This window comes from Girardinichthys multiradiatus, chromosome X, assembly GCF_021462225.1.
Source record: "Girardinichthys multiradiatus isolate DD_20200921_A chromosome X, DD_fGirMul_XY1, whole genome shotgun sequence".
NCBI lineage: Eukaryota > Metazoa > Chordata > Actinopteri > Cyprinodontiformes > Goodeidae > Girardinichthys > Girardinichthys multiradiatus.
This window is the reverse complement of record NC_061817.1, coordinates 25,536,829-25,608,917: the sequence shown is the minus strand read 5'-3', so window position 1 is coordinate 25,608,917 and position 72,089 is coordinate 25,536,829. Positions and strand designations below refer to the sequence as shown.

Sequence of the window (72,089 nt, the reverse complement as noted above, 5' to 3'; positions counted from 1 at the left end):
GCTGCTGTTCTCCTGCCACTTTATTTCTTCACAGGCTGCACAAACCAAACTGCGCCAAATACATGCACACGCAAATACGGCCATCAAGACCAGCATGTTGGAGCAATTTCACCTATTTTTGCATCAGCACAACACAACAGCTACAGAAGTAATCAAAGAGATGCAGCAAAATGCTTTAATTTATTAATAAGCAAAAATCCAGTCCATCTGACTGAAGAAATCACAGCGATAAGTTTCTAAATCAATGAGTGATGATGCAGGTTGTAAAAAACATGTAGAATGATATATCATTTTAACTGATTAAATGCATTGGTTGAAGTTAAAAATGTATCCAACTATAATATTACATACAATATATTGTACTAATTGTCACAATACAAGCGGGTCTTTGTAATAGAGTTAATTTCCCCAAGCTTTGTTTACCAGCCTAGACTTAGTTACTTTTTATGGACATATCATTTGTGAAAAATTTTCAACTCAATGGAAGAGAGGATGAATTCTTCCCTTTGGGACATGCTTGACTACTCATTACCCCCAGGTTCTAGCTGAGGTATAATTATTTATTTTTTTTACACATTTTCTTATTGAGAATATAAAATTATTTACCCTGGCTGTAATTTACATTTATAAAAGTTGACTTTCTCCTAAATGCATGCATAATGCCTCATTATGTCTTAATGTGGGCAGAGAAAGACACCATTTGCTTTTTAATGCTATTTTGGGAGCAAGTCTTCCTCTGGAGGAGGCCAATCAATTACAGCTTTGCATACTTTAGCTCCAGCAAATACTTTTAGACATTTACCCATATATCTTTTTCTCTACACTCTCACACAGCGAAACAAAAGGAATAATTTAAACTATTTAATAATAGGTAAAAATTTATAATGAAATGAATAACACATACCCCAACTTTTCTCAGAAGGTCTCCAACTATATTAAGCGCCGAGATCCTGGCTGAAGGGGTGAGGGCGGAGCCACCGCAGCCATTGGTCAATCCTATAGCAATAAGCTAAAATTAATGTATATTTGATTTTTTCTTTAAATACACTGGTGAAAAAAATTAAAGGAACACTTTAAAAACACCACAACATTTCAGATAGAAAAAACAAACAAACTGGATGTCCATACTGATATGGAACGGGTAATGTGTTAGGAACGAAAGGATGCCACATCATTTAATGAAAACCAACAGAAGGATTAATCCGAAGTCATCAAGAAATGTAAACTGAAAAACTGAGGCGGCAGGCTAGTCCAATTAGCTGAAATGTCATTGCAGCAACTCCAACATTCCCCCACATGCTTGTATTCACGCCTGATAACGTTGGAGCATGCTCCTTATGAGATGATGGATGTTGTCCTGGGGTTTCTTGTCCCAGATCCTGACCAGGGCATCAGTGAGCTCCTGGACAGTCTAAGGTGCAACCTGGTGGTGTTGGATGGACTTAAACATGATGTCCCAGAAACTTTACATTGGAAACAGGTCAGGGGAGCATGGAGGTCAGTCAATGTTATCAATTCCTTCATCCTCCAGGAACTGTCTGCATACTCTTGACACGAGGCTAAGCATTAGAATGCACCAGGACCCACTGCACCAGCAGGTCTAACAATGGGTCTAAGGATTTCATCCCGATAGCTAATGGCAGTCAGGGTGCCATCGTGTATCCTGTACAGATCTGTGCATCCCTCCATGAATATGCCTCCCCAGACCAACACCGACCTGCCACCAAACCAATCATGTTGCAGGCAGTATGAGGTTTACTACAGCTTCTCCAGACCCTTGCAAGTCTGTCACATGAGCTCAGAGCTAATCTGCTCTTCTCTGTGAAAAGAACAAGGTGCCAGTGCAGAATCTGCCGATTCCAGTGTTTTCTGGCAGATGCCAGTCGAGCTCTATGGTCCCGGGCAGCAAGCGCAGGTCCTACTAGAGGACGCCGGGCCCTCAGGCCACCCTCATGAACTCATTTTCTAATAGTTTGGTCAGAGACATTTACACCAGTGACCCGCTGGAGGTCACTTTGTCAGGCTCTGGTAGAACTCATCCAGGTTCTCCTTAAACAAAGGAGCCGATCCTGCTGATGGATTAAGGACCTCAGACGACCCTAACCACCTCTTCTAGAGTAGCCACCTATCTGACACAGCAAACCTTCGGTCAATGGCTCATATTGAAGTGCCATCCTGGTGGAGTTGGACTGCCTGTGCAATCTCTGTAGGGTGCAGGTATCCCCTCATGCTACCAGTAGTGACAATGACCCTGGTCAAATGCAAGACTACCGAAAAGTTGTCAAAAAAAAAACTGGGAAAAATGTCTGTTGCCTCCACTTGCAAAGCCATTCGTGTTTTTGGGGTTGTCTCATTGTTGCCCTTATTGTGCACCCGTATTTTCATTAACACCAAAACAGCTGACACAGATCAACAACCTGCTCTACTACTCAACTTACCAGATCAATATTCCAGAAGTTTAACTGACTTCACATTATACTCTGATTAAAAAGTATACCTTTTTTTGAGCAGTGTATATGCAGAAATAAACATAGGATTGACCTTTACCCTTTTGGCTAATGAAAGCGTGCTCTATGCTCTTTCCTACAGGTGTCGCAGGAAGGGATAAAGAGGCCTGTACAGCAGAATCAGTCTTGTCGATGTCTGACGTTGGCGAGCTCGGTGCGGACATTCTGTCAGCAGTCCGCTCTCGTACTGCCAGTTCCTGTCTCAGGTCTGCCGAACATAAGAGTCCGACTCATCAAATACTCCTCCAAAATGCCACAAACAGTGCTTACCAAATGTAAATAAATAAAAAAGTTTGTACCTCTGGCTTCATCTTTCAGCCGCTGCACAGACACAAGGAGGGACTCCTTCTCGTCTAGCTCATTCTCAAGGAAAGCATTTCTCTCGATGGCCTGGTTCAAACGGCTCTCAAAGTCTTCTAGTGAAACTATTGTTGCCCTAAAAATCAGAAATACCATTCCACTGAATAAAATTCGTTAAGTAGTCTTAAGGTCTTAGTACAATACACCAACAAAATTAAATCAAATCTGAATTCTCAATCTGACCTTTTGGCTCTTTCCAGGTCGTCATTGGCTTGTTCAAGTTCTCTCACATATTTGTGTAGCTGCTCCTTGATGCTGCGTGTCTGGCTCAGGTCATCCTCCAGCATGGAAATTTGCTTGTAACTCTGAGCATACTGCTGCTCTAGCTTTTCCTGATAATAATTGATCAAATAAAGAGGAGAAAACACCCTGGGAGTGAGCCAGTGTAGAGAATCACATGATGTTTGAAAATACTATTTTATGCATTTGGTGACAAACAACAGCAGAGGAAATCAGGAGAGTCACAAGATAGCCAAGATGTCCTATGGTATTATTTCATTGTCAAAAGGCCTCTTTGTTCCCAGGGAAACTTCCTGAGTTTCTAGGTTACAGCGTAATTAGAGGCATTGCTGCATACCTTTACTGTGGCCCCTGATGTAGAAAGACAGGAAAACATCATTCATACCTTCTCTGGCTCATTAACAGTGCCCGTTTTAAGAGTAGGGTGTGGCACATGGGCTCACATGTTTGGCCATGTGACCACCACAGTGGTGAATTTCTTATTGTGTGCACATTAATACAGCTAACAATGTCAAAGATCAGTTCTTAGTGTTTAGACCCGCTCTGATTTTGACTTGTCCTTTATCCTGACATCCAATTAAGCACTGCCACAGGATTACTTAACATGCTTTATAAACTCTCTCCTAGAAGAGAGTTCAGATGACCTAAGTAGGCACAAGTAAATGCTTTAGTATCCTAACCACAGATGCACCGATGACCGATTTTTCTAAAGGCCTGACCTGCTGATACCAATTTTAGCAGATTTAGATTCCATTTTAAAAACTTTAATTAAAAACAAAACTCATTTTTTCTCAAAAACTGCTTTGAGTAACCGAGCTGTCCTTTTTGCTCCTTGCTACAAGACCGAAGCATCTGTACAAATAAAACCCCATATCCATTTAATTGCATTTTAAGACAGCGTATAGTCAACTTTTTCTGCAATGTGAGAGGAAAAAAGCCTTAATTTGCATTCACGTGTTGCATTGTTTGATTGCTAAATTATTCATTTATTTTTTTATAACAATACATTAGACTTTCTGCTGTCAACAACCATTCTTTATATCAGGACCAGAGGCAGCATCAGACAGTGTGTTAGAGAGCAGTAGTTGTTACACAGCTCAGCAATCAAAGAAAAAGTTGCCAATATTTTAATGCCACAAAATTATTACAAAGTTTACATTTTAAGTTGTCCTTAGTGTAGCTTTTTAGTAAAATTGGACAGAGCAGAGGTACCACATGATCCTCCAGTGCAGTCTGATCAGAGAAATATGTTGAGCATCCATGTTGACATGTATTATGTAAAAGGACAAAGTTATCCAGCATGAAGGACTCATGGTTGTGTGAGTTGCAGAACTATGTTATGAAAGGGTTTTTTGTGTATTCCTTGTAGAAATAGTCAGCCTTTACCTTAGCTGTGAGATTTCCAAAAGAATACCAACATTTCCTAATCCAACAGGTTTGATGAAAGATGGAATTGGACTGTTCAAAATGATTCACTCCCAATATAAAATTAGGAGTCGGAATGAACACTGACATGCCACCATGTTTAAGCACCTCAGTAACACAAAAAAATACCCAATTCATTGTTCTTCCTCCAGTAACAACTTCTATGCTGAAAAGTGTTAGCTTAGCTATTGTGTGTTCTCTAATCAGAAAAAAGGGCGGACTTTAAGTTTTAAACCGGCTGATGACTGAACACCTGGTCGAGCGTAAAATCGCCCATCAGCAGATTTCTCAGCACATCTCTAGTCAGCAGTTTACCTTGTAGTTTGACACCTCGTTCTTCAGTCTCTCGTTTTCAGCTTGTAAATCTCGAAGCCGGTGTTCAGCCTGACTGAGCTGAGCCTCCAGTTCAGCTTCCAGTTCCCGGCTCCCCTCCTGGAACTCTTGCAGCTCTTCTTGAGCATCTTGGCAACTGAATGATACAAACAACAACAGTCATTGTCTCACATCTGTAGTAATGATCAACAGTAGGACCATTCAGCTTTGCAGAGCAGTAGGATTAGTTCTAGAAAACTGTCAGGCTATTGTTCTGCAGGAGAAGCCAAGCTCAGACATGTTCCTGGAGCTTTGTCCCCAAAATTGGCAGAAATAAACCTGAAATAAATACTGAAAAATGTTTAACTTTCACTCTTGGTTTAACCACCACTAACAACCCAGCATTGTTGAATTAAACAATGTAAATATACCGCTCTGAGGAGCTAGCTAAACTGCCTGAGCCAGGATCAGAGATAAAAAAAACATAAAAGCTGACCACTTAAAGAATATATAAAAAAGATAAACCTATAGTAATAAACAAAGTTCGAACAGAACAGTTAATTCTTTTATAAGCTTTTTCCTGATCAGATAACACTTTACTCAACACTAGTCTGAGTTCAGCAGACTTGCACTGAGATAATGGTCTCAGACAGCTGGAATCCATGAATCAGTTGCTCTGCATGGTCGTTCCACACATGCCAACGACAGAGAGGATGTGCAATGGCCACAGTGGAGTCTCTAACCTTCCAGCACCAGGCAGTCAATTTAAACTACCCTCTCAATGTCCAAAAATACAGGAACTGACTGATTTCATATGGGAAGCTAACCATTTCAGAAGGTAACTTATTAACATTGCAAGATGCAGTATTTGTTAGGTCCGTGTTAAAGTCCATCTGGAAAAAAAAAAAAAACCACATGCTTGAAACACGTGCAACAACCCACAGTAAGCCATCTATTTAAAGTTGGTTTTTCCACGGTTTGATGTTTTTCCCTCATGTACCCACTGCAGGAATTTCTCAGAAAACCACCAGGTCTTTAACCCCTTCTGTGCAACTCTAAACCGCCTGACTGACTCTCAGCTCCAAAGAAGGACCAAGCTGAACTTAAAAAGATTTACGCAACACAGCTGCAGACCCCAGAACGCCCGGTGGCTTCTGTTAAAGAAGTCAAAGCTTTTGTCATTTCCTCATGAATTGGTCAGCAGGTTTGCGGTTTCTTATGTCATAGTTCCCGGCGAGTCATTTGCTCTTTTTGGGCTAAACCCGGTCGCTCAGCTCTGAAACCTCACAGAGAGAAACCCACAAACATTTCTGAACTGAGGGTGGTTTGTGCTCACACAGGGGAACTGCTGCCAGCTACAAAATAAGCACCGTTACGTACAGGTTCTTCTCAAAATATTAACATATTGTGATAAAGTTCATTATTTTCCATAATGTCATGATGAAAATTTAACATTCATATATTTTAGATTCATTGCACACTAACTGAAATATTTCAGGTCTTTTATTGTCTTAATACGGATGATTTTGGCATACAGCTCATGAAAACCCAAAATTCCTATCTCACAAAATTAGCATATCATTAAAAGGGTCTCTAAACGAGCTATGAACCTAATCATCTGAATCAAAGAGTTAACTCTAAACACCTGCAAAAGATTCCTGAGGCCTTTAAAACTCCCAGCCTGGTTCATCACTCAAAACCCCAATCATGGGTAAGACTGCCGACCTGACTGCTGTCCAGAAGGCTACTATTGACACCCTCAAGCAAGAGGGTAAGACACAGAAAGAAATTTCTGTACGAATAGGCTGTTCCCAGAGTGCTGTATCAAGGCACCTCAGTGGGAAGTCTGTGGGAAGGAAAAAGTGTGGCAGAAAACGCTGCACAACGAGAAGAGGTGACCGGACCCTGAGGAAGATTGTGGAGAAGGGCCGATTCCAGACCTTGGGGGACCTGCGGAAGCAGTGGACTGAGTCTGGAGTAGAAACATCCAGAGCCACCGTGCACAGGCGTGTGCAGGAAATGGGCTACAGGTGCCGCATTCCCCAGGTCAAGCCACTTTTGAACCAGAAACAGCGGCAGAAGCACCTGACCTGGGCTACAGAGAAGCAGCACTGGACTGTTGCTCAGTGGTCCAAAGTACTTTTTTCGGATGAAAGCAAATTCTGCATGTCATTCGGAAATCAAGGTGCCAGAGTCTGGAGGAAGACTGGGGAGAAGGAAATGCCAAAATGCCAGAAGTCCAGTATCAAGTACCCACAGTCAGTGATGGTCTGGGGTGCCGTGTCAGCTGCTGGTGTTGGTCCACTGTGTTTTATCAAGGGCAGGGTCAATGCAGCTAGCTATCAGGAGATTTTGGAGCACTTCATGCTTCCATCTGCTGAAAAGCTTTATGGAGATGAAGATTTCATTTTTCAGCACGACCTGGCACCTGCTCACAGTGCCAAAACCACTGGTAAATGGTTTACTGACCATGGTATCACTGTGCTCAATTGGCCTGCCAACTCTCCTGACCTGAACCCCATAGAGAATCTGTGGGATATTGTGAAGAGAACGTTGAGAGACTCAAGACCCAACACTCTGGATGAGCTAAAGGCCGCTATCGAAGCATCCTGGGCCTCCATAAGACCTCAGCAGTGCCACAGGCTGATTGCCTCCATGCCACGCCGCATTGAAGCAGTCATTTCTGCAAAAGGATTCCCGACCAAGTATTGAGTGCATAACTGTACATGATTATTTGAAGGTTGATGTTTTTTGTATTAAAAACACTTTTCTTTAATTGGTCGGATGAAATATGCTAATTTTGTGAGATAGGAATTTTGGGTTTTCATGAGCTGTATGCCAAAATCATCCGTATTAAGACAATAAAAGACCTGAAATATTTCAGTTAGTGTGCAATGAATCTAAAATATATGAATGTTACATTTTCATCATGACATTATGGAAAATAATGAACTTTATCACAATATGCTAATATTTTGAGAAGGACCTGTAGCTGCAAGATGAGCTTATTGAGCAAAAACAATATTCTAAATTTACACACAGAAAACGCTGAGAACATAGCAAAACGTGCAGATAAAAGTCACAGGAAACCAAAATGTTAAAAATATCAAACACATCTAAAGTAACACGACAAAGTATGAAGTCATATGAGCAAAACCTACCTTTTCTTATATTTCAGGGCTTGTGTTTTCCAATAATCAACCTCCTCATCCTTTGATGAAAATTTAGGAATCATCTCTGTGTCCATCTCAGGGCAGCCTGAGAAGAAAAGAGACATTCTTAATACTTTCACTGGCAAAAATACTTACACTTTAGGACAACCCTTCTAAATATTTAACTTTGTGTGCTTTGGCATGTCGAAACAAGCACAATGCATTCCCTTCTTATCTGAAAGCAGGGCAACCGATGAAATCCAGTTTTTAAATTTGCCACATTTCTACCTAGATGGAACAAAAAGATTTATTTGAGGGCCAATGTGGGAAACAAAGCCACATCATTCTGGCCCTGGCCAATATATGGTACAACTTAATCCAACTTCATCTTAGTTTTCATTTGAAAATGTGTGTAAGAATATAAACGCCATAAACCATGTCGTACGCCAAATAAATGAGGACTTTGTTTGTAAAGTTTTATAAAGTTTGATCTGTGATGTTAGTATAACCATTTCCCTGAAAACAATCTAAACTTATAGTAGTTATTGTTAAACAGACCCAAGCTTTCTATAACAGCCTAGATGTTTGATGTGTTTGCAAGAATAGCGCTATAGACAGTAGCTCCTGTATCTGATTGCATATTAACCTTTTTATTTTCCATAACCCATGCAGATTTTAAAAAATGGGTTTTCAGAAACATTTATGAACTGCTGGGTTTGTCTGCAGATTTTTTTGCACATAATTACATTAAAGGAAATTAGACAAAGTTAAACCTTGAATAACTGACTGAAAGAGAACTGCATGAACAAGAAAGCTCAGAGTTATGAGACTATAGGTTCAGTCTTTTCTGGCTCAGATTTGACCAATGAAGATGTGTGATTTTCTACACTCAGCGGGTGGGCGACTATGAGGAAAGACCGCCTGCTCTTCCGTTTAAACATTCCTGTGAGGTGGCCTCATCAGCGATAAACTGACTACATATATTAGTCTGCAGCTTCAGACATCAAAACATTGGAAAGCTGAAGGGTTTTCACAAAATACATGACATAGCAAGTTGGGTGTATCATAGGACAGAGGGGAGACTTCTCAGCTATCCAGGAAAGTACCAAAAATAGGTACATAAAATCCAAGATGGAATACTGTGACTTTCATTGATCTCTGTAGGTCTCCCAAATACATGTTATAATGAACAGGTGATAACAGATCTGTGTTTTTTTTTAAACACGGACAGTGTACAGGTAACATAATACACCACCAGGAGAGGTCAAGCCCTATAATGTAACAGGTTAAGAATAAAGACTCCAGCCACAGAGTCTGCATCAAGAGGGATGATCATTTCAGCATCATTTTTATGCTATGACGATACCTGGACAAAGAGAGAAGGGTGGAGAAAGTATCCTCTGCCACAGTCCTGTATTTAAATACTTTAAACCTGATGAATGCATATTTAATAGCACTTCAGATGCTGATGAGGTCAGAAGGATTACATCAACTCTTTTTCTACGAGCTATTAATTTATTGGGTCCTCTTGGTTTGATCTGCAGATGATAACACCACTCCCTGAAGGGTGTGCTGGTAGCTCACATCAAAACTTTATGGAAGGGTTATATCTTCTGCTTTCTTTGACATGTTTTGTGAAGGGGGTATCAGGGAAAAAAATTAACAGCATCTGAACCCAATCTAAAAATGAATTACACCGACTGTACATTGTTTAAAGAAAAGTTATGGAGCTGAGCACTGTAGAGGTCGCAAATTTAAACGATATCTGATACCCTGAGTTCAGACCGAAGGAGTCGTGTGTTTAAAGACACCAGAAGGTTCCACAAACAGAGATTTAACCGCAGACTGAGACTAAATTAAGGCTAAAAGCTTCGGAACGTTCACAAAAGAGCAGTAGCCGAGCACCTTCAGCAAACAGGCCAAGCATTCAGTAATTTATGACAGTTAAATCGTTACCTGTTCATATCAACGCGATGTCCGGTCCTCTATCTCAGCAGTACTTCGTCCAGCTGGTGAAACACACAACGACTCTCACTCTTTCTCCGGTCCGGGGCCTCCGAAACTGACTGAGGTAACTGGAATGTGTTTAGGAAATTGCCAACGCGTCTCCCGGAACTAACGTAAATCCTCACACAATACGTACGCGATGACGTAATTTCACGTTGCGTAAGCCCTGGAATGAGAGAAGAGGCACTCCTCAATTTTTTAACGGAGTGTTGGAGTTTTATTAGCAACCAGAAGGTGGTGTAATATTACAAGAGGACCAACCTGACAAAAAGTGATAGACGAAAAAAAACAAAACCGTTTTGTTTTAGAAAACCTATTATTTAAGTAGACTGCAGTTTGTGAAATGTCTTTGAATCATAATGCGCAGTGGAGAGGACATCCATCCATCCATCCGTAGGTGCTGGGGTATTAACCCCTGGCTAGGTCACCAATCTAAAACAGGGCCACCAAAAAACACACAGGACAACCATGCATTCACATTTGAAGTCAGTTAAGAGTAGTTCGTTACCCTAACATGACTGCTTTTGGGACTGTGGGAGGAATCTGGCATACCCAGAAATAGAGGTTGGGACTAGAGTTATTTTGACTTGAAATCGAGTCAGACTTAAGTCACAAATTTAATGACTTTAGAATCTACTTGATAAAATCACAAGAGTAGGACTTGAACTGGACTTTTACACCTGTTCCTGTTTATTATTCCTGTGTTGAGCTGTTCTGCAGAGAGAATCATCAGGGCCTCTATTCAGGACTTATATAGGTCTGGGGTCAGGAAAAGGGCAGTTAACATCTCTGCAGACCCGACACACCTTGCACACAATCTGTTTAGGCTGTTACCTTAAGGTCAGCGTTATAGAGCGCTGTCTGCTAAAACCAGCCTCCACAGAGACAGTTTCGTCTCCCAGGCTGTTTCTCTGATGAACACTTGACCGTCAGAGTTCCAGAATGGAATGCATACTTGGACTGATCTCACATTATATTCTATTGTAAAGTCAATTGTGTATATACAGGGGTTGGACAATGAAACTGAAACTGAAACACCTGTCATTTTAGTGTGGGAGGTTTCATGGCTAAATTGGACCAGCCTGGTAGCCAGTCTTCATTGATTGCACATTGCACCAGTAAGAGCAGAGTGTGAAGGTTCAATTAGCAGGGTAAGAGCACAGTTTTGCTCAAAATATTGAAATGCACACAACATTATGGGTGACATACCAGAGTTCAAAAGAGGACAAATTATTGGTGCACGTCTTGCTGGCGCATCTGTGACCAAGACAGCAAGTCTTTGTGATGTATCAAGAGCCACGGTATCCGGGGTAATGTCAGCATACCACCAAGAAGGACGAACCACATCCAACAGGATTAACTGTGGACGCAAGAGGAAGCTGTCTGAAAGGGATGTTCGGGTACTAACCCGGATTGTATCCAAAAAACATAAAACCACGGCTGCCCAAATCATGGCAGAATTAAATGTGCACCTCAACTCTCCTGTTTCCACCAGAACTGTCCATTGGGAGCTCCACAGGGTCAATATACACGGCCAAACCTTTGGTCACTCATGCCAATGCCAAATGTCGGTTTCAATGGTGCAAGGAGCACAAATCTTGGGCTGTGGACAATGTGAAACATGTATTGTTCACTGATGAGTCCACCTTTACGGTTTTCCCCACATCCGGGAGAGTTACGGTGTGGAGAAGCCCCAAAGAAGCGTACCACCCAGACTGTTGCATGCCCAGAGTGAAGCATGGGGGTGGATCAGTGATGGTTTGGGCTGCTATATCATGGCATTCCCTTGGCCCAATACTTGTGCTAGATGGACTGCCAAGGACTACCGAACCATTCTTGAGGACCATGTGCATCCAATGGTTCAAACATTGTATCCTGAAGGTGGTGCCGTGTATCAGGATGACAATGCACCAATACACACAGCAAGACTGGTGAAAGATTGGTTTGATGAACATGAAAGTGAAGTTGAACATCTCCCATGGCCTGCACAGTCACCAGATCTAAATATTATTGAGCCACTTTGGGGTGTTTTGGAGGAGCGAGTCAGGAAACGTTTTCCTCCACCAGTATCACGTAGTGACCTGGCCACTATCCTGCAAGAAGAATGGCTTAAAATCCCTCTGACCACTGTGCAGGACTTGTATATGTCATTCCCAAGACGAATTGACGCTGTATTGGCCGCAAAAGGAGGCCCTACACCATACTAATAAATTATTGTGGTCTAAAACCAGGTGTTTCAGTTTCATTGTCCAACCCCTGTATGTACATTTTAAAAGATATTCTTTATTGCCACTGTTATATATACAAAAAAAAAAATTCTCTCAGAGAGCAAAGTGTACCCCAGTTAAAATGCTTGTTTGTCTGTACAAATCTGGCAGTAAAGCTGATTCTGATTCCAAACTACATGATATCTTACACCAAACATAAAGTGTGTTACAATGGAACTGTGCCTGGCAATTCAACCTCCAAAGTAACAGTAAGGAAACAATTTCTTCAACATCCAAGTTTTAAGATTAGTTATGGTTGATCCAGGTAAACGAAGTTTCTGGACATCTGGACATCATAATTAATCAGAAGTTGGACTTATAGCTGTAAAGAGATGAGGTCCTGCATAGACAATAGGGAAAGGACATAATAACTGTAACATATAATAATGCGATAAAACAAACAAACAAAAAAAAACATAAATTATGTCTCCACTATAAGAGACAAATGATAAAAAAATAACAAATATTCTGTAATTTGTTTTATTACTATCATAACACTTTGTTTTATGCATAAAAGAAAATAAATCAACAAAAAGATCTATCCAAACTGAGGAGAAAGTTAGGACACCGTACCTCCTAACATCTAGTCTTACCCCTTTGGTTGAAACAACTTCACTTCTTGCAGCCATCTACCAATATGACACTAACCTGAGGATAGTTTGCCCCACTCTTCACTTTTAGCTGTGAGATGGCTGAGGGGTTTCTTGTATGCACAGCCCTTTTGAAGACACAACATATAAAAGGGATTAAGATCTATGATTTTACATGGGCCAAAACTTTTCATTTCATAGTTTTCAGCCACTTGTTGGTATGTCTTAGGTCATTACCATATTTCAGGGTCCAATTCCGCCCACTGTACTTCCCAAATATGGAGTACAGAGATCATGTTGTGGATTACTTTTGCTGCAAATAGGAACTAGTTCACTTCACAAAATAGACCACATCATGTTGTAGTAACAATGCAAGACATCAGCCAGGATGACCAAATGTTCAAGGACCATTATCTTCCCATTTGATTGGTTAAAAAGTGGATTAAAGACAACAGCATCAATATTTTGTAGAAGCCATGAAGGAAGCCCTGATCTCAGTCTAAAAGAGAATTTGTGAGGAGACCTCAATAGCTGTGCTTGAGCAAGGTGACCTACAATCCTGACTCAGTAACAACAGTTCTGTCAAGAGGAATGGATGAAAGACTCCAGCAAACTATGGTGAAATGCCTGTGGGAGAATGCCCAAAACAGTTTGAACAAAGTCATACAGTTCAAAGGGCAACACTACGAAATTTAAAGAAATATTTAAAGTAAACTCTAAAACATTATCTTTCTCATTATCCACACTTTTAGCCATAATGATAGAAATAACTCTTATAATGCCACATCACCTAAAACAGAATAAAATTAGTATGATTTAGACAGTGAAAAAAGGATATTTGTCCTTTTTATGCTGTGTAGGTTAAATATCTGTTTTATTAGGTAAGATACCTTGTTAGTAATTTATTAGACCCCCCTTTTTCTCTCAGAACTGATTTAATTCTTAATGGCATAAATAAAACATGGTATCTGAAACATCCCTTGGAGATTTCTTACCATATTTGCATTATTTCAATAAGTGGTTGCTGCACATTTCTGTGCAAAATCAGTTCCTGTTCCACCAAATCCCAAAAGGTTCTCTCTTGGACTGAGCCCTGGTGACCGTGGAAGCCCTTGTATTATGTACACTCACCAGCCTCTTTATCAGGTACACCTTGCCAGTACCAGGTTGGACCCCCTTTTGCCTTCAGAACTGCCTTAATCCTTCGTGGCATAAATTCAACAAGGTACTGTAAAACATTCCTCAGAGAGTTTGGTCCATATTGACATGATAGCATCACACAGATGATGCAGATATGTCGGCTGCACATCCTCCATGATGCGAATCTCCCTTTCGACCACATCCCACTGAGTCACAAGAAAATATCCCCCACACCTTACACCACCACCAGCCTGAACTGTTGATACAAGACAGGATGGATCCATGCTTTCATGTTGTTGATGCCAAATTCTGACCCTACCATCCGAATGTCGCAGCAGAAATTGAGACTCGTCAGACCAGGCAACGTTTTTCTTCCATTGAACAATTTTGGTGAGCCTGTGCGAATTGTAGCCTCAGTTTCCTGTTCTTAGCTGACAGGAGTAGCACCCGGTGTGGTTTTCTGCTGCTGTAGCCCATCCGCCTCAAGGTTCGACGTGTTGTGCGAGACGTGTTGTGCGAGACGTGTTATGCCTTGGTTGTAACGAGTGGTTATTTGAGTTACTGTTGCCTTTCTATTAGCTCGAACCTGTCTGGCCATTCTCCTCTGACCTCTGGCATCAACAAGGCATTTGCGCCCACCGAACTGCCGCTCACTGGATATTTTCTCTTTTTCGGACCATTCTCTGTAAACCCTAGAGATGGCAGTGCATGAAAATCCCAGTAGATCAGCAGAAATACTCAGACCAGCCCGTCTGGCACCAACAACCATGCCATGTTCAAAGTCACTTAAATCACCTTTCTTCCCCATTCTGATGGTCGGTTTGAACTGCAACAGATCGTCTTGACCATGTCTACATGCCTAAATGCATTGAGTTGCTGCCATGTGATTGGCTGATTAGAAATATGCGTTAACGAGCAGTTGGACAGGTGTACCTAATAAAGTGACTGGTGAGTGTACGTATGCATTTTTGGGAAATGCATTTTTTCTTCAACATAGCTGCATGCAGATTTTTTTTAACCACAAGGTGGGGCATGATTGCCAGAAAACTCAATGCTACATAGGAAAATGAAAAAGCCAAACATTTGTCTGTCAACTGTCTGTGTCAGGATGCAGAAAGGTCTGAAAATTTCAAAGAAAGTATTTTTTTGCTACACACATGAAAACTCTTATTAAACATGTTAGTGTACAAACACAGTGAACATAGCCAAATATGCACCACAGACAGTCGAGACATGAATTGAGATGAAATAACTTTCCTCCATAGAAGAAATTAAATGAAACAGGTTTTATTTTAAATCTTCCACCTTGTAGTCGTGTGGGTCTGAAAGAACCTTGTAGGGTTGAGGATCATAAAATATGCACCACTTAAGAACTTGAACTGGATCCAATTAGACAAGTTTCTGCTGTCACAGGTGACAGCACCTGTTTTACAAAACTCTCAGGCCTCCACCCAAAGCCAACGGCACAGAGTCAATAAAGAACAATGAACTAGCAACACCTCAGTGTGCCTTTTACCAAGGGTTATTGTTAAACAATCCATTTTCAGTATTCTCTACGTCTCTATGGCAATTTACGAAGACGACAGCCAGGAAGACGCACACGAGTGCCCTGTGTGCTATGAGTGTCTGTCGGGCAGTGAGAGGACTTTAAGCTGCGGACATGTATTTTGTCACGACTGCTTGGTGAAAACGCTGGTCAGCATTAACAGCGATGGAGTCATCGGGGACACAATTGCTTGTCCCATCTGCCGACATCTGACATTCATCAAGAAGCAAAGGGAAGTGCTGGTATCACTGGCGGCGACCAAGGATCCAAATGAAGAGCAGACCCTACAGGTGCCTCTTCCTCCGACGCCGCCGCAGCTCCGGAGCGCACCGCGCGCCACTGGGGACAGTTTTTTGAGCGGAGTTAACCGGATAGTCCACTGCTGCAGGAACATCTTTGGACGAATCCGTCAGGAGAGGTTAATCGGCCACGATCATAATGCGTGTCAGATCTTCATCATAAGTGCCCAGGGGCGACCGATGGCTGAGGATGATACGTTCGATGTTGTGATGACCGTGGTTCACCCTGAGCGCAGGGGAAGACGTAGGGGTTGCAACACGGCGCGATGCTTGCTCTGTTTGTTGTCGGCCTTTACTTTACTGGCGCTGGTGGCTGCGACTTTACCATGGATTTTATTGGCATAGCGCAGCTGAGGACGCATTTAGATCGGAGGTCTAAGTGGAAACGATCAAAGGAAAACTTAAAGACAATATTTATAGAAAATGAACGTTGTTATGCATGTGAGTTTGATCAGCATAAAATATTACCATGAACTGTATTTTAAAGTATTCAGTTGGAGTCATGTTTGGCTATGGTTTTATACAGCCATATTCTGTAATTTATCTCCTTGGTTGAAATTACCAATAAAACATAAAAAATAAAAAAAAACGTTTACTGACTCACAAGGTACCAAGCAACAGTCTAAATTAAAATGTTGCCTTGGCGACAAGATGGATTAGTCTCGATTTTCAAGCATTTTAAACCCAACCCAACAAACAATCCTTACTTAGTCAGAATGTTGTTAAGGTCTGGTTAGTGTTAAGGTGTGTTTCCAAGCAGCAGTCCACGGGTTTGTGGCCAAGCCTGTAGAGCAATAGCCTCCCACTTTACTGGTATTGCCTGTTGAAAATATTTACACCCTGTGCACTTTTTCACAGTTTGCAGTCACAAATTTTAGTGTGTTTTCCTGGGACTTTTTGTAATAGACTGCGATAGACTGGCGATCTGTCCAGGGTGTACCCTGCCTCTCGCCCATGGACTGCTGGAGATAGGCACCAGCTCCCCCGCGACCCACTATGGAATAAGCGGTAGAAAATGACTGAAAATGACTGACAAAGTAGGAAATAATTGTGAACTGAAATGACAATAATTTAGAGATTCACGTTTTTATATATGTATATAAAAAAACACTTATCATTTTTCTTTCATTCTATTATTCTATTTTGTGTTCACCTATGAATTAAAATTACAATAAAATACATTGAAGTTTGTGGTTGTAGCAAACTATGATCAGAGAGCAGGGAAGCATGACTCCAAAGTTGCTGAAGGAAATGAAAATATGATTAATATAGTTTATGCAGATGAGAGCGTTCCTTGCGTTAAACCAACTGGTAAGAATCCTTTAACCAGTTGTTCATAAAGACCGTAAAGAGAGACACATTTAAATGATCTGTTAGAAATAATTCATGCACCCATGGCAACCTGAAGAAGATGAGCTGTGCCTGTCTACTGTAAGGAGAGACACTGCTTGAGTGATTAGATTTCGACAGAGTCCTTCAGAAAATACAGTATCAGATCAAGACAAAAGTTAGATTAAAACTAGTCCCAAATGGCTACGTTTGTGCAAAACGTTGTCAGTTCATTGTGCATTTTTTGGTTGAGCTTTAAAGTTAGACTCTTGCTTTGTATGAATCGCCATCAATTTAACAAAGGTGTACACTCCTATTACCCCCCTGTTGTAATCCTTCACCCATCCTGCTTGGCCAGTTTTGCTAGTTACTCACCTCAACAAGTTTCTGCTACATAACCACAGATTTTTTCCATGCATGTTAGGATAATAAAAATCTGACTTGTTAGATTTTCTCCAATGAACCTGCTTGTGCACAGTTTGACCCACAAAAGGCATCACACGTCACAAGAAAAGAAAGAGAGAGACAGAGTAGGGGCGATGTCAAAATAAGGTCAAAGAATAAGAAAAGTTCAGTAAAGAAAATACTATTTGGATATAAATGATAACCTAACATACAGGGGAGAATGGGCTGGCTTACAATCTGAAGTGTAGATGTTTGTTGATAAAAGTAATAAAGCAGCAATGACCAAGTGGGATTATTAAAAATGTAGAGTTTAATATATATTTATTTCTGACATTCTGATAAGGATTGCAGGTAGGCTTCACAGTACACACTGTGTTCCACTCATTATGCTAAGCAGAGGACGAAGGGCTGGGCATGGTGGGCTCAACAAGCGGCAGATTTAGTTTACATATTAGTTGTGAAAGCAGGAGGAGGCTGTACATCCACAGGCAATCTCCGCTCCTCCTCTATATTGCTCAAAATCCCACAAAAGACTGTCCATTGCAATTCTCTTTCTCTCACAATCCCTTAAAACGATGATGATTAACAAAAACAATTGTGGTCTGTTAAAATATATTTGCCAAGTGCATGCATGGCTGTCTTTGTTCTTTTCTGATTTAAACCCACACAAACTGCACCTGGCACCTGGCACAAAGACACCTGGCTTTGCTTTGGAGCAACACATCTAGTAATAAGGTAGAAATATATCTACAGTCATTAAAAAGCTCAATTAAACAACAGAACTGTATGTCATTATATGAAAAAGTTGCTTTAAGAAATATGCACTTGAAAAAAATAATTGTATAGTTAATCTACAGTAGCGACCAAAAATAAGGACTCACATTTTTAGGGAAAGTACAGATGTTTTTTGTTTTTGTTTTCTATGTATCAGCTTAATTATCACACCTATAATGAATTGAATGCATGCTTCGAGGTGGCTGTAAGTTCCAGTTATGATGCCTAAAAGCATTAGAGTAATACTGCCATGTTCTGATAACAAAACATCCCAACAGTCTCAAACTAACTTCATTCGATCCTAACTTTCATTTATCCTGTTGGGTAGTGTGCAATTAAAAATCTGCATGAGTCACATTCAGAGATCGCTCTGCATTTGTGTATGAACATATTGATCCAGCACACAAAATAAAAACCTCTAGCACACATTGATTATTTCTATTGTTCAAAAGTAACAACCAGAGTGAGGGCACTTGCAATTATTGTCATACAATTACCACAACTATCAAGATAATAAACATCACCAAAATCAGAGATAGTTCATTGAGAGCACACACACTGAGGCATAACATAGATCCCATATTAGAAGGAAATAAAAAAAGAAAATTTTTGGATTCACTCATAAAAAAAATAAAAAACAGCTTTTCTATTAACTGAATGTTTTTTTTTTTTTTTTAAAGCAGATTCGGAAAAGGCAAATTTGAGCGCTTATTTTGGACTAAGGTGGACCAGTAAATTGTGTACATGTACACAGAAATAATTGATAGCATTACTGCTCTATGATGATTCATATTAAATAGAAAAGTGATTCTGATGCATCTGGCATCTGCTAAATTTTAAATTTCGACAGTGCCTTGCCGTAGCATTTGTACCCTTTCAACCTTTTCATATTTGTCTTGTTACAACCTCAAGTTTCAAATAATTTGTGGGGATTACATAAAGAATTGCATAATAGTGAAAAATTATAGTCTTCAAACATTTTTGCAAATAAAAATATGAAAAGTATGCAGCTTATTTGTATTCACCCCATTTTACTGTGATGCACCTAAATAAAAGTCAGTGCACCATTCAGCCTTCAAAAGTCACTTAATTAGCAAACAGAGTTCCCCTCTGAGCAATGCAATCTCAGTCAAAATATAGCTGTTCTGTGAAGGCCTCAAGAGGTTTGTTACAGAACATTAGCGACCAAACAACACCCTGAATATCGAGGAACATAGAAGACAGGTCAGAGATAATTTTGTTTGGGAAGCGTTGAACACAGTTCAATATATTATTCAAAAAAGGAAAGAATATGAGTGCAAACCTACCAAAACATAGGCGTCAACCTAAACCAATAGGCCAGGCAAGGAGAGCATTAACCAGAGAAGCAGCCAAGAGGCCTATAATACTGGAGGAGCTACAGAGATCTGTAGCTCAGGTGGCAGCCTTTAAATAGATCTGACTTCAGTAGAAAAGTGGTAAGATTATCAAATTGTTAAAAAAAAGTAAAAGTCTTCCTCTGCAGTGTGCCACAAGTCAGGTAAAGGAAAGTGCACTAAATTTGAACTTTTATGCCTTAATGCTCAATTCCAAATTTGCCAGTAAAGACTGCAAACGATTGGTGATTGGAGTAAAGGTTCACCTTCCAGCAGGATAAGAACCCTAAACATAGTGAAATGATTCATATCAAATCATATTTGTGTGTTAGAATAACCTGGACCTAAATCTATAAGAAATGATGAAAGGAAACTGATGTTCACAGACTCTATCCAATATGCTTAAGTTTGAGCTATTATGAAAACAGGAATAGGCATGTGCAGTTTGCATCATCTTTACCTTCACAATTATGTATCGCTATGTGTTGGTCAATAAAATATACTGAGGTTTGTGGTTCTTATGTGATATAATATGAAAACGTTCAAGGTACTATAATACTTCTGGAAGGCAATGTATAATTGTCTTGGGTTAAAATAAAAATTAGCCAAAGTGTTTTTAATTTAAAGCTGTCCCAATTTTTATTTCCCCTGTAACTAAACCAGCTCAATCCAAAAGGCTGGAGTATTTCAAGAATTTTGAATTCTTTATGCAGATGAATTTTAATAACATCTGCTTTTAAAAAGAGGAATCATAATAGCCGTTAGGGTGTAATCACTAGAGCTCAAACAGGACTGAAGACGTCAGATGAGTTGTAGCAGAAATAACATTCTGCATGTCTGCTGCAGCATCATAGTAACCTGGAGTTAAAGTAAAACAAACAAACAAAAAAAAAAAACTATATGAATCTACAATACACCTGTTCATTGTGTGCAGGGACAAAGTGTAACATCAAGTTTTTAATCATGTCATTTTCTATACGATAAATATCAGCACATATATTAATATCATTATATGTTCCAGATATGCATTTTACATATACTCTTCCTCTCAAATTTATATACATAAGCCTATGTACAGTCTGTGTATTTACACACAAGGGTCAAAGGTCACTGAACCTGAAGCACTTGAAACAAAGTTAAGAGAGAGAATCACACAAACATAAAGGCAGTGTAGTCGTCCATCCATCATCATCAAGCTGCAGCATTCTAACAGGCATGGGCTCAAATTTACTCCCACAAGTAAAAAAAAAAGTAAGATTAACACTTAGAAAATAAAGCAAAACCACTAAGAGGCCCTTAATCTGATGCAGGCCAGTCACATTGGTTTTACATGCAAAAACATCATGGTGCTTTCTTCCAAACTGAACAACGGGTGCAAGTAGCAAAAGCTTGAATTACAATAACATTCTTCTGATTATGTGCTGGTACAATGTAATGTGAGATTAAGTGAGTTTTAACTATACATGTGTAAATGTCCAACAAAGACCTTTTTTCAGAAGTAAAAATGAAGAGACATTAAAAAACTGAGTTAAATGTTTCATCCTGCATGCAAAGCCTGTCTTAAGGGCCCAGCATGTTTCTAATGTGTGCAAAGTAGAATACCCTGTGAGCCCTGCTCTCACTCTGTGTCTGTTTCAACCTGAGGATGAGATTTGCTCCAAACCATGCCAGTCTCCCAAAAGCAAAAAGCTTGCACAAACCTGCAAACGTCATATTGCAATTTGATTGCATGTTCTTATAAGGCAAAAAAAGAACTAGAAAAAGACAGAGAAACATGGAGCACTTTACCGAGAAAGAAAATAACAAAGTAAAGCAAACAAGCAAAAATAAATCAGTGATAAAAATATCTTTTGATGTAATACTTATCTATTATTTTCCTGTCTTTTCTCTTAAAGGCAACAGTTCATCCTCTATGGCATTTTGGTGTTTTTTTTTGTTTTGTTTCTGTAGTCACATACAGGTCCTTCTCAAAATATTAGCATATTGTGATAAAGTTCATTACTTTCCATAATGTCATGATGAAAATTTAACATTCATATATTTTAGATTCATTGCACACTAACTGAAATATTTTAGGTCTTTTATTGTCTTAATACGGATGATTTTGGCATACAGCTCATGAAAACCCAAAATTCCTATCTCACAAAATTAGCATATTTCATCCGACCAATAAAAGAAAAGTGTTTTTAATACAAAAAACGTCAACCTTCAAATAATCATGTACAGTTATGCACTCAATACTTGGTTGGGAATCCTTTTGCAGAAATGACTGCTTCAATGCGGCGTGGCATGGAGGCAATCCGCCTGTGGCACTGCTGAGGTCTTATGGAGGCCCAGGATGCTTCGATAGCGGCCTTTAGCTCATCCAGAGTGTTGGGTCTTGAGTCTCTCAACGTTCTCTTCACAATATCCCACAGATTCTCTATGGGGTTCAGGTCAGGAGAGTTGGCAGGCCAATTGAGCACAGTGATACCATGGTCAGTAAACCATTTACCAGTGGTTTTGGCACTGTGAGCAGGTGCCAGGTTGTGCTGAAAAATGAAATCTTCATCTCCATAAAGCTTTTCAGCAGATGGAAGCATGAAGTGCTCCAAAATCTCCTGATAGCTAGCTGCATTGACCCTGCCCTTGATAAAACACAGTGGACCAACACCAGCAGCTGACACGGCACCCCAGACCATCACTGACTGTGGGTACTTGACACTGGACTTCTGGCATTTTGGCATTTCCTTCTCCCCAGTCTTCCTCCAGACTCTGGCACCTTGATTTCTGAATGACATGCAGAATTTGCTTTCATCCGAAAAAAGTACTTTGGACCACTGAGCAACAGTCCAGTGCTGCTTCTCTGTAGCCCAGGTCAGGCGCTTCTGCCGCTGTTTCTGGTTCAAAAGTGGCTTGACCTGGGGAATGCGGCACCTGTAGCCCATTTCCTGCACACGCCTGTGCACGGTGGCTCTGGATGTTTCTACTCCAGATTCAGTCCACTGCTTCCACAGGTCCCCCAAGGTCTGGAATCGGCCCTTCTCCACAATCTTCCTCAGGGTCCGGTCACCTCTTCTCGTTGTGCAGCGTTTTCTGCCACACTTTTTCCTTCCCACAGACTTCCCACTGAGGTGCCTTGATACAGCACTCTGGGAACAGCCTATTCATGCAGAAATTTCTTTCTGTGTCTTACCCTCTTGCTTGAGGGTGTCAATAGTGGCCTTCTGGACAGCAATCAGGTTGGCAGTCTTACCCATGATTGGGGTTTTGAGTGATGAACCAGGCTGGGAGTTTTAAAGGCCTCAGGAATCTTTTGCAGGTGTTTAGAGTTAACTCGTTGATTCAGATGATTAGGTTCATAGCTCGTTTAGAGACCCTTTTAATAATATGCTAATTTTGTGAGATAGGAATTTTGGGTTTTCATGAGCTGTATGCCAAAATCATCCGTATTAAGACAATAAAAGACCTGAAATATTTCAGTTAGTGTGCAATGAATCTAAAATATATGAATGTTAAATTTTCATCATGACATTATGGAAAATAATGAACTTTATCACAATATGCTAATTTTTTGAGAAGGACCTGTAAACGTAAAAGCAAGCAGCTGAGAAAGATGAGTTTCTTTGCAACCTGTAGCGGATGTGAGGGAAGGTTAATGTTCTGGTTTCTGGTGGGTACTAGTGAGGCCAGTCTGTTGTCGTTTCCTTCAGGGCTTGGTGTCGACACTTCAATGCATGTACAGCCACCGGGATGCTGGTAAATGATGCCTCAGGGTCATAGAATAGTGCTCTGGGGTTCCTCCTCAGACACAGCATCCCCCTCTGGAGAGTCTGTCAATGCCAGGGACCTCCTGCAGGGGGCAGAGCTGAACTCATCGATGAGGCTGTCCAGATTGACATTGATGGAGGGGATTTCATAATTGAAGATATCTAATGGTGAGCATGATGGGGGAAAAGTGAGTGTGAAGAGTGAAATAGTGGAAATGGTATTGACAAAAAGAGGAAAGGGGAAGGCATAAGATGATGGTAATGAAGCAAAAATGGAAGAGAGCAGAAGTAATATTAATGGCTCTTATCTGAAATCATAGTGGCACAAGATGTTTGACCAGATTAAATAAATCTGTACATTATATTTACTTCACATTCTACACAGGGATGTTTTCAGTTTGATATTAACCATGGCAAACAACTAGTTTTGCACCAAAATTATTGATACCCCACAAACTTTCCCACATTTTGTCACATTACAACAAAAACTTCAACGTATTGCAGAATACACAATGTAACACATAAATGTGCAAAAGAAAGGAAAGGATATATGTGTCTTTCAAAAATGTTTACTTTACTAAAATCTATAAAGTGCGGCGTGTCTTTGTATTCTGCCATTACTTTGATACCCATTAATCAAACTAGTGTAACAAACTGTTTTAAGAACACATATAATAAGTAAATTGTGTGCAATTCCATCTCAGTATAAATTCAGACATTCTGTGAAGGCCTCAGTGGTTTGTTAGAGAACAATAATGTTCAAACTATATCATGAAGACATAGGAATACATCAAACAGGTCAGGGATGGTGTTGGACTAGTTTAAAGGAGGGAACGGTCAAGCAATATCTGAACAAAATAGAGCACTATTCCATCCAAAGTTCGAAAATGAAAACAGTATGCTACAACTACAATAATACTAATACTAAATCTACCTAAACATATGGGCTGGGCAAGGACTAATCAGAGAAGAAGCCAAGAGGCCCATGGTAAACCGTAAGGAGTTGTAAAGATTAACAGCTCAGGAGGGAGAATCTATTGAAATTACAAGAGTTACAAGAAGAAAGAGATTGTTGAAAAAGGTCATAAGTTCTGTCAAGTTGATGAAACAATGGAGCTAAATAAATGGAAATCTTGGAAGAAAAGTTGTTAAAAAGTGTGATGGAGGTTCACCTTAAAACAAGACAATAACCCTAGAAATACAGCCATTCTACAAAAAAAGAGTTGAGAAGAAAGCATATTCATGTGTTAGAAGGGCCCAGTCAAAGTCCCGGCGTAAATTCAATTGAGAATCTGCTGAAAGACTTGAAAACACTGTTCTCCATCCAATCAGTCTGAGCCTGATTTACTTTGTAACTCTTTCGATTTTTACCACATATCTGTTTCCTTCCAATTAAGGGTTATACTCTGCTTTGTGTTGTTCAGTCACATAAAATCCCAATAAAATACACTGAAGGTTTCAGGTTGTAACATGACAAAATATGACAAAAGTTCAAGGAACAATAATACTGTAAGGTACAGTATGTCACAGTTTTTTAAAACTTGAAACAACAAAAACACATTTTTGTCAGAAAAACTTCCAACAACACAGTGACACACAACACGTCTACAACAACGGCCAAAACACAGAGGCAACAAGATGTGTGTGTAGAACTCTGGAGAAAAATGGGACCGAGACAACCAAGTGGCTTAAAGTAACAATTAAAATCTCATGAATTCTACTCATAGTATTTGCAGAAAATATCAATAATTTAGTGTCTTGCACAGTTTACTGGAAGCCACATGTCTAAACAGACTGATGACTATTCCTGTGTAGGAATGAGGTGGAGCGTGGTAGGAGGTAGCAGAGGTTACAAAAAGCAATGAGTCTGCTGAGTAAAAGAGTAGGGGAGTTACCTGAAGACCCCTGAGAAAAGTGGCAGTGGGGTGTCTGCCAGCATGGGACTAGAAAATAAAAGGTAGAGGAAGGGGGGGGGGGGGGGCGGCTGCTTTTGAATGAATCCTTGTAAGCGATGGTTACTGCAATGTGAGCTCAGTGTGGTGCACTCTGGGAAATCCTTAAGCCAAGCATCACTGGTTCAACAACAAAGTGCAAAATACTATATTGCTGCCAAGAGAGCAATAGTTAATCTGACTGAGAACTGGGTGCAAGTGTTTGAGGCAGGCTGCAGGACACCCCAGAGGCATCCACACTACGAGGCCAGGCAGTGAGATGGAGTGCATGGGGCGGGGGGCGGTCTGGCTTACCCTAAAAGTCCCCCTCACATTTAGCCCACACTGAATCCCTGGCCTCACACAGCTGCAAAGTACACAATAGTAGCAAGGGGGGACAAGAGAATGATAAATATAACAAAGTAAAAAAAAGACTGGTATATATGAACAAAACACCTCATCATCAGAACATAATACTGTAAATATAATGTGGGATTCTCTGACTATGTTTCCACGTCTGCTCACAAGGAGAGACGCTTGTCCTGTGCAAACTGTGTAAGCCACTGACCTACCTCTGCCGCATGGGGGGTCTGGGCAACACAGATAAACAGAGAGCACATGATGAATCTAATGGCAAACTTCCATACAAGCAGGACGAGCTATGCTGTTTTGATGTTTCCGCACGTTACCCAGAAACATCATCACATAACACAAGCAATGAATACATAGGTCAAGGAGATCTGTTCACTAGACAGTAAAAATACTAATATTAACGTTGCATCATTCTCAGGTGTCTGTGTCTAAGAGGCCACTTTGTTTTCATTCAGATATTTCTTTGGGAGGTGTCATTTAAGGGGAGAGGGGTCTTCTGTGTCTATAGTCCTAAAGGGTCCTACACTCGTCCACCGTCTCCATTGGACAGAGCCACAGCGAGTCTGAGAGAGGGCCGCTGCAGCCCCACCTGTGGTGGCGGTGGGGGGGTTGTTTCCAATGGCTGGTGTTTACCTGTAGACATGCTCTCTTCAGGAGACAGTCCATCCAGTAGGCCCTGCTCCAGAGGCTGAGGGACTGGAACCATGGGCGGGGGAGCTGGGGGTGGCTGAGGAGGGGGCAGGCTCGGTCTTTGCCTGGGTTTAAGGGCAGGCCGCGACTTGGTAAGCGTCCCAGAAAGGGAGGGTGGTGATGATAGGGAGTGGGTTGGCCCGAGTGGAGTCTGCCCAGGGGAGGATGGAGGTAACTGCCCTGGAGGATAGGTCAGTCCATAAGGGGAAGGGGTGCTGGGAGGTGTAGGGGACAGGCTTATTGGTGATGGCTGACCTGTGGACTGGTCAGACATCCCTCCAGACTGACCGTAGGGGACCTTTGGAGGCACAGGGGCCAACTTCTTGGAACCTATAAACAGAGGGAATATTTTCATCACTCTGAAAATATCAATACAAATCATATTTACGTTTTGAGATTCAGCGAGAGCTCACAGTAAGACAGGTACTGACCTTTGCGCAGGGCGTGTGGACTGTGCTCAGTAGAGTGGGGGGACTGGCTGCTGCTCTGAGGGCTACAGCTGGGGGGCACCGTTGGACTTGCCACCTGGATGCCTTTGTGCCCGGTTACAGGGGACAGCTCTTTACTCTTTAGTGAACTGTAAAATAGGCAGAGATTATTATCTGTACCAGAATGGAAACAGAAAATAATTAAAACAAAATAAAATTAAAATAAAAACAAAGGAAAATGGATTGCTTGCGTTATGTCACCTCAACACCACAACAACTATAACCACCATCATCACCATCACTTGTAACATATAAATTACACTCCTACCAAAATAAAAAATGTGTTCTGAAAACCACATTATATGGAGAACAAAAGAACAACTAACAGTTAAAACTAAAACAGTCATAAGATTTAGGAGATGTGTAAACACACAAAAACATGGAGTTTCTAAAAGCCTCAAAAATAGTTGTCGTCATTCTGCACAGCCGTTTCCAATTATTTACACTAAGTATGTCATTAAAAAGCATGAGGAACTGTGAATTTCTACTCTCACAGGACACCTACGACAACTTGTGAATAGAATTTTGTGAAACTTGCCCGTAAAGCCCATCTGTATTGTGAATTCATATGATTTCATTGTGAAAGCTCAATTTCAAAATGTTTCTGCCCAAATATAAATCTACTGCAAACCCTTAATACGACAGACCATGTTTTAGTAGGACAAAATATTTTTTTATTTACAAACAGCAAATACATGTTATCAGTAAACCTATTTGTCACTCATGTTACTCTTTGTCACGTGACAGAATTGTAGCCTGTTTAACAGCGATGTCAACACTTTTTTTCATGCAGGCCAAGAAAAGGTTTATAGTAATTTTTTTTAATCAATTTTAACTTAACATGCAATACACAGGTCCTTCTCAAAATATTAGCATATTGTGATAAAGTTCATTACTTTCCATAATGTCATGATGAAAATTTAACATTCATATATTTTAGATTCATTGCACACTAACTGAAATATTTCAGGTCTTTTATTGTCTTAATACGGATGATTTTGGCATACAGCTCATGAAACCCAAAATTCCTATCTCACTAAATTAGCATATTTCATCCGACCAATAAAAGAAAAGTCTTTTTAATACAAAAAACGTCAACCTTCAAATAATCATGTACAGTTATGTACTCAATACTTGGTTGGGAATCCTTTTGCAGAAATGACTGCTTCAATGCGGCGTGGCATGGAGGCAATCAGCCTGTGGCACTGCTGAGATCTTATGGAGGCCCAGGATGCTTCGATAGCGGCCTTTAGCTCATCCAGAGTGTTGGGTCTTGAGTCTCTCAACGTTCTCTTCACAATATCCCACAGATTCTCTATGGGGTTCAGGTCAGGAGAGTTGGCAGGCCAATTGAGCACAGTGATACCATGGTCAGTAAACCATTTACCAGTGGTTTTGGCACTGTGAGCAGGTGCCAGGTCATGCTGAAAAATGAAATCTTCATCTCCATAAAGCTTTTCAGCAGATGGAAGCATGAAGTGCTCCAAAATCTTCTGATAGCTAGCTGCATTGACCCTGCCCTTGATAAAACACAGTGGACCAACACCAGCAGCTGACACGGCACCCCAGACCATCACTGACTGTGGGTACTTGACACTGGACTTCTGGCATTTTGGCATTTCCTTCTCCCCAGTCTTCCTCCAGACTCTGGCACCTTGATTTCCGAATGACATGCAGAATTTGCTTTCATCCGAAAAAAGTACTTTGGACCACTGAGCAACAGTCCAGTGCTGCTTCTCTGTAGCCCAGGTCAGGCGCTTCTGCCGCTGTTTCTGGTTCAAAAGTGGCTTGACCTGGGGAATGCGGCACCTGTAGCCCATTTCCTGCACACGCCTGTGCACGGTGGCTCTGGATGTTTCTACTCCAGACTCAGTCCACTGCTTCCGCAGGTCCCCCAAGGTCTGGAATCAGCCCTTCTCCACAATCTTCCTCAGGGTCCGGTCACCTCTTCTCGTTGTGCAGCGTTTTCTGCCACACTTTTTCCTTCCCACAGACTTCCCACTGAGGTGCCTTGATACAGCACTCTGGGAACAGCCTATTCGTTCAGAAATTTCTTTCTTTGTCTTACCCTCTTGCTTGAGGGTGTCAATAGTGGCCTTCTGGACAGCAGTCAGGTCGGCAGTCTTACCCATGATTGGGGTTTTGAGTGATAAACCAGGCTGGGAGTTTTAAAGGCCTCAGGAATCTTTTGCAGGTGTTTAGAGTTAACTCGTTGATTCAGATGATTAGGTTCATAGCTCGTTTAGAGACCCTTTTAATGATATGCTAATTTTGTGAGATAGGAATTTTGGGTTTTCATGAGCTGTATGCCAAAATCATCCGTATTAAGACAATAAAAGACCTGAAATATTTCAGTTAGTGTGCAATGAATCTAAAATATGTGAATGTTAAATTTTCATCATGACATTATGGAAAATAATGAACTTTATCACAATATGCTAATTTTTTGAGAAGGACCTGTATATCAAGGAATTGAACAAAGTCTATCTTGTAACTAAGAACTCGTGTTTTAAGGAGACTAGTGAGTACTTTTTGGCTGCCTTCGAATTCAGGGGTCACCACAGCAAACAACTTCGACACAGACTTGGGGGATTTTTTACACCAGATGCCCTTCCTGATGTCTCTCGTATCAAAGATGCAGACTTAGCTGGGTACACCCACCATAGACGGCTATCGTCTCAATCAGACTACTTGTATAAAGGTTTAGTAATAATGATAATAAAAAAATAGTCAAATGTTTGTAGAAAAAGGATCTGTGAATCATTGTAGATTCAAATCTTAAAAAGATTCATGGACATTTCCCTTCTTTAAAGAAATGGATACGATTTCTTTACTTTTTTGGGTCGATATATTTTAATTTTCTAGGTTTAGAAAACTTTTTCTTGTCACTCTGAGTGACAATAGAGAAAATAATTGCTGTTTTTAGCCAGAATTAATCAAAGGTTGTGAAAAAGTCAGAAGATGTCTGTGATAATATTACCCTGAAATTAAAATAAAAGCAAAAAAATAAAAAGCATTGTAGAAAAAATGGACATCCCTACTGTTTGTAAAAGAGCTTGGTTTTTCAAAACATGATGCTCATCAAAATATGAGAAAAAATATATGGTTAAAGATAAATGTCTCATTGTTACCTCAGTGGCTAGAAGTAAAATATAGATATGTAGCCTTTATTTGCGATTGTTTCTTAAAAATGAAGATGCCAAGGACAATACAGCATCAAATTCAAAGTTCGGACGTCACGGACAAAGGTAAAGAATGTCTTTATTACATTTGCCCTCACATTAGTTTTTGTTCAGACACTATACATAAATCCACAGCTGGTCAGTGTTTTGTTGCATTAATAGTTCATCTTTTTCTGCATTGTTTCAAAACACCAAATAGGATACATACCAATAAATGGAATAAAACTGATCAGACAAGTTGTGAAATATTTCCATAATGTCTGCATCTAAAGTCAAAACAAATGAAAGAGCAATCCCCTTATAGTACTTAAATGACATTACCAATGCTTGGTTTATTGTTAGTGATTTTATGTCACCCACACCCCCAGTGATCCTTGCCTAAATCTGGGCAGCCAATTCTAAAAATTTTTAAAAAATAGGATATAGGATATATTTCGTTAATCTAACAATTCTGGGTTTTCCTTGACATTCTAAGTGTTTTCACCCTTTACAATGACATTGATGGTTAAAAAAGACTGTAATGGATACTGATCTCTCCTGCTCTGTGTTGTGCTCCCTAGACAGATGTTCATATAAAATATTGAGCTGTACAGGGAAAAACTGAAACGGCAGTCATTACATGTTATGTTTAAAGCAGACCAGTAGGGTATTAAAATATGAGCCAAATTATCAACAAGTCATATCAAAATAAAGAGTAAACATGCTTATGTTACCCTAGCAATAAAAAAACTCCTACACATGAAACATCTTTAGCAGGAACAAGAAGTTATTTTATTAAAGATGTTATATGTGTCACATACAGGGGTTGGACAATGAAACTGAAACACCTGGTTTTAGACCACAATAATTTATTACTATGATGTAGGGCCTCCTTTGGCAGTCAATACAGTGTCAATTTGTCTTGGGAATGACATATACAAGTCCTGCACAGTGGTCAGAGGGATTTTAACCCATTCTTCTTGCAGGATAGTGGCCAGGTCACTACGTGATACTGGTGGAGGAAAACGTTTCCTGACTCGCTCCTCCAAAACACCCCAAAGTGGCTCAATAATATTTAGATCTGGTGACTGTGCAGGCCATGGGAGATGTTCAACTTCACTTTCATGTTCATCAAACCAATCTTTCACCAGTCTTGCTGTGTGTATTGGTGCATTGTCATCCTGATACACGGCACCGCCTTCAGGATACAATGTTTGAACCATTGGATGCACATGGTCCTCAAGAATGGTTCGGTAGTCCTTGACAGTGACGTGCCCATCTAGCACAAGTATTGGGCCAAGGGAATGCCATGATATGGCAGCCCAAACCATCACTGATCCACCCCCATGCTTCACTCTGGGCATGCAACAGTCTGGGTGGTACGCTTCTTTGGGGCTTCTCCACACCGTAACTCTCCCGGATGTGGGGAAAACAGTAAAGGTGGACTCATCAGTGAACAATACATGTTTCACATTGTCCACGGCCCAAGATTTGCGCTCCTTGCACCATTGAAACCGAAGTTTGGCATTGGCATGAGTGACCAAAGGTTTGGCCATAGCAGCCCAGCCGTGTATATTGACCCTGCGGAGCTCCTGACGGACAGTTCTGGTGGAAACAGGAGAGTTGAGGTGCACATTTAATTCTGCTGTGATTTGGGCAGCCGTGGTTTTATGTTTTTTGGATACAATCGGGGTTAGCACCCGAACATCCCTTTCAGACAGCTTCCTCTTGCGTCCAACGTTAATCCTGTTGGATGTGGTTCGTCCTTCTTGGTGGTTTGCTGACATTACCCTGGATACCGTGGCTCTTGATACATCACAAAGACTTGCTGTCTTGGTCACAGATGCGCCAGCAAGACATGCACTAACAATTTGTCCTTTTTTTAACTCTGGTATGTCACCCATAATGTTGTGTGCATTTCAATATTTTGAGCAAAACTGTGCTCTTACCCTGCTAATTGAACCTTCACACTCTGCTCTTACTGGTGCAATGTGCAATCAATGAAGACTGGCTACCAGGGTGGTCCAATTTAGCCATGAAACTTCCCACACTAAAATGACAGGTGTTTCAGTTTCATTGTCCAACCCCTGTATATTGCCAACATCACATTTGAGTCACATATATGTGAAGAAACATCAGACTGTCCTAGTAAAATTAAAATATTCTCTCATGAAAAACAGGTCCTATGGCATTTGGAACATAAGTGCTCAGTAATTTATAGGGGAATGCCATCACAATATAATAATAATAAAAAGTTTGAGTATTGTTTACTAAAAGAACTCCAAACATCTTGAGTTTTTAGGCATATAGCCTGTATAGCATTGATTTAAATGTCATCTCTATACTGGCAAATAGCTGTTGTTTTTTTTAAGATATCTTTTCAGAACTAGAGGCCTTCTTTTTTTGACAGTAGGCAGACAGGAAAGAGGGGCAGACATTCGGCCATGGTTGCTGGGTCCAGAACTTGAACCCGGGATGGTCACATCAAAGACTATAACCTCTATATATGGTCGTGTGCTTAACCCCTACACCACCAGCACCGCACCTGCGGATAGCTGCTCTTGAACAACTTAGATCAGTATCATAGGTGAAAAAAGATTTTGACATTCTGAGAAAGATTTTTAATCATTCAGATTTTACAAATGAATATATTCTACATTATTAAAGATATATAATGTTCTTTTTTAATCTTTCTTTATGATATAAATCAAACTTGACTTTTTGTGTAGCAACTCAAGATTTTATTCAGTCACCAAATTTCTAACCACAGCAAACCTTCACCATGCTGGAGGACATTGGACAAATTTTGGTTTCATATGTATGATGAGTTGTGTGTGACAAGCCACGGTGTCACTAATTGAGCTGTTTTGTCAGAAAAAATCACACTCTCCTTTGTTCTAAAAACCAACAAAACAATGTGTTAGCGAAACGACCAAAGTGAGCCTTAAACATAAAATTATGAGCTTTGCTGAAAGATGCTTCTGCTCTATAGCAGTCTATACTGTTATTGGGAACCTAAAGCTGTAGATATTAGAGTCCTTAACAACACAAAAACGTTTTGTATGCGTTGGTTAAAAACACTGCTGTAAACATCAAAATAACAATCATACAGTATTTGAACATTTTTGGTTACTGGGGTACCCAACTTTACAGACTTTTCCAGACAAGATGAGTGTCAAAGAATCTGAGGTCTCAACTGAAAAGGGAGCGGTGAAAAAGGATAAAGCAAATATGAGCCAGCGAACTAGAAGAGAAAAATAGCTGCCACTCTATGATGCACCCACAGTGGCCACAGGAGTGTTGTATTTACCTAGTCAGCCTGGGGGGTCCTCTCTCTCGGGTACATGGACAGGCAGCCCACGGTGGGGGTGGGGGAGCAGACGAAGGGAGGCTAGGGGGGTTGCTGTGACTCTGGTCATGGCGGGTTAGTAGCAGGGGGGTTTTGACATAGAGTGGTGAGGCGTTTATGTCGGGTGGCGGGCCTTGTGACATGTCACCTGGCGGGCTGTGCTTAGGGAAGTGCAGACAGCTAGGTTTGGGGTTCGAATTGATGTCAAGTGACGAGGAGGAGGAAGAGGAAGAGGAGGAAGGGGGTGGGGCGGGAGGAGTGAAGCCAGACCAGTGCACTGGGGGTGGTGGCGAGCCAGGGGGCTGGGACTCCGGACCTGGTGCCACCGGACGAGCGCAGGGTGGGGGTTTGGGATAAAAGTGGTGGGGGGCAGAGTGGCATGAGGAGGAAGGGTAAGGAGGGGGTGGCCGGTCCTCCCCAGGGGTTGGGTGGGCATAAGAGGTGTCTGGCCGATTGAGCGACACGTTGTCTGAGCTGTAGACATTAAGAAAATAGACAGCACAAATAAAACAGCTCTAGTGGTTGAACAGGGAAACGCACTGGAGAAATAAAGAAAAAAAAACTGTTGCCATGATTCGGTGTTAGTTGTTCTGTAGCTAAAACACTGTAAAAAAGCATTTTAGGCAGAGGTTATGGAACCAGCCTTAGGACAAAGCAAGCCCAGTTTAAAGTGCAAATACAAAGACAAGCACGAAGAAAAAGCAGAAAAAAAAGTTTTATTGGCAAAGGAAAAGAATACAGCGTGTAAGACTTCCTCTGTGATCACCTTGTGTCTGCACACTGCAGAGAGCTATGAGGATCTTTCTCTGTTAGCCAAAGCATTCGTCTGCAGCTCACAATATTATCAAGTTGCTCTCCTCACTGCCGGAAATGGAAACCAGAATTCAGCCTATATGACTTGTTTGCATCCCAGGTCCTGCAGTCAGCCCAGGGCAGTGTGAAACAGACACAAAACCCTTTCAATGACTGAAAGAGCCATGGGAAATGAGGGTAAAGCAAGCCAAATCATCTGCCACACGGGCAGAGAACGTGACTGAGAGTTGAATATTTATGTGTTTTAAGGTGATAATGAAGACCCAAAAATGCTAAAATCAGTGTGTCATAACAGAAAGAAAATTAATTAATTGCAGGCTAAAAAAAGCCAAGGCAATACTGAGATATGAGATATTTTAGCATGCTTGCAAGGACCGACAAATAGAAGCTCAGCCATTAACACAAATGCAAATTCATCACAGAATTTGGACAAACATTTTTACAGTTACAGACACATGACAAAGATGTGAAGTGAGAACTCAACAAAGCAGAATTTGAAACAGAAAAGAATAAGACAAAAACATCTGGGAGACATTGCAAATTAACAGAAAGATGGGTAACACACCCTCTCATCCGAGAATGCTGATGGTGGTGATGATGGTGGGGACAGTAAGAATGACCTGGTGTGAATATGTGAGCGATAAGGGTAGAGTGTCCTCATAGTAACTTACCAAATCCTTTCTTCAAGCGGTGGCGTAGCCGAGGGCGAGGTGATGAGCTCTCCGGGCTGCTCGGGGATGAGCGTGTCAGCGGAGGAGCCAGGTCCTTGCATGCCAGGAGGGGTGGAGGAAGCCTTGCGCGTCAGAGTAGCTGAACCCTTGCGAGACACCCAGGAGGTATCCATCACTCGGACGCCCATACTGGCAAGAAACACACATCCAGAGTTATTTACGATGGTAGAAATGAGTATATGAATTTATCGGAGAAAGAGGGAGGGTGGGAGGTAAAGAAGTGGGAAAAATGGAATGATACGGTACCTTTGTATCTTCCTAATGCTGCGTTAGTAGGGGAGATAAAAGGCAAAAGGGATATGAGGTCATGAGGAATGCAAATATGGTTTACAATACAAGAGTATAAGAGAGGAAGATGAGATACACTACAGAGGTGGACAAGAAGAAGGGATTTTCAGTAGGTGAGAGGAGGTTTTTGGCAACATTACACCATTATGGAGGATTCAGTATTTCATTACTTGAAATAAACTAAAACTATTTATTGCTGTCTTCTAGTTTAGTCTTATCATTTTTCTTTATCCGCTGGCAGAGTGAATGAGTCAGGCCAGATGATGCACTAGCCAGACTGTGAAGGAGGAGGTCAAGGTGGGAAGATAAGAAGATAAGTCAAGAAAAATATTTCCCTGAGAAAAAAAAAAAAGAACTAGCAGCCCTCCATCAGAAGATTGTTGTTGAGACAATGATACTAAGGCAATTTAGACCCCCATTTGCTGATGAATCCTGAGAACATGTGAGTGTATTTTCATGTAGGAGAATGATTAGTGGGCAGATATTACGATCCTCTCTCTGTCACCTGTGGAGTTTTCTAACATAAGAGACAAAAGTTAATATTTCCCGAATGTTTCCCTACTTAAATGTATTGATTCAGTCTCAGACACATGAAAAGAGACATGGGTGAGAAGAAAGAGCAGCAGAAAAGCAGCACTTGGCATCATACCCGTCTTTCTTGTAAAACTCCAGCATCATGTTGTCAGTGGCGACACTCAGTGGGCGCCGGCTCTGGTCATGCTGCTGCTGCTTGCGTTCCGACTGGTCCATGTCCGGAGAGGGCATGGAGCTGTAGTTGGAGTTGTGGTTGGTGTGAATCGGGCTACCATAGCAGCCTGTCAGGTTGAATTCAATCTCTGCAGCAGAAGCAGACACATCTGTAATACTGTAATACAGTACTATATAAAAGCAATCAGATTCATTAAACTTTTTCAAAACCACAAATTGTATATTTTATTGAGATTTTATGTAACAGACCAATACAAGGTAGTACATAATTGTAAAGTAGAAGAAAAGGGATAAATGATTTACCAATTCTTTAAACAAATCAAGATCTAAAAGACTGTGCCGAACATTTGTATTCAGGCTCCCTGAGTCATTTCATTTGCAATTACAGCTGCAAGTCTTTTGAGATACATATGTCTCTACCAGCTTTGCAAATGTGAAAAGCAATTTTCTTGGATTTTGGTCTGGACTTCACCTGAGCCACTCTAACACAGCTCTAGCTATATATTTAGAGTCGTTGTCCCCCACAACATGATGAAACATGTGTTTCAGTATGTTTAGGAGGAAGTGCTACACAAATAGTACTTTCAGTCAGTCTTTCAGACAACTATGGATTTCTTCTAGCAACTCTTCCATAAAGGCCTGATTTATACAGAGTGTGTAATAGTTGAGAATAATTATCCCACATGACTCTGCTGCTTTTCCAGTTACCATACGTCTCTTGGCTGCTTCTCTAAATCATTTTCTCCTTGCTCAGTCTGTTAGTTTAGGTACGGTAATATGGTTTTCATTTGTTCCTTGGTCTTCAAGATGATCAACGTAGGTCAGCAATGTTCTGTAAGAAACTTTTGAGGCCTTCACAGAGGTATTATTACTCAGATTATATTGCAAAGAGGCACTATTTACTAATTTGATGGCTTCTGAAAGCATTTGGTTGCACCTGATTTTATTTTGAATTTATCAGATTAAAGAAGCCGAATATAAATGCACAACACACTTACAAGATCGTTTTTATTTGAAAAATTAAGAACCATGTTTCATTTTTCTTTTAGATCTGTCCAGTCCACCACACATGGACCTTTATATGTTATATAAGATAAAGAGGAAAGTCGGTACTATAAAGTATTGAAATTATGTTGATGAGTTTTTGACAAAAATATGCATATTGTTATGCAAACATAACTCAAAACCTTGTTGGGTTTGTAAATTGTCTGATCAAGAGCTTCTTCAGATGCACTATTTCTGACCTAGAAATACTGATACAGTTTGCTCATGTTACTATAGTACTACACATAAGAAAAAGTAAGTAGAAAGTATCTTCACCAAGATGATCCAATAACACAGTATAGTTGCAATAATATAAAATATCTTTCCTACTCATTGGAATGCTGCCTCCTTTATGTATTAATGTTATTCTGACCTCCAGGAAAGAACCAATCAGCATGCTGAATAATTGGCTCAATGATGCCAACAATCTGCAGAGAAACAGTGGTCATCATCTCCGTCATGTTCCTAGAAAGAGGAGGTAGCAGCTGGTTTACACACAAATCAGAACCAACATTTGGTAAATTAAGAATGAATTAGGAATACATACGGTTCTGTTTGTGTCCACAGCAAGTTAGGTCCAAGGACAATGGCCATATTACCAGGAGTCATTTTGTTTGAGTCCTGGTATTCACTCAGCTTGGCTAAAAATTTTACAAGATATCTGCAGGGTTGGACAAAAGAGTCAGTTTTTAAGATGACACACTTGTTCAAGTATTAGGCTGTGTTTGTATTTTTTATTAAACATTTTAGCAGGTTGCAGTAATGTTATTGGTGTAGATGATTAGGTTGCAATCTTTACAATCACAGGTAGTAAACCAGGGAAAATGTAACACTCCTTGTCTTCAGGTGGTGCACTGATCAATAATGAAAAAGTAATGTCTTCCTTTGATTTCAGAAATGTGCAAATTTGCATTAAAACCAGGATTAATTTTTAAGGAGGGAATAGATTTAGGAAGTAAGATAGATTTTGTACACGTTCTTATCATGATCAGCATGATGTACCTGTGACATTGTGTTTGGGTTAGAAAATAATTAAATGTGCTAAAACTAAGATAAAGCAGCTCACCTGAAATTGTTTAGGTTGTCTGTGGGGAGTTTGTCACATACTGCCATTAAGGCTTGTAGTCTCTTGTCCATATCTTGAATGCTGTGGAGACATTAATTATAAAAAGAAATCCTAGCAGCTTATTTTTGTTCCATGTTTTAATAAATGTTACCACTTCCCATGTTGGCAGCCATTCAACTCTTTATTAAGACTGGACTATTTTCTAGTTATCATAGCCAATGGCACAAAGAAATGTTTTTTAATGAGAGAACAGCAACTCACTTGGAGGCCTGAATCCATTCATCATAAAGTTCAGTGGTCATTAGCGGCTCGGGGAGTTCACGGAGGTATGATTTCAGAGCCCCTGCGGTCAAGAAAAATAAGACAAGGAGAGAAAAAATGTGCTCAGCTTTCTGAGAGGGTAGAGGGTTGTTTCTTTCTCTCCTTCAAGAGCTTGTGAGGCCATGCCCCATATATTCATTCCCCTCCAGCAGGCTGACAGATTCAGCCTGCTCAACACAGGTTTCATGCTCATATTTTTAAAAGACGACAATATCTGATCAGGATTACGGACAGTCTTTAAACAGCTTCTTTCAAATCCATTATATTGCTTTCCAAAAGTTTTAACACCCTCTAAATGTTTCACCTTTTTTACTTCATAACAACTTCAGTGTATTTTATTAAGGTTTCATGTTTATTCCAACACATAGTACTGTATGGTTGTGGAGAAGACAGAGCAGGATTCATGGCTTTCGATATTTTTTAACAAAAGGGTGTCATGGATATGTGTTCTTGAGGCCCTCGATTCAATAGTGTTCAACTGTCTTTTGCTGCAACTTTAAAGTGGCTGTTCTGCTGGAAGGTGAACACAAGTCGCTTAAACCAACAAGGTATTTTTTTCCAGGATTGCCCTGTATTAACCTTCATCGATCTTCCCATCTACTCTGACCAGCTTCAACTGTCCGAGTTTAAGAAAAACATCCCCACTGCATGATGGTGCCAGCACTGTGTTTCCTTGTGTGGGCAGTGTGTTCAGGGTGACGTGCAGGGTTAGTTTTCCACAAACAGCGTTTTATATATGGGCCACAAAGTTCAACTCTGGTCTCATTTGACCAAAGCACCTTTTTCCACAAGTTTGGTGTAAATCCTACATGGCTTTTGGCAAACTGCAGTCAGAACCTTACACAGATTACTTTTCACCACTCTTCCATAAAGGTCTGATTTATACTGCTTATACTACTATATTACTTATACGACTAAAAGATCCTCTCATCTGACAGAATATGAAGGGAAAAAGTTAGGGTATGACACCTTTCTAAGCACTCTATGTCCAAAATCCATCAAGAACTAAACTGAATTACAAATTGTTTTTCACATGAAAATCCTTGTGTTTAATTACTGAGCAACAATAACAACAATTGAAAACGACTTGGAACTTGCATTTGTGTGTCTGACATTCACCTGCGATGGCATGTGGGTCGGAGGAGTACTCCTGCACATCAAGAACTCCACAGTCCAGCGAAGCTTTCAGCTTCTTCAGCTTGGATGCAGATGGAGCCACTCTAAAGAGACCCTATAGACGACGCAATAGACGACACACCAGGGAATCACATTAACACCAGTAAACACCACATGTATGGTGGAAACACTACGAGGTGTGAATTAACCAATAACATGCTAAAAGTGCATATGTTCAGACATTTGAATGTAATCTTAATGGGGTATGCATTTGGGCTTATTTTGCATGCAAGAAACAAAACACAACTTTCACACCTACAAGGTGTAGGTTTTGCTTGAGCGGGTGAGTGTGTTTGTTCTGTACCTCCTCTTGCATGCCACATTCTAACAACATGGTGACGCAGGCCTCGATGGGAAACGCAATCTCTCTCCCACTAATATTCAAGTGCTCCTCTAGAGACTTGCCAAATGATGGCTTCTCTACCCACGCCTCTGCAACACAAAGCGGAATACAGACGAAAGAAAACATAAGTTGCAAATCTGTCATATTTATGAGGAAGATTTTCAAGGATGTTAGCATCATTATAGAAAATCTGAACAATCTATGCAAATTTATCTGGTTTTACATTTTGTTTAAACCAGTACACTATGATTACTACAGTACATAATTTTTGCTTAATTAAGTTGTTATTTGACATGTCAGAGCGCATAGGTTTTCTTTTAAATGGTACCGTTATATAGCTATAGGTGCAGAAAGAGAACGGATCTCCACTCATAGACACCTCCACGCACATTGCATGACTCACCTTGGTGAGCTTTAATCTGGGGCAGGACACTGTGAAGAATTTCTAATGACTTCCTGTGATATTCTGCCTGTGTTTCTATTAGCTACAAAGAAAGGAAAGAGAGAAGGCGATAACAATCACCATTTTATAGCGAGATTGTATGCAGAAATGCATATATAGTGTCATTAAAACGTATTCATACCCCTCAATCATTTTTGCATTTTCTCATGTTAGGACAACCAATTTTAATTTATTTTATCTGGATTTTATGTGATGGACCAAAAAAGTAGTATGTAAATGTGATGTGAAAGGATAAGGATCCATCCATCCATGGTCTAAACTGCAGGACTGCAGTGGTACTGGTGCCATAATAAGGGTACATGGTTTTCAAAACATTTTCCTTACAAAAATCTAAAAGGTGGATAATGGAAAAAGCATGGCCAAGTGCAAACTTACTAAGAGATTTATATTTAGCAAGAAGAGCATTAACAAGAGTTGCAGCCAAAAGGCCCATGGCAAATTTGGAGGAACTGCAGAGATCCATAACTTCAAAGTGAGAATTAGTTGCTTTTAAGTCAGGTTTAGCCTAAACCGGCTCAGTTATGGTTGAGGTGCAAACACACCCTCCATTTCTGCTACCTGTATGACCCCTTCTCTTTTCCAATGGTTATAGTCAGTCTGACAGAGAGAGGTATCCCAATCATTGTGGTTTTTAGTATAACAATGACCATCAGTGGGACCCTTTGTGAGGTGCCTTGAGACGACATTGTTGTAAATAAGTGCCGTTTAACTAAATAATCTGAACTGAAACTATCTGTGTAGTTATGCTGCCATAGGCTTAGGCTGCTGGAGGACATAACAACCACTTTCACCCTCTTCGCTACATTCTCACACTACTCTTCAATTTTGCATTATTTGCTGTTATTTCAGTTTTTAACCTTGTTCTCTCTTTTCTCTTCCTAGAAGATACACCTGGCCTGACTCTGTGTCTACCTGTGACACCTTTCTGGAGAGGGGCATCATCCAAGCTTCTGCTGACAACAACTTAATGCTCACCCTCTACCAATGATCCACATGGCCCTGTCTTTTAGTGTTTAACCCTTTCTCTCTCCTAGACATGGCGATTGACTGAGCTTAACTGTAACTAACTGTATGTGCTCTCTTTCAGACTCTAACCTTAAAAACTGGCTCAGAGTTTATCTGTTCTTTCTTTCTAGTTGAAACGACTAAAGGAGTTACATCCATCAACATTTACTTTTCCTTCCCATAGAAAGTACTTCTGGATCAGTGCTTCTTTGTTCTTTTTGTGTCTCTGCTCTGTTCTCTCAAACCATCAGTCGGTAATGGCAGATGGCCGCTCACACTGAGCCTGGTTCTGCTGGAGGTTTCTTCCTGTTAAAAGGGAGTTTTTCCTCTCCACTGTCGCTACATGCATGCTCAGTATGAGGGATTGCTGCAAAGTCAACGCCAGTGACTGTCCACTGTCTCTACATGCTCATCCAGGAGGAGGGAATGCTGCAAGTCACTGACTGGATGCAATCTGCTGGGTTTCCTTAGATAGAAAAACGTTTTATCCAATTTGAATAAAAAGCTAACTCCGACTGCACTGTTCAATGGTTAGGATTAATTGGAATGTATGTACCTGACTGTTGTGAAGTGCCTTGAGACAACATGTGTTGTGAATTGGCGCTATATAAATAAAACTGAATTGAATTGAATTAAGTTTCTACTATTAGTTGTGCACATCACAAATCCAGCTTTAATGGAGAAGGGCAAGATGAAAGTGATGATTAAAAGAAAGCTGTGCTACAAGCCATGTAGGGGAAACAGGAGACACATCAAAGAAGGTGTCTGGTCAGATGAAATTTAAATGAAGCTTTTGTGGCAAACATGCAAAACATTGTGTGGTAGGAAACAGTTCAAAACAGACTGAACATGACATCCCCACAATTACACATGATGGTGGCAGTGTCATAATGTGGGAAAGTTTTTCTTCAGCAGGGACAATGAAGATGGACAGAGTTAATGGGCAGGATACAACTCCATGGCAAGACTTAAAAACTTTCCATTGAATCTGACTGAGCTTGAGCTCTTGTGCAAAAAAGCATGTGCAAAAATGTCTGTCTCTAGATGCGCAAAGCTGGTATAGACATAAATCATACGTCCTGCTGCTGTTTTTGCAGCAAGATGTAGTTTTACCAAATATTGATTTGCAGGGGGTTAGTACAAATCAATGACATGCTTATAAACATTTCATTTGTAAAAAAAAAAAAAATGCATCCTTTTCTTTTACTTCATAATTATGTAGTACTTTGTTTTGGTCTCTCACATAAAATCTTGACAGGATACAATAAAGCTTGTGGCTATAATGAGACACATTTTGTAAAAGTTCAAGGTGCATGAATAGTTCTGCAGGGAACTGTAATCTTGTTAGAACGCATACTGGGTGTTGTGTGTAAGTTGTAAAAGAAAAAAAAAACAACTTCAGTAGTTTAAAATTTGATTTACTTACTGTCTGGAAGTAGTATGCATAGTCTATTTCTTTGGCCACAAAATTGTACATATCTGCAGACAGCTGATCCTAAAAATTAAAGTAGAGAATAAAGGATCTCAGCATTGTGGTCCATTTGTGTCTAATGTGCTTAAAGCATTTATAAATCAGAAAGAAAAAGAAGCCAAGGATAACATGATTAACGATTTGCTGTGTCTGTTGACTCACTCTACAAATCTCCATCCTATTGGCTGTTTCCTCCATCTCCTCTCTTAGGGACTCGGACTTGGCGCCGGGCTGCATTGTGCTTGGGTGGCTGGATGACTTAGATGCCTGGTGATATCTGCGGTGGGATAAAACCCCAGAACTACTGCACTGGATATGTCATTTCTCTGGGACATTTTTACCATGAGTGTTAAATTAACAGGAGCAGATTGCAGCCTGGGATTTAAACATAAATGCCTTTCACCTTGTTCGTGCTGAGTCCATGTCCAAGACAAGTTTAGCTAAGTGCTTTCTCTGTTTCTGGATGTTGGGAATATCCACCTACAGAAGAAAGCATTAGTGGTTATGATGTAAGGGAAGAAAAATAAAGGGCCAAGGCTTCACACTTGTGCTTGTTTTACCTCTGCAAGCACATAAAGAGGCTCCACCACATCTCTTTCTATCTGAAGTTCAAACTGCAACAACTCCTGTGCCAACTTCTCCTCCGTCTCCCCACACAAGTTCAGCATCTTTCTGTTACATTGCAACCAAACACAAAGTCACAGACAATTACATGGAAAATGCTAATAAAGAAAGAGAAAAAAAAGCTTAATGAGTAATTAAAGATGACTATATGCGTGCAGTAGATTGTTACCCCAGGAGGGAGTCATCCCCCAACACTGCTGCTCCCTCCTCCATGCACTGCGCCAAGATTGTGAGTGGAAGCTTTTTCTGACAGCAGAGAGAGATAATGTTACGAAGACAACAGCGTCAGTCATCATACACCTTTCCTTTAGCATCTGAGAGGCAGGCACTCACAGAAGGTGACTTGACAGATCTCTTCTCTGTGTCAGTGCCCTGCTGACCCTGCAGGCAGGCAGTCAGTTTCTTGTGAGTGCTATGTGTCACCTGCTTCACCAGATCCAGGCGCTTCTCCACCTGTTCACAGACAAGGCACACACAGGACACAGCTGAAAGCTAATGTTAAAACAAAGACATAACAGTATTCTCACAGCTACACATCTGTCATCTGCAAGCTTAACAATTTATCATGCGTTTAAGGTGCAAATCAGGATTATGTTAACTGCCTTGGGGGCGGTTTCAAGGTATACCGACGTTTTCAAATGTAATCACAAAAATTTAACGTCATGCCATTCCTACAGTTTAAAGTCATTTTAATGCGATGCCAGAGAAAGTATAGTAACATATAGTAGTGCAACACTCTCATATTACACACTGCTGGCCAGCTGGCTAAAAGAAGATTCCTATCTCTTTTTAAGTCCATTACAAATAAGATTATTTCAGCTGTCTATCGATATTTCCAATCAGACACTAAAGGAGAACTGTTGGCAAGCTACAAGCAGCATGGCTGTTGAACAACTATCTCTGTACTTGAGCAGATAGCAGATAAAAACAACGACTAACATCAGTTTGCATTAGTCCCACTGTTACTGTATAAAGAACAAAAGTGTAGAATTTCCAACTTTCACTCTTGTCTTGAGCTTTTCTTTTATTTCTCACTGTCATTCTGCTCTGATAAATCTCACAACAAATAATGAAAGAGCCAGCTGTCAATGCAAAATAGTCTTCTCACCACAAGCAAAAATATAAACTAGAATAAAGTTAGAAGTTTTCAAGTGATTATTCCCTAAAATATAACGTTGGCTATTCTACTCTTTAAAGAGTAACACAAGTATAACTAGCTGAGTTTAGCTTGATATTTAGTTGAGCTTTTTAGTTCCATAGAGGCTTTACAGACATGCTGCTCATGGCTTGCCAACTAGAGTTGCAAAACAGCATTAAGGTGGGGCTCCTATATTTTCCACAGGACTGTCTGTAGATTTTGCAACTACAAATTTTCGCAAAAAGCTGGAATAAACTGTCTTGTAAGCAAGGTTAAAATGTGATACCTCCCTTTTTTAGACAGCTGACCGCTCGGTGTACAGTTATATGTCGACTGCCCCTCATTGCTGTGTCACTGCCCCTCCCCAATGGGGAAAACTCCAGTCAATCCAACATTTTCCCTGCAGTTCATTAGAAACACTAAACCATACAAAATATAAGAACAAACATTTTAGCAGTTCTGAAACTTTTCAGAGCTTTGGTACATCTTCATACCAGTAACCGCTCAATGCCTTGTGTGCATTAAATGAAAACAGCTTAAATAGTATGTAATTACTATAAAGTTACTGTTGGTTTAGTTCAGTTCATGCTTTTAGCCATGCTTTTTTTACTCAAACAAACACATCTGTACTGCAGCTCACCTGTAGAAGATCTTCACTCAGCACCTCTGTTTTTTCTGCCCTGTATGGATAAAAGTTTGAAGCAGTTAGAGTATGTAAAGACACTAGCCAATGATTATTAGTTGGTTCTGACTAATAATCAAGCACATTTTAACTTAATACTGATGTGCTATTTGCAGGGAGCAATAACCACTGGCATTTCTATTTATTATATTTTTGTTGTATACAGACATGATAAAGACTTCCACTGGTTAAACATATTTATTTATTTTTAGAATACCATTTTGGCTCAATTTTGCCAATATATCTTCACATATACATGTATTCCCAACATGGAGAAACTCATTAACCTTTTGCATATCATACATGAGGGAATGCTCCAAAATGGGTCACCAACATTCCTTCACCTGTATGTGAATGCAAGTGTTTACATGGCTGCCTCTCTGACTCATAATCTCAAACACCACTTAACAACAGCACATTAAAGCCACAGATTCAATATGCCACTTCCTACTGAGCTGCATCGCATCCCACTGTGACTCCAGCAGGCTGGGGCTCGGCTCTAGCCTGTGAGGGAGGGCAGAGCTGCAGTGCCGATGAGGCAGATAAAGCTACTCAGTCAGAGATGTGAGTGAGGTCATTAGCTCCGAAAAGGCTAAACCAGTGGAAATCAGAAATAAATGGTGTCTGCTCAGTTCAGACAGCTTGTGTTTTATAACTTTGCCCTTTGCCAGTTAAGTGTTTTCTCTATTAATTGAGAGAAGTGGGGAAAATAATTGAATTTGGTTCTAAAAATAGATTTTATAGTAATTTAGATCTCTACACCACCTAAATGGAGACAATTCAATTGAGTGACACTTGGTTAGAAATAAAAGAGTGCTTCAGGCTAACAGGGAAATGCAGAATGTCTCAACGAACCACACCTGCGTACCCCCAGCATCCACCCGGCAGTAAAAATATTCGCTCTGCACTTCCACTTCCTGTCTGCACAGTCCCTTCCTTCAATTGTGCCTGAACCATGCCAATCTCAGCAGCAAATAATGAATGAGAATTAATCTTTAGTAAAAGAATGGGCAAGATCTTTGTTTGTTCTCCTAATATTTATCATGACAAAAACAACAGCTTACAGCTTAAATTCCCCTTTTCATGTTTGACATATGATCATAAGTTTGACAAACCACACACTATGGCAGATCTGACCAGGTTACTGTCTAGAAATTACTGTAAGCAAATGTTTGGTTTTTATGAACTTCTTCTTGCCAACAACTGAGAGCTGTACTTTAATGACGTCAGTTATTAAAAAACTCTCCCACTTCACACAGGGCTGACAGCACACTGACATGAGAAATCAGCCAGAACATAGGAGGTGTTTGCAGTTTTAAAGACATCTTCTAGGGCTGCATCAGATACATAGTTGTGGCAGAAGCATTTTGAAAAGGCTACAACAGCATCATGCCCACAATGAGCTAGTGGTGCTTCAAGCACTGTGCTGCCGATGTAGTAAGGTTTCCAGCTGAGGAGAAGCACATACATCTCCAAATTGCATCTAGACTGGATGTTAGGACATCAAAAATAGTTGTGAAATCCCCTGGCTTCTGTAAAAGTTCAAATCGTATGCTGTTAAAGGGAAGCTATGGTATCATATTTGACAATGAGGCAGGAAGGGAGGAAAAAGTATGAGCGGTGGATCATGGGGTTTATGATATAAATTTACAATAGCAGCAACACTACTCATAAAAAAATATAGGCCTCAGAGCCTTGGTGAGATCAGCTCAAAGCAATAACAAAACACAGATTTAGTATTGTTTGTGCATGAATCCTTCAGACTGCATTTGCTAAAATAAGAGCACAGAACAGTGTGTTGCATCTGTTCAGAGACCACATCACCTGCATCCTCTCAGCCTGCTAAGATGACAAAACTACTCATGGTGGTTCCTCCTCCACAGCAAGCCTGAAACTAATGATGAAGAGGTCCAGAAACCTACCACTATACAGGTCCTTCTCAAAATATTAGTATGTTGTGATAAAGTTCATTATTTTCCATAATGTAATGATGAAAATTTAACATTCATATTTTTTAGATTCATTGCACACTAACTGAAATATTTCAGGTCTTTTATTGTCTTAATACGGATGATTTTGGCATACAGCTCATGAAAACCCAAAATTCCTATCTCACAAAATTAGCATATTTCATCCGACCAATAAAAGAAAAGTGTTTTTAATACAAAAAACGTCAACCTTCAAATAATCATGTACAGTTATGCACTCAATACTTGGTCGGGAATCCTTTGGCAGAAATGACTGCTTCAATGCGGCGTGGCATGGAGGCAATCAGCCTGTGGCACTGCTGAGGTCTTATGGAGGCCCAGGATGCTTCGATAGCGGCCTTTAGCTCATCCAGAGTGTTGGGTCTTGAGTCTCTCAACGTTCTCTTCACAATATCCCACAGATTCTCTATGGGGTTCAGGTCAGGAGAGTTGGCAGGCCAATTGAGCACAGTGATACCATGGTCAGTAAACCATTGTTACCAGTGGTTTTGGCACTGTGAGCAGGTGCCAGGTGATGCTGAAAAATGAAATCTTCATCTCCATAAAGCTTTTCAGCAGATGGAAGCATGAAGTGCTCCAAAATCTCCTGATAGCTAGCTGCATTGACCCTGCCCTTGATAAAACACAGTGGACCAACACCAGCAGCTGACACGGCACCCCAGACCATCACTGACTGTGGGTACTTGACACTGGACTTCTGGCATTTTGGCATTTCCTTCTCCCCAGTCTTCCTCCAGACTCTGGCACCTTGATTTCCGAATGACATGCAGAATTTGCTTTCATCCGAAAAAAGTACTTTGGACCACTGAGCAACAGTCCAGTGCTGCTTCTCTGTAGCCCAGGTCAGGCGCTTCTGCCGCTGTTTCTGGTTCAAAAGTGGCTTGACCTGGGGAATGCGGCACCTGTAGCCCATTTCCTGCACACGCCTGTGCACGGTGGCTCTGGATGTTTCTACTCCAGACTCAGTCCACTGCTTCCGCAGGTCCCCCAAGGTCTGGAATCGGCCCTTCTCCACAATCTTCCTCAGGGTCCGGTCACCTCTTCTCGTTGTGCAGCGTTTTCTGCCACACTTTTTCCTTCCCACAGACTTCCCACTGAGGTGCCTTGATACAGCACTCTGGGAACAGCCTATTCATGCAGAAATTTCTTTCTGTGTCTTACCCTCTTGCTTGAGGGTGTCAATAGTGGCCTTCTGGACAGCAATCAGGTTGGCAGTCTTACCCATGATTGGGGTTTTGAGTGATGAACCAGGCTGGGAGTTTTAAAGGCCTCAGGAATCTTTTGCAGGTGTTTAGAGTTAACTCGTTGATTCAGATGATTAGGTTCATAGCTCGTTTAGAGACCCTTTTAATGATATGCTAATTTTGTGAGATAGGAATTTTGGGTTTTCATGAGCTGTATGCCAAAATCATCCGTATTAAGACAATAAAAGACCTAAAATATTTCAGTTAGTGTGCAATGAATCTAAAATATATGAATGTTAAATTTTCATCATGACATTATGGAAAATAATGAACTTTATCACAATATGCTAATATTTTGAGAAGGACCTGTATAGTCAATATACTCAGATTTTGAGGAACATCCTAGTACAGATCTAATACACATTGACATATCATCCTCATACGATAGCCAAGAAGGGGCAAACCTTTGAGCTAGGTAAGGACATTGTTGCCTCCATACTGAAATGAGGTTTTTTCAATTTGTTACGACCACATGATGCTCAGTCTTGAAAGGCATCGGCACTCTGAATTTGGCGTAAAATGGGGCTTAACTTATTAAGGTCTGTGCACAGGTCTTCTTGGAACATGCAGATGGTGTGGATATTGAAAGGTTAGGCAAAAAACAAGAAGACATTTACATTTCACATTTAAAACAAAGGAAGTGACATTTAAAAAGTAAACATCTAAGACATCAAGATTGATGTAAAAAGGATTAAAGCCTATCTTCAAAAAGAAAACTGTCTCATTCTGTTTGTTATCAGTTGGTGGCATTTCCTCTTTAGAAGAAACAAACATACTTAATCAACCCTTGAAGACACAGATGAAAAGCATGACCAGCCTGTGGGAGCCTGCTTGGTTCTAAGGACCCTGATATGAAGCTAAAGCCTGAGAGAGAAGACTGAGGTGAGGAGTGATTTTCCTCTCGGCAAACAGTGTGCAGATTGCGCACTGGGAGGAAAAGTAAACACGTGGGAGAGTTGGCAGCCATGTGGGCGGTGTACTCATGGAGACGATTAAAGATGCTGCCAGGTTTATGCCAACCATCTGCCACAGCACAGGCATTCCTTTACCTAAAGCTCCTGATGACAAATGTGTGCACAGACAACTTTGAATATAAGGACTGATGCACATAAGACAAAAAAAGAAAATTTACTGTTAATTCACAAACTTGAAACATTCTTTTAAGCTCCTTTTTATTTCCATCCACCTCTTGTGAGACCGTTTTGAAATCTTAGCAAAGTAAACATGGACAAGTGCTGAAATTAGAGGAAAAACCATAGATAACATTTGCACAGAGAATATGTAGCTGCAACACTTTGAACATCATACACTCCACCTTAGTTGATAAAATTAACACAGGGCTACTAAAAACAAAGATCTGAATAGCTTAAGGATATCTGGACTAAAATGGTCACATTTGTATGGGAAGCAATGCAGTTCATTTTGCATCTGGTACATTCCATTAGGTTGGAGCCAAAACGTCCATCAAACACACAGCTGACCATTTCAACTGCAGATTCCCCATAAAACAAAACTTATATAATACATATTTCTATCTTGAGACATGTTAATGTTGGACAGCTGCACCCTCTGCCCCTTAGCACAGTCCATGCTTATGAAAGCCTGCATAATCCATGTGTACATGGACAAAATGTGCACAAAATAACTTCTGTGCTCACAAACATATTGCATCAATAGAAAACCAACTGTCTGCTGTTGGAAATCTGACCATTCTCTGAAAAAAAAAGCAAAGAGGGTGTCCATTCTTCTGCTGCTAATCCAGCTAAAAAAGATGCACAGCCTGAAGGGAGAGCTAACTAGATGCATGGCCCTGTGCTGCTTGGGAAGGGTAAAGTGGCAGAATGGTGGCCCTGGGCCTCAGCAGGGCACCACGCAGCCTGGAGCGCTGGCATGGGAGACGCATGCAGCCACGCATACACACAGGCAAACTCACAGCATGTCTGCATTTGGAAATGCTCTCTAAATATTCTCCATTGGATACTTTTTGTTTTCAGCAGTCCCCTGTCGTGCATCTAGAGCCTTGCTTGGGTTACTCCCATATGACAAAAGCAGGGGGGTGGGGCTGACGCAATATCAAGTTTTAAAACAGAGAAACCCACTTACTGTAGTTGTCCAGCAAACTAGGTCACAGTTCTGTCAAGTATGCAATAATAAATGTGAGAGAAGCAACACACTTGCATGCACAGTAGCAAGCAGTGCAAACAGAAAAAGCACATATGTCCAGAGAGAGTGAAAGAACAGGAGAGCCTCCAGCTTTTTTTAATGTTTCAGTGGAACCACAATCATTCACTTATTCCTAATTGCTTTACTTATGGTAAATAATTTCGAAAGGTTTTTTGCACTGAGACCTCAATGCATTTATTTTGCTTCCAAGTTCACGCACCTAACAGGAAAATTATGTCTAATGGAAGAGAGTGTGAAGTAAAATAAAACAAAGCAAAATGTGAATAAAAAGCAAAAATATAGCATTAAAAAAAAAAATGACTCTTTTTATTTGTCGTTTTCAAATCCCTTCACAGCTTTGAAAATTTTACATGTGAGTTGGCAAGCAAATGTGATGAAACACATAATACCAAGTGAGTGTTTCTAGTCAACCAAACTAAAAGAAATTACAATCACTGTATTGACAAAGGAGAGGGAATCTTTTAGATCTTTATTTTTTAGAATAAATGAAATAAAAAACAACGAACAAGAACACCAGTGAAGTAAACAAAACAGAAAATTTATTGTTGGATTAATGCTTCCTTTTCTCAGCAGACTGACATTGCTGAATGTAAGGAAGTGGGCATGCTTGACAGGGAGTCAGCGGTCTGCTTAGCAGTTTTTTTCTAACAAGAATGACACCCTAGTCCAATACTAGCCCTAGTATTCAGCAAATTAAGACATTACATGAGACCAGTTACAAAAGATTGCTTTATGACAGCAATGTTATGGCCCACACAACCATAGGGAACACTCCAGTCTGCATAGTTCACCAGCAGACAGTCACTGGCAGCTTCCATAGGAATAATGAGGCAGAGATGCTAAAGAAGCTATTCATAGAGTGGCGTATCCAAGTATTTAAATGAAAACTCTAGTGGAAGGAAAAAGTCTGGTACCAACACCTAGATGATCATGGTATTATTCTGCTTGATTAAACTTGGCAAACAAAAACACCTTAGAGAATTGTGGAGTATTGTCAAGAGGAGGATGAGAGACACCAGAGCTAACAATGCAGATGGGCTTAAGGCCCAATTAAAGCAACTCAGGCTTCCCTAACACCTCGTCAGGGGCAGATCACCTTCACGCCAGGCCGTTGCAGTAATTTCTGCAAAAAAAGAGGCCCGATCAAGTATTAATTGGGGCTGTACAGCACATTGACATACATTTAATGTTGAGCTGTTTTATTTCCACTGGTTCTTAAAGCCCATCAAACAGGGCTGATGTTGACCACCATTACAGGGGCTCCTTCAGATACCATTTTTTTTAAGTTACAGCAATAATGAAAGAGAGAAACTGGACTTCTGTCTGAAATAACATCATCTTACTTTTTTTGGCCAAAATAGCAAGTCGTTTCACAAAGGCTCTTTATCACCACCATTATGCAATCCCTGAAAGGCACAAAGAGTAATTAAAATGTATCTTACACCATATGTTATCACCTGATTACACAATGCAACAACAGCAACAACTCTGCCTGTAAACTAGAATGGCATGTTCTCATTTTGTTGGTAATGCTGCAGTCTTATGAAACAATCAAAATGAGAAGGCCTTCATTTGTTGTCATTCTTTTTACATTCTTTTCTAGTCTGGGTTTCAGCGAGAAAGTCTAGAAAGTCAACTTAGAACTGAGCTTTAGAGTAAAAACAGAGTGCTCTGAGGTGTTTATACTGCTGTTTTGTTATTGGCTAAATAAGGTAGCAAAGACAAGAAAGTGGAGGAGCCAAGAAGCCTCCTATGTCTCACCTATAAATGATCATGTTTAAGTATCCAGCATTAATCCCTTTCAATTTGAAGAGAAAGATGCAAACACCAGATTACAAATTAACAAAATCAGAGATATATATGAGGTAACATTTGTTCATGCTTTTCTTTCTCTTGTTGTAAGCCTCTATTTCAGAATTTCTGCATGTCACTCTTTCATTGAGAGCCAGCATGCAAGCGGTTCTGCAATGCATTCCAATACTGTGTCAGACCAGAAACGAAAACCTAGAGCGAGACAATGCAGTGAAGAAAAAAAAAAACATCTACAGCCCACAAATGGCTGCCATTTTCTGATAATTGGACTGTGAAGTGCTGAGCTATTTAGGCCAACCCCTAAAGGCACAAGTAGGAAGAGTGCATTTATCACAGCGTTATGGTGAACATCATAAAGAGGTAAAAATGTTCTGGGTAAAGATGAGCAGGCTGAGAATGTTTTTGACTACATTTTTCATGTCTTTTAATTATACCTAAACTACAATCCGATGTTAACAAAACAAAACAAAACAAAACTACTAATTTAGAGAACCTATGTTGCATATATGTTGTGAGGTGATTACTTATGACTGATATAGCCTCATCACACTAATGTGGCTCTGCCTTGTGTTTTAATAGCTTATGAAGATATGTGACTTTTGGGGTCTTTCTGCGCATATGATACTGTAGCATATGTAATATGATCCCAAGCTCTGAGACACCATATATACCACACATTTGTACCACTGCTCGGAAATTCACGCCAGTGCTAAGTCAATGTTGTAGCAATTATCCAATTACAGTAGTTAGTTACTTTATCTCATGATACACTGATGCTCTGTCTGCACTAAAGATTCAGTCAACTCGGTATGCCAAATGTGTGATGGACTGGCGACATATCCAGGGTGTACCCCACCTCTCACCCAATGACCCCTGGAGATAGTGATTCTGGAAGGATAAGTGGGTATAGATAACAATTTGATAATAATCAATCAAATTAATCAACTAAAATGTTCTCTTTAGTTTGTTAATTGAGCATAAAACCTCACTGCAACAGTAAAGGGAAACAATCAGGGATACCCTGCTATGAAAATTATCCATTATAAATATTGCTTTTAGACAGCTAATATTTATAACCAATATTTACCGATATTATACATATTTCCCTATCCTTTCAAAACCTTGAAAAAATGACCACATATCTGACATTGCTTCTCTGTTTTAGTTAAACCTCCATATCATCCATTCAACAAATGATTCTATACTAATTCTACTCTACTACTACTATATAAAGGAGCATTAAATGACGAGGAACCTTCAAAATATAATCTAAGCTCATTAAGGCTTTATCCACAGTTTATTCGGTCTCTCAGGGCTAAAAAGAAACACCTTACATAGGCTAGTTCTGAGTTTTAATACCTGATGTTACACCGAGAGGAGGAAATATAAGGCATGTGCTAAAGTTTTGGAACCAGCTTTCATCTGCCAGCATTCAGCACAAGAACTGCCATCACAGAATCAAAAAAAGTACCTTACTGAGTCAGATGTGTTTCAACCCATCAAGAGCGATGTCATACTGGACAGCCAATGATAAATAGATTCAATTAATTGAGACAGACCTCTAAGTCCGAAAAGTACCAGCTAGCTAACAATGGGACAATAGTTTCCCTCTAGTGTTTTTCTAAAACATATAATCATTTCATTGAAGACAAATACAGAGTAACCATCAAAGATTAACACATCAATCAATTTTTAAAGTTACAACTGATTATTGATTATTACAATGCTTTCTGAAAATCTAAACTAGTAAAATAAGACCTATGATATAAGAGAAACTTTGTCATGTTTTGGCAGAAATATTTTTATTAGTGTACCTTGAGCTGCACAATATACTGAATTGCAATTATCATCACATCTAATGTGTGCAAAATCACAGTTGCAAAGGACCGCCTGGATGCATTATTTGGTAGGCTATAATATTTTGGGGCTCATGCATTAAAATTTTGATTGGCAATAATGTGTTTTTTTTCAGGTGAATGGACTTTTGCTCTCTTTTATGCTCACACCAACGGTGAGCATGGCCCTGCCATGGACTGGCAACCTGTCCAGGGTGTAGCCCGCCTCCCACCCATAGACTTCTGGAGATAGGCACCAGCTTCCCAGTGACCCACTATGAAAGAAGAGGTAGAACATGACTGGCATTTTAAGGTGACAGTTTAACCTATCTAATGTAAAGTCCTAAACAAAAGGACTGACAAAGAAAGTTTGTTGTGTTTTTTCCCTTCTATCAAAGACATTTTAGACCTTATCATATACAGTTGAAACCAGATATATAATTACTTGTGAAGATGCTGACTCAAGCTGGTAAGGGAGTTTCACGAGTCCTTTATCAAAGCCATTAATCTAAAAGCAACATAAAATGCCAGATCATAGTTTGCAAATGCACTCGGGGACAAATACCTTTACTGTGAAGACATATTCTGTGGTCTGATGAAACTAAAATTGACGTGTTTGGCCAAACTGGCCATTATGACATTTGGAGGCAACAGGGGGAAGCTTGAAAGCCTGAGAACACCATCCTAACTATGAAATCCAGGGGGGTGGTGGTGGAGCAGCATGAGGAAGGAACATTAAGTGGAGATATTAAAGGAAAATCTCAAAACATCAGCCAGGAGAGAGAAGCATGTGGAAGGATCCCCAAAATGGTTGCTCCAAGTCTTACAATTTAAATGACAATTGTACTAAATTCTAATGAAATGTATATTGACTTCTTACCTTGAAGAAAGTAATACCATTCTCGATCTCATTATTCTGTTGTTTAGGAATTAGATTTAATTTAGGAATTAATTTTAACTCTGAAAGTCTTACCTGAGCGAACACAGTGAAAAATTGTCTGATACAAAATCTGACCATGATAAAAAGAACATAATGTGTCTTTTTATATATTTTGTGTAAATATCTGATTTCAGCTGTTTTAAAAGACATCTTTTACCAGGCTGTGGTGGACCTAAATAGGACTGGGAGATGGGTACAGTGAAATAGGTCAAGAGAAATGGAGGATAAGAGCTCTCTGAATCAGTGTAATACAATGCTTGTTCAATCTGTATGCATGAGGACATAATAAGTGCAATGTATTCCATAGACATTTTAAAAGGAAATGCAAAAACGAAATTAAACATTTTTTTCCTTCCACTTTAACACTCTCTGGTCCTGTCTGCTCTCTTTTACAAGACAGCGTTCATTTAAGTTGTGTAGTGTGCTTGACAGCTTGTTGTTCACTATAAAGTTGTGTTTTGCACAGGTAACTGGTCCAACTAATGATCACATAACATGGATCTTAAACACTGCAGCAGAAGCAGGTTTAGAGAGTCGGAGTGCTGCTGACACAGCACACCTGAACACCAACCTACTCCACTAGATGGAGACCTCTACTGTCTGCCATATAAGAGACAGAAGACAGTAAAGGGAGAAAGATGTGCCATGATGGGTGACTATTCATGTTAAAATCTGATAAGTAGAAGTAAACGGTCGATATAGACGCATACTTAAATAATCCGTTCATATGTATAATTGAATGCTCTTTTGAGATTAATATTCTTGTTAATAAAGCATACAACTCCACCCTGAGTTGGATGAAAAGAAAGTGAGAACTGTGCATCGACTACCAACTCCACAGAGACTGTTCAAGTTCAGGAGGGTCAGAAGCTTAAACCGGCAAAGCAATCGTGCCACAGTTTGAAGAAGGTCGAGGTCTGAGTCAGCAGAACAATAAATCAGATGATAAAATTTGCTCATTCGTTTTCATCTGGTATTGCTCAGGGGAGCTTAAATCGTGACAGAAAAGCTAAATTACAAAGCATCGAGTCATAATGGGAGAGTAAAAAACCTTCTAGAAACTGAGCAGAAGGACAGCAGAGCCTAGCATTATGTGAATATTTGAGGTGTGAAAGCTACATTAAAATGCCTGATTAATCTGCAAATGCCCATGTTTGCCCACCCACTGATTCCACACTTACAGCCTACTGCCAGTGGGTGCAAGAACACATAGACCCCTGCATGCATATGCAGAATGAAAGCTGCTTCAACTTTTTAAATCTGTCCATGAACACATACTTTGTGGATGGCATTTTAAGGGGCTTTTTATCTTTCATGTTAAGAAATTTGAATGACCTGTTTAAACATAGCCTTGACATAACATGTACACAGCAGTAATAACTGTAACTCAACTTCAATACACTGTCATCTAGGTGCACTTTATTTTCAGTGCATTAGATGTCAAAGCTTTCGTCATAAACTACGCTTCCTGTCAATATTAAAGAGAACTGTAGGTCGCTGTGCTTTATTGTGACATTAAAATGTCAATTTTATTTATTTTTCATTAACAGATTAATTATTTTATGCTCGGGGTTTACTCTAGTATACATGCTTTAATTTTCAAATTTTCCTTTGAGCCAAAAGATTAAACTTATTTATCAGATGTTTATTTCACACAGACATCATCTCACTATAAATACAGCTGCTAGTTGAAGACCCAATAACTTTATCAGATAACATCAGTGAGCAAGCCCATCATGAAGACCAAGGAACACACCAGACAGCGCAGGGATAAAGTTGTGGACAAGTTTAAAATAGGGTTAGGTTGCAAAACAATATCCCAAGGTTTGAAAATCTTCAAGACTTGATGTAGAAATTGAAAGAATTTGGAACAGCTACAGACCTACTAAGACAACACCATGTACCAAAACTTACAGGCTTTACAAGGAGAGCATTAATCAGTTGTGCACTCCATAAATCTGGCATTCAGATGACAGAAAAAGGTCCTGATACAATACAGTGAAGCTTGTGGTTGGAACGTGACAACATGTGAAAAGGTTCAGGGGCTGTAAAACGTCAGTGTAACTTTGATCTTTACAAACAGCTTGGAGAATGTATTTAGAATATGTTTTTTTCTTTATCAGTGAATACAACCAAACAAACACAAAAATGTCCTTTATAGCTGGTCATATGACATCCAAGAACCTCCCTGCCCACATATATCTAGGATCAAACACACACACTGAGTGGTGCAGAAATCCTTAGACTTCAGCAAGCAAAATCATATTAAACCAAAGGCTGATTATGAAGATAGCATAGACCTGGCTTTACATGGTGTGCCCCTCCTTCAGAGTGCTTTTTACTTAAGCAACCTTGTAGTAATAATGACCCAGCCTTCTGGTCCTAATCCCCCTGTGCTGAACAGAAAACACCTTCTGGCCTAGTGCTGCTTGACAAGCTGCTCTCCCTGTGCGCAGAGGAAAGCCCAGTGGACCTGTGTGAAAGGTCACAGCACATCCATTCCTAAAGATAGGAGGAGTTTCAGAGACACCTAAATGATCTGATATAGACAGTCTTTACATCTTAGTGTGTTGAATGAATAAAATCGAACATAGATCTTCAAAATTAGCATTCCCATAATGTTGCTCACGTCTAGCAGAGCAAGTTATCCACGCTTAGATGGTGTTTCACTCCTCACAGATGATTTTTGTGCGTAAAGACAAGATTGCGCCTTTTCTCCATTTTATTTCTTTCCTCACGTCGCAGCCCTCTCCCCATCCATCGGAATCACGCTCAACTATTGACAGGTTTGGTGACAGGCAGAACCTTTCAACACAGCATAATCCTCTGAATATGAATTTGCAACGATTCAGAGCTGATATTTTGCTTTAAAAACGGGGACGTGTCGGTGAGGCTGCCAGCGTTGCTGCGATTGTCTATTTTTAATGTCTTTCCGTGGGCAGGTTGGAGCTACTGGGGCAATGCGCCTACACGCTGCCAATGCGGTAGTATATTCTGCTGGATATTACGCATAGAGGAACACTGCATGGTGTTGTTTTCAACACGAGGTTTACTTTAACCCCACCTAATTAGCAATATATTATCCATAAGCAAACTGCATATGCATACATATAAATAATAACGTCCCATTTGCCTGGATTTTATTAAAAATACTAACGGGGCCATAAGAGGAGGAGGTGGCGGGGGCAGGGGGGGTTTCTTTTCAATTTCACTTGGCCCGGCGACAATGGCGCACTGAGAGGCTTTGCTTACCTTCCCACCGTTTGGTTGGCGAGCTGTCGCATTCGATTGAACTGCTTCTTCATCTTGTATTTTCTGCGTTAACACCAATGTGAGGGAATATTCCGCATTATTTCTCTCAGCGCGTCGGTCCGTCCTCTAAAGAGGCTCAGCACAAAATCCTCTCTTCCATATTTTCCGTCCGTCATTGCAAACAGCCCAGCACGAAATCGTATCCCACGATTACATCTTTTTAGGTGGTATATTTTTATATTTTTTCACATTAATATTTGCCCTGCTTCTTGCGCAGGGATGCTGGAGCAATTCACGGTGGGCACACACACACACAGGCTGAGGGCGACAGCAGTGACAAGAAGCGGCTGCGCAGCAATGCAACATGGGAAGTGTAGTATGCAGTCTCCAGATTTAGAAGCCTCGGCAGATACAAAATTCTAAATTTGTAATTTGTTTTACTAATGCTTTTATCATGATCTTCTGAAATAATAATAAAAAACAACAACACAAATACGCAAATTTTTAGGCCACCTAAACCACTTATCTATCTATCTATCTATCTATCTATCTATCTATCTATCTATCTATCTATCTATCTATCTATCTATCTATCTATCTATCTATCTATCTATCTATCTATCTATCTATCTATCTATCTATTAGATATATTTGTATATGCACTCTGGGGTATATATATCATATCTTTTTTTAAAAATAGGGCTGTATTATCAAAAGACAAAGCAAAATAAAATAAAACAAAACAAGACTGTATTCCTCCGTCACCCAACGTAGTTTTTGACTGAACCTAGTTAGCAACCCCATCTAGTGGCATGCATCTGCTAATGCACTAATACAAAAATAATAATAATAAAAATGCCCTGCGATGGACTGGCGACCTGTCCAGGGTGTACCCTGCCTCTCGCCCATAGACTGCTGGAGATAGGCACCAGCTCCCCCGCGACCCACTATGGAATAAGCGGTAGAAAATGACTGACTGACTGATAAATAATAAAAATAATAATTATAATAATACTGATAAAAATAATTTTGGTGGATGTGGGAGGTGGTAATTGGAGTTGCTTTAGAACGTAACAGCTGACCAAATTTAGTTTGACGACACATTTATTATATTTTTAGTGAAAAACAGAACCTCAGAATACATTGGTGTCACGGAGTGACATTTTTGGACTATGTTTGTGGCTTTGTGTTTGTTTACCTTTTGCTTAGATTTTTCTATTTTGGTTTTTGTATCATGTTTTCTTTTCTCCCTCTTCCTCCTCCTAGTGTTTACTTCTTAAGTTCTTTTATGGTTGTTTTCTTATTTTTTTGTATGGTTTATCATTATTATTATTATTATAATTATTATGGTTCTTGGTCTTCCCTGGATTCTCTAGTTTTATTTCTCTTTAGTATCTTTGTGTATTATTGTGTTTTATTATATGTTCCTTTGCACTCTTCTTGTTTACTAGTTTATTTTCTGTTTCCTTTCCAGTTATTTCAGTCAGTGTGGTTAGGTTTGTTTACTTTTGTATTCAGGTTTTCTTTATGGGTTCTTTGTTTGTTCTTAGGTTGTTATTGTTGTTCCTATGTTCCTATGATACTTTAGTCATGATTATTCTAGTTTTCTTATTCCCCATTTGATTATTTATCTTTGTCTATAGGTTTGCTTGCTCTGTGTTTCTGTTTTTTATTAGTTACTTTGCCCATCCTCAGCCTTTGTATTTGTTTCACCTGTTCCTTCTGCCTCCCTGCCTCCTTGTCACACCTGTTCCCTGTTTTCTCTGATTACCTGCCCTTTGTTATCCCTCAGTATATTAGTTGGTTTTGTGTCATTGTTTGTTGCTGGTTCCTTGTGTTCGTCACACCTCGTTCTCAACCCACGTATTAGTGCTGAGTTTTTTCCATGTGCCTGCAGAACCTCTTGTAAGTTTTTGGATCAGAACTTTTTTTGTATCTGCAGTGCCTTGTTTGGTTTCTTTTGAAAACCTCTGGAAATAAAGCTAAAACCTTTTACAACATGCTGCTGCCCAGCTCTTGTCTGCACTTTTGTCCGCCCTCAAACCACATCATGACAATTGGTTCTTGGGAAAATGCATTTCTTAATTGTCCTACTTTGAACAAACTACAACAGGACATGGGGCTTTGCAACGTAATTGAACTGAAGAATTTTAAACATATTTTAAGGCAAATGAAGAAAGCATCAATGGTTTACTGTTCCTGTTCTTAGTGTGTTATTGCTACTGTTTTTATTTCATGTTTAGTTCTATTTTAAAAAAAGCACATTACTTAAAGAACGTTTTGCTTAATGTGTGTTTTGTATGTCTTTTTAAAACACAGGTCTCACATAAAAATGAGACCTTGTGTATCAATCAGATTTACTTGTATAACGAAAGGTTAAGTAAAAAAAATAAATATATATATATATAATAAAAGGTTAACACAGCATCTGTCCTCTATACTTGCTTCTTTTGTATAAGGTCTTGAGGGAGCTGATGCCTAACTGTAGTGTCCTGCGGGCGAGAGGCAAGGTACAACCTGGACAGGTCACCAGTCCATTGCAGGAGTCGAACCCAGAACTTTCTTGCTGCAAGGCAACCATGCTAGAAACTGCACCACCGTGCAGCGCAGTGACACAGCATTTATACCTTACATCTAAAACATTTTGAAATATGTATTTCATTTATTGCTGCGTTTCAGAAATAACAACAAATGTATGCGTTAATTTGCATTTTTTGTGCTCTGCTTTTATGTAAACTGTCCAAAAGGTGGCAGTCTTCTCTTATAAACCACAAATCATCCTCAGCACTACTAATGAAAAGCTACTACTTCAGTGACAAAGCATATTTTTCACTTGGGGTCTCTGCTACAATTTATTAAATGTGATTATATCTAGTAATTTGTTCCTAAATATAACAAGTCACACTGACTTTCTGAGGTCCTTTTACGTTATGACTAAAAAATGCAAGAAAACCAGATATAAGGAAAACAAAGATTTTTAACTCTGTCTGTATCGATAAATATTTATGTGCAGAAAGGCTGCGCAAAAAATCGACCTCTTCAAAATGTCATAGCTGAACTGCAACTGATTCGATTATCAGTTTGTGTATAAAGGTTACATGCAATGGTATAAAATATTTCCATCTTTAATGTTAGTTAATCACAGTTCCGAATTATTTCTGCTCCCTTTTTGAAGGTGATATTTTGACTGATAACTAATGCCCTATGTGTATTGTCAAGGAAAGCTGGAGTCAAGCCTATTTTATACAATGTGCTGCTGTCTGAACTGTGATCACGACAGAGGACTTACAAACCCAATTCAGAGGCAATGCCCTCTAGCTCAGTGTCATGAGGTCATAATGGACCAACAGGTGGACTGCACACTTAAGCCATAAGGTTTCAGGGGCCTCGGGGGGTAAATGATACAGAGCAATGACTGTTTCTGCCCTCATTAATCTCCTAAAGCTGGAAATTGAGAGGGGCAGGGGGAACCTTCAGCCTTGATCTCAACCTCTGGACCCTGTCAGATCATTTGTTTTCATTAGTCCCCACTCAGATGAACTGGCCAGTCCCAGTTGAGACACCCACCCTGCCCCCTTAAGTAGGAAGGATTTTTGCAAATAGCTCTTGGGGGGCTTCTTTAACTAAACCCAGGCTCTGAAATGTATAGCTTCAGTCCAGACTGTCACTCTGGACACTTCTAAATCATAAAAGGGTTTATCCCTTGACCATGCTCTGCACCATCAACCATTTTAAATGTAGACAGCAAATACTGGCCTGAAGTTATACTAAAAGAGAATGTCGGTTTGCATATAACACACTTGCTGGAGCGGAGTTCTGACGTTCATAAGCTGTTTGCAGCACACTACAGGAAAATAGGATTTCACCAAGTCTTTATCTGGTCACAGTTTTTGACACTATAATGACTGAGTGTTTCTCATACTCTAAAGCTTCTTTGCTGGGGAGCTGGGGGCTAATTGGATCCCAATTTGCCTAATGAAGCCTGATTACAGGTCATAGCCTCTCCTTCTTTTGACCCTTGGCTGCTACTGATATGACATAGGGGTCGTGGTTGCAGGTCACTGTCTGCAGCCCATGACCCATATGTTTGCCCTGGGTTTTCTTTAAAACAACATGTAGCCATGTATCGGTTTCGTCATGCTGGTGCGTGATAGTCCTGCTCAAAACTAACAAAAGTATGGTGTTAGAAAAGACCTAATGGCACATTATGAGCTCAAGTTAAAAGGTGACCAGTCAACAAAGGGAAGATTGGTGGGGTGGTCACCTCATGTTTGTGTTTTATCTTCAAACACATAGCATCATATTACCCAGATCAATCAGTTTAGGGGCGAGATGTTAGTTACGACAAGCCTTTGGTGTATCATTAAAGAGAAGTGTGACATATTAATCAAGAAGGTGTGTGTACGAGAGCTTGCAAACACACAGGCCTTCATTCACTCTGTCTTTAATGCAGCTTTTTTACATTTTGTGATGAAACAAGCACAAACTTTACTGTATTTTATTGACATTTTTAATGACATCCTTTATGATTTAAATGATTTTTTAATGGCAATTTGTAATATACAAACACAAAGTTGCACTGTCCTTAAGTGGAAGTATAATGATACATGGTTTGATAAGCAAAAACTGGTGAGGCGTATGTTGGTATTTTTCCAAATAAACACCCCCCCTCAAGTTGTAGAACCACCCAGTAAAATCACAGTAAAATACATTGAAGTTTTTTATTGTAATGTGACAAAACACCGAGTGGTGTTTTGTTATTGGACTTCTGTGCTAGTCACGGATTGTCCATAATGAATACCATGTTCAAACATAAGGGTGTCCATCAGTGCACTTGGCACCAGGATACCCTAGGCAGGAGGTCAATGATCGACTTTGTTGTCATATCATCAGACCTTCGGCCGCATGTTTTGGACACTCGGGTGAAGAGAGGTGCTGAGCTGTCCACTGATCACCACCTGGTGGTGAGTTGGATCCGCTGGGCGAGGAGAAAGCCGGACAGACTTGGCAGGCCCAAGCGCATAGTGAGGGTCTGCTGGGAACGTCTGGCGGACACCTTGGCCAGGGATGTATTCGACTCTCACCTCTGGGAGAGCTTTGACCAGATTCCGAGGGATGTTGGAGACATAGAGTCCGAGTGGACCATGTTCTCCGCATCTATTGTCGATGCTGCCGCCCATAGCTGTGGCCGTAAGGTCTGTGGTGCCTGTCGCGGCGGCACTCCCCGAACCTGGTGGTGGACACTGGCAGTAAGGGACGCTGTCAAGCTGAAGAAGGAGTCCTATCAGCTGTGGTTGGCTTGTGGGACTCCTGAGGCGGCTGACGGGTACCGTGGGGCCAAGCGTGCTGCGGCCCTTGCAGTGGCAGAGGCAAAACCTCGGACATGGGAGGAGTTTGGCGAGGCCATGTAGAAGGACTACTGGTTGGCCCCGAAGCGATTCTGGCAAACCGTCCGGCGCCTCAGGAGGGGGAAGCAGTACTTCACCAACACAGTTTACAGTGGGGGTGGGGAGCTGCTGACCTCGACTGGGAACATTATCGGGCGGTGGAAGGAGTACTTCGAGGATCTCCTCAATCCTGCCATCACGCATTCCCTGGTGGAAACAGAGGCTGGGGACTCGGGGTTGGATTCTTTCATCACCCGGGCTGAAGTCACCGAGGTGGTTAAAAAGCTCCGCGGTGGCAGGGCTTCGGGATTGGATGAGATCTGCCCTGAGTACCTCAAATCTCTGGATGTTGTGGGGCTGTCATGGTTGACACGCCTCTTCAACATTGCGTGGCGGACGGGGACAGTGCCTCTGGATTGGCAGACTGGGGTGGTGGTCCTCCTACATAAGAAGGGTGACCGGAGGGTGCGTTCCAACTACAGGGGGATCACACTCCTCAGCCTACCTGGTAAGGCCTATGCCAGGGTATTGGAGAGGAGAGTCCGGCCGATAGTCGAAACTCGGCTTCAGGAGGAGCAGTGTGGTTTTCGTCCCGGACGTGGAACACTGGACCAGCTCTATACCCTATACAGGCTACTCGAGGGTTCATGGGAGTTTGCCCAACTGGTCCACATGTGTTTCGTGGACCTGGAGAAAGCATTCGACTGTGTCCCTCGTGATGCCCTGTGGGGGGTGCTCCAGGAGTATGGAATCAGGGGCCCTTTATTAGGGGCCATCCGGTCTCTGTACAAGCGGAGCAGGAGTTTGGTTCGCATTGCCGGCACTAAGTCGGACCTGTTCCTGGTGCATGTTGGACTCCGGCAGGTCTGCCCTTTGTCACCGGTCCTGTTCATAACTTTTATGGACAGGATTTCTAGGCGCAGCCAAGGGCCGGAGGGGGTCTGGTTTGGGGACCAGAGGATTTCGTCTCTTCTTTTTGCAGATGACGTGGTCCTGCTGGCCCCCTCTAGCCAAGACCTACAGCATGCACTGGGGCGGTTCGCAGCTGAGTGTAAAGCGGCTGGGATGAAGATCAGCTCCTCCAAGTCCGAGTCCATGGTTCTTGACCGGAAAAGGGTGGCTTGTCCTCTTCAGGTTGGAGGGGAGTTCCTGCCTCAAGTGGAGGAGTTTAAGTATCTCGGGGTCTTGTTCACAAGTGAGGGAAGAATGGAGCGGGAGATCCAAAGACGGATCGGTGCAGCTGCCACAGTAATGGGAGCGCTGTGCCGGTCCATTGTGGTGAAGAGAGAGCTGAGCCGAAAAGCGAAGCTCTCAATTTACCGGTCGGTCTACGTTCCTACCCTCACCTATGGCCATGAACTTTGGGTCATGACCGAAAGAACGAGATCCCGCATACAAGCGGCTGAAATGAGCTTCTTCCGTAGGGTGGCCAGGCATCCCTTAGAGATAGGGTGAGGAGCTCGGAGTACAGCCGCTGCTCCTGGCTCCTCCACATCGAGAGGAGCAAGTTGAGGTGGCTCGGGCATCTATACCGGATGCCTCCTGGACGACTTCCTCGGGAGGTGATCCAGGCAGGTCCCGCCGGGAGGAGGCCCAGGACACGCTGGAGGGACTATGTCTCTTGGCTGGCCTGGGAACGCCTTGGGCTCCCCCCGGAGGAGCTGGAAGAGGTGTCTGGGGAGAAGGACGTCTGGGCGTCTCTGCTGAGTCTGCTGCCCCCGCGACCCGGTCCCGGATAAAGCGGAAGACGAGTACGAGTACGACAAAATGTGAAAAAGTGCAAAAGGTCTGAATAGTTTTGAAAGGCACTGTGTGCAGACATTCAACACCACGTTTAAAAGCCCTTTCTCAATCACAAATATTCTTGTTTTACAAAGTATTTTTATGCAAAACAACGTTTTCCACTATCAACAATTCCTTTCAGGTGAGTCTGAGAGCTGAAACCAGGCTTGCAGTTTGTTTTTAAAGAGTCATCTGGAGCCAAAATAAGCCTCAGCAAGCCCAGCGCCATCCCTAATTTAAACAATGTGACATCTGAGAGACAGAGGTATTATAGGTCTAAACTACAAGGACTGTTTTAACAAGCATCAAGTGGCACAAAATGATGGTTATCATGCACACCTCTTAGCCATACTAAATGCAGGTCTGCTTGCAAACTAAACTAAAGTGTGAAGACTCAAACTGGTTATTAAACCCTGGGATAGTGTGCTGGACAGTGCAACCTGAAGTACACAAATGTGACTAAAGGACAAAAAGAAGCACTGCTTTGGACAAAAGAAGAGACTTTGTTAGTTTTAGTTTTGGAATTTATGGATTCTATTTATACAGAAAGGTGATGACATGATTTGATAAGATGGTGCTGACATCAGCTATTGAGGTGTTATCTTTCACCAGACAGAACAAAGATTTTCTAAGATATAACCGTGCTGTAAAAGATAATAAGGCTGTGCCTGAGCAGGAGTCACCTTTAAAAATATATGAGGAGAAAACCTTGAAAATGTTCTCAAATCTTTCAAGAAATTTCCCATCATTCTGTAAGGTAGCAAAAAACACTGGCTGTCAGTTCACTTGCAGCCTAACTAAATCATGCTACAGTGCTTTGGTGATTCTGTATACGTACTCAGACTAGAAACATATAACTCACGACAACAATTACAACTTAAAGTTTTAAAACTACGAAGATTATTGGAGCGTACAAAAAACGACTTGCACGATACAAATTGAAAAGCTGTGATTATTTGGTCTTGCTGGTTGATTGATTTGACACCTAAACCTCACTTTGCAATTTTGATGACTCAAGTGACAGTTATGACTTCTTAATATCATAACAAATTATCTTGATTGCTTTGTACCATCTTATTATGATTAAAAGACCTCATATTTCACTGCAGTGACATGTCTTTGCCTCTGCCTGCCTCTTTGACGTTTCAAGACTTATTATAATACAAAGTTCCTGGCATGCTACTGTGTTGAAGTCAATTCGGTAAGTCTTTGTTAGGGTGTGGCAAGCTGAAGCTGTAGAGTTGAAAGCTAATGCATGTATGTACTTGCAAACACATTAAATAAATGCAGAGTTTGGCTTGGAGGAGACTTTGAATTCTGAGCAAATGTCTTCTGTGTCTGGGGGATCTACAGGTCCTTCTCAAAAAATTAGCATATTGGGATAAAGTTCATTATTTTCTATAATGTAATGATGAAAATTTAATATTCATATATTTTAGATTCATTGCACACTAACTGAAATATTTCAGGTCTTTTATTGTCTTAATACGGATGATTTTGGCATACAGCTCATGAAAACCCAAAATTCCTATCTCACAAAATTAGCATATTTCATCCGACCAATAAAAGAAAAGTGTTTTTAATACAAAAAACGTCAACCTTCAAATAATCATGTACAGTTATGCAGTCAATCCTTGGTCGGGAATCCTTTTGTAGAAATGACTGCTTCAATGCGGCATGGCATGGAGGCAATCAGCCTGTGGCACTGCTGAGGTCTTATGGAGGCCCAGGATGCTTCGATAGCGGCCTTTAGCTCATCCAGAGTGTTGGGTCTTGAGTCTCTCAACGTTCTCTTCACAATATCCCACAGATTCTCTATGGGGTGCAGGTCAGGAGAGTTGGCAGGCCAATTGAGCACAGTGATACCATGGTCAGTAAACCATTTACCAGTGGTTTTAGCACTGTGAGCAGGTGCCAGGTCGTGCTGAAAAATGAAATCTTCATCTCCATAAAGCTTTTCAGCAGATGGAAGCATGAAGTGCACCAAAATCTCCTGATAGCTAGCTGCATTGACCCTGCCCTTGATAAAACACAGTGGACCAACACCAGCAGCTGACACGGCACCCCAGACCATCACTGACTGTGGGTACTTGACACTGGACTTCTGGCATTTTGGCATTTCCTTCTCCCCAGTCTTCCTCCAGACTCTGGCACCTTAATTTCCGAATGACATGCAGAATTTGCTTTCATCCGAAAAAAGTACTTTGGACCACTGAGCAACAGTCCAGTGCTGCTTCTCTGTAGCCCAGGTCTGGGGAATACGGCACCTGTAGCCCATTTCCTGCACACGCCTGTGCACGGTGGCTCTGGATGTTTCTACTCCAGACTCAGTCCACTGCTTCCGCAGGTCCCCCAAGGTCTGGAATTGGCCCTTCTCCACAATCTTCCTCAGGGTCCGGTCACCTCTTCTCGTTGTGCAGCGTTTTCTGCCACACCTTTTCCTTCCCACAGACTTCCCACTGAGGTGCCTTGATACAGCACTCTGGGAACAGCCTATTTGTTCAGAAATTTATTTCAGTGTCTTACCCTCTTGCTTGAGGGTATCAATAGTGGCCTTCTGGACAGCAGTCAGGTCGGCAGTCTTACCCATGATTGGGGTTTTGAGTGATGAACCAGGCTGGGAGTTTTAAAGGCCTCAGGAATCTTTTGCAGGAGTTTAGAGTTAACTCATTGATTCAGATGATGAGGTTCATAGCTCATTTAGAGACCCTTTTAATGATATGCTAATTTTGTGAGATAGGAATTTTGGGTTTTCATGAGCTGTATGCCAAAATCATCCGTATTAAGACAATAAAAGACCTGAAATATTTCAGTTAGTGTGCAATGAATCTAAAATATATGAATGTTAAATTTTCATCATGACATTATGGAAAATAATGAACTTTATCACAATATGCTAATTTTTTGAGAAGGACCTGTATACATGGAGATTTGTAGTACTTTTGAGCTGGATATTTATAACTGTCTGATTTCACTGAAATTATATTTGAAAAAACAGTGCATTGATGAACAACTTACCCATTATTTGCAAAAAACCTCTTATTGTTTTCCTAAAATTTTTATTGAGGTTTCCTTTTTTTTTGCAGATTTAGAACCTGTAGGCTCACACACACTTTAAAAAATGGGAGTTTTTTATTTAGACTTTTCTAAAATGTAGTTCATTTATGGATTTATGACTCAAGTATTGTTTAATGATGCAATAATATTCTTTCTTTTTTTAAATTGCATGTGTGGCACTAAATGGCACCAATTCAAATGAATGTAGGGCTGTTCAAGGAAAAGTATTCAGTGAGCATTCTCACATTTCTTCAAACATCCTCTAAACCGGAAATGTGGATGAGCTTTATGAAAGTAAATAGGAATATTAAGCAATTTGTTCTGCAAAAAGGTAATGTCTGAAAAACAGAAAATCTTTGCTTCAACCAAGCCAAGGAAGAACAAGGGCACCACGCAGTTCATACCACAGTGATGATAGATAGTTCTAGCAAAGTCAGCAGTCAGATTACACCAGGGTCACCTGGTGTTGTTTGTGAGGATACAATTTTCAGGTTAGAACATGCATTTCTTTAACATGATTATTTACTTTTGTGTGTCCTCTGTCACTACTAAATTTCTGCCAACATCCAAAAATTGATTTCTTAAATCAATGGCTGTGCACATCAGAGCAAAAATGCTGGTCAGAATAGGAACAGAAAGTAGATCTGCCTAAATACTGAAAAAAATCTATTTTTTAATGACTATTTGTTGATTTGCTATTGTGGGAAATAAATGGTTAACAAGGCTCACCACAGGATATATCACCATATACATCCTTGGCTTACACCCTTACATTAAGCTGGGACTTTGTTATCACTAATTTTGTCTTTTTGGAGTGCTCTGTGACTAATGCTGTCACTCTTTGGCAAATTTCATAAATGTTTTCAGCTGCTTTGTGCTTTTTCTTTTTTTTACAAATTTTTAATCTTCTGAGAATACAATTAGCATAGCAATCGTGAGACCGCTATCCTTAAGACAACTAAAAAAAGAAAAACTGCAAATAAGGTGACTTGTCTTTAAAGATCAGTTGTTCACTAGATTCAGCCACTAGAAAAGAAATCTCTTTGGTTGAACATTATCTTGCAGTTTTTGAGGGATATATTAAACTTTTGTAAAGAACGACAGCATCTATTAACTCTAGATTTTCATATTGTTGCAGGTGCAGATTGGAAAAAAAATCCTTGCACTAATATGTATTCCAGCAGAATGCTAGAATACATATACGTGCACACCCACGCACACCGGACATTTGATATGAGACCAACATTTGGAAACCACGGCCTTAAGGCAGCCTTGGTATTTCATGGATGTGAAAGACAGATTGACCTCAGATGCTTGAGGATTTATGATGCGAGCAGAGCAACCTGAGGGACCAGCCAGCTCCTCGATGCGATGGCAGCCACTTGCAATGAAAAGATTTACACTCAAGATGTTGCTTGCATGCTGCTGATTGCTCATAAACTATGGGAAAAGGAAAAGGGAATGTGGTATGCCAATAGTGCTTTCTTGCACCGGCTTGGAAAGCTGTAACATGTTTCATTTGTTACAGCCTAAATCTTTAACAACAAAAACATTATTCAGAGGTCTCAAAATGCTTAACCAATTACAAATGTAGGGCAATCGTTACTTGTGTTTTTATTAATCTTTGTTCTTGTACAGTTTAGCTGTTGAGTTTTAGGTGTCAAAACTGGGTTTAAAGTCTCTGCAGTGCACTGATTTATAGATTTACAGTGGTTTATCCGAATTTCATGAGCAGTTTCAAAAATAATGAATCCAATGTTGATTTTATTGGCATCAGTTTTCTCATTGTTTGCTTAGAGTGCTGCAGTGTGTCAACATAATAACTAATGTTTTTCTGCTCATAAATTCCAGCAAAGATATGATTGTCTTTTATAGATTTGTTTTTGCAAACATTGAGTTCAGTGTAGTTATCAGTCTCTTTTGCTGTGCAGGAATGCAGGAGGCATCACCCTCCTTGGAAGAGCTTAAGTGATGAACTGACCTTATTTTTCTCAACCCTGAACTGAACTCAATTAAGAGCTGCCTGAAGTCTGTAATTTTACAGACAGCTTCTTATCATGTTTGTCTTGTTTCCTCCTCAGGGGGTTGACGACTTCCCACAAACCAGCTTTACTTCATTTCAGCTGTGCAGGTCCTCTGCAGAGAGCACAATCAACAGATAGGACAGCTACGTGACTGAAACGAAATTAAATGGAAATTTTCTAATTGTGTGTTTTATCAGTGCATTTGAAGGATCCGTTTCATGTCTGCTAAGTTATTTTTGGATTTATTTAACTTGGAATTGTCTTGAAGTACAGCTCTATGATTGCATTCATGCTACGTTTTGAGATAATTGCTTTTGCAACTCTGAGATTGCAAAGATTGTTGTTCAGAAGGAATAAGGCAGGGTTAGTGCAACTATTGATATACGTTCTATATTCAAGTGCCTACCCATGGCATTACAATGACTCTGATATACATTTTAACTTGATATTTACATACACTGTAAACAAAGGCACAAGATTTTCTCCTTACAGATTGACATTAAATCAGACTAAACACGTTTTGTTTTAGATCAGTTTGGATTAACAAAATGATTTACATTTGTTAAATGAATGAATGAGCAAGATAATTAGTTAAAAATGTCTTTAAACTGTACGAGTTGGCTGCGATGGACTGGCGACCTGTTCAGGGTGTACCCTGTCATCTCAACTGGAGATAGGCACCAGCTCCCCCGTGACCCAGTATGGAAGAAGCGGATATACAAAATGAATGGATGGATGGATATACACGTTGGGTGAAATGTTTTGGGTGTTATCACTAAACATGATTCCACAACAAGAATGTGGACGTTTGCTTGAGTTTAGGTCCATTTCTCCTAACAGAACAGGTAAGTCAGTTTTTTACACTGCCTTGCTCACACACACCACATCAGCTTTGCTCATATAATTTCTATTAGATTGAAATCAGGGTGTTGGGATGGCACGTTAAATGATTGACTTTGTTATTTTTAAGCCACTTTGTAAGCAGTTTGGCTGTATGTTTAAGATCATTGTCCATTTGGAAGACCCATTTGTACCCAATCTTTAAGATGTTACTTGAATATTTCTGCACAATGGTCTTTGTCATGGAACCATTTATCTTCTGAAGAGCACTAATCTATCCTGCAGCAAACTGAATCCACAGCATGATGCTGTCAAACCCCATACTTCCCAGCGTGATGTTCTCACTCTGCAAGGTTTCCTCCTTTCCCTCCAAACGTAATGCTTGTCTTTATGAAAAAACACTTCATTTTTAGGTTCTTCAAA

At 40.5% G+C, this 72,089-nt stretch overlaps 3 protein-coding genes across 3 annotated transcripts in view; 1 reads left to right on the top strand and 2 right to left on the bottom strand.

Annotated features, from left to right (window-relative positions):
* The window catches only part of LOC124863249 (nuclear distribution protein nudE-like 1-B), an 11,914-nt gene extending 1,796 nt beyond the window's left edge, over positions 1-10,118 (bottom strand). Inside the window, exons 1-7 of the mRNA XM_047357555.1 lie at positions 9,953-10,118; positions 8,006-8,102; positions 4,848-5,001; positions 3,051-3,199; positions 2,807-2,943; positions 2,548-2,715; positions 905-996 (exon numbers count right to left, since the gene is read on the bottom strand). Of these exons, the coding sequence (XP_047213511.1) occupies positions 905-996; positions 2,548-2,715; positions 2,807-2,943; positions 3,051-3,199; positions 4,848-5,001; positions 8,006-8,091 (786 nt within the window). The 5' untranslated portion in view covers positions 8,092-8,102; positions 9,953-10,118. The remainder of the gene's footprint in view (positions 1-904; positions 997-2,547; positions 2,716-2,806; positions 2,944-3,050; positions 3,200-4,847; positions 5,002-8,005; positions 8,103-9,952) is intronic.
* A 4,996-nt stretch (positions 10,119-15,114) lies between these two features.
* On the top strand, positions 15,115-16,567 carry LOC124863407 (RING finger protein 222-like). Its single transcript, XM_047357771.1, has one exon. The coding sequence runs from the start codon at positions 15,564-15,566 to the stop codon at positions 16,188-16,190; it is 627 nt and encodes a 208-aa protein (XP_047213727.1). The 5' UTR covers positions 15,115-15,563; the 3' UTR covers positions 16,191-16,567.
* Positions 16,568-23,172: 6,605 nt separating this feature from the next.
* LOC124862516 (rho GTPase-activating protein 44-like) lies at positions 23,173-58,899 on the bottom strand. The gene is made up of 22 exons (XM_047356478.1): positions 58,577-58,899; positions 45,280-45,319; positions 43,835-43,954; positions 43,671-43,747; positions 43,438-43,549; positions 43,281-43,357; positions 43,040-43,154; positions 42,833-42,901; positions 40,342-40,423; positions 39,900-40,027; positions 39,539-39,650; positions 38,360-38,441; positions 38,099-38,179; positions 37,580-37,693; positions 37,406-37,497; positions 35,930-36,116; positions 35,239-35,256; positions 34,933-35,121; positions 33,410-33,922; positions 26,882-27,027; positions 26,394-26,780; positions 23,173-23,619 (listed from the first exon to the last, which is right to left on the bottom strand). The coding sequence occupies exons 1-22, from the start codon at positions 58,627-58,629 to the stop codon at positions 23,465-23,467; spliced, it is 2,949 nt and encodes a 982-aa protein (XP_047212434.1). The 5' UTR covers positions 58,630-58,899; the 3' UTR covers positions 23,173-23,464.
* Between the last annotated feature and the right edge of the window lie 13,190 nt (positions 58,900-72,089).

Coding starts and splice junctions, on each gene's coding strand:
- LOC124862516 (XM_047356478.1), bottom strand. CDS start 58,629: ATGAAGAAGCAGTTCAATCGAATGCGACAGCTCGCCAACCAAACGGTG. Junction 43,955..45,279: donor TGAGTGAAGATCTTCTACAG/GTGAGCTGCAGT, acceptor GTCTGTGAACAG/GTGGAGAAGCGCCTGGATCT. Junction 33,923..34,932: donor CCGCTTGAAGAAAGGATTTG/GTAAGTTACTAT, acceptor TAATGTCTACAG/CTCAGACAACGTGTCGCTCA.
- LOC124863407 (XM_047357771.1), top strand. CDS start 15,564: ATGGCAATTTACGAAGACGACAGCCAGGAAGACGCACACGAGTGCCCT.